Source organism: Vitis vinifera, chromosome 16 (genome assembly GCF_030704535.1).
Source record: "Vitis vinifera cultivar Pinot Noir 40024 chromosome 16, ASM3070453v1".
In the NCBI taxonomy this organism is placed as follows: Eukaryota; Viridiplantae; Streptophyta; class Magnoliopsida; order Vitales; family Vitaceae; genus Vitis; species Vitis vinifera.
The window spans coordinates 25,883,358-25,955,446 of NC_081820.1; the positions used below are offsets into that span (position 1 = coordinate 25,883,358).

General features: G+C 34.6%; 3 protein-coding genes across 4 annotated transcripts; 1 reads left to right on the top strand and 2 right to left on the bottom strand.

Moving 5' to 3' along the window:
- Window positions 1–17,527: 17,527 nt before the first annotated feature.
- On the bottom strand, window positions 17,528–21,299 carry LOC100854342 (rust resistance kinase Lr10-like). The gene is made up of 6 exons (XM_059743336.1): window positions 20,450–21,299; window positions 20,299–20,346; window positions 20,165–20,197; window positions 19,930–19,971; window positions 19,376–19,405; window positions 17,528–18,824 (listed from the first exon to the last, which is right to left on the bottom strand). Exons 1-6 carry the CDS (start codon window positions 21,171–21,173, stop codon window positions 17,701–17,703), a joined length of 2,001 nt encoding a protein of 666 aa, XP_059599319.1. The 5' UTR covers window positions 21,174–21,299; the 3' UTR covers window positions 17,528–17,700.
- A 20,568-nt stretch (window positions 21,300–41,867) lies between these two features.
- Window positions 41,868–44,373, bottom strand: LOC100253347 (rust resistance kinase Lr10). The gene is made up of 3 exons (XM_010647459.3): window positions 43,629–44,373; window positions 43,255–43,281; window positions 41,868–43,137 (listed from the first exon to the last, which is right to left on the bottom strand). Exons 1-3 carry the CDS (start codon window positions 44,290–44,292, stop codon window positions 42,026–42,028), a joined length of 1,803 nt encoding a protein of 600 aa, XP_010645761.1. The 5' UTR covers window positions 44,293–44,373; the 3' UTR covers window positions 41,868–42,025.
- Window positions 44,374–49,366: 4,993 nt separating this feature from the next.
- On the top strand, window positions 49,367–52,129 carry LOC100258478 (rust resistance kinase Lr10). 2 transcript variants are annotated; one of them, XM_059743337.1, is made up of 4 exons: window positions 49,367–50,147; window positions 50,423–50,467; window positions 50,577–50,606; window positions 50,860–52,129. In XM_059743337.1, exons 1-4 carry the CDS (start codon window positions 49,448–49,450, stop codon window positions 51,969–51,971), a joined length of 1,887 nt encoding a protein of 628 aa, XP_059599320.1. In that variant the 5' UTR covers window positions 49,367–49,447; the 3' UTR covers window positions 51,972–52,129. The 2 variants fall into 2 exon arrangements, with proteins under 2 accessions (XP_059599320.1, XP_010645763.1); XM_010647461.3 differs by having other exon boundaries at window positions 49,963–50,147; window positions 50,389–50,467.
- The last annotated feature ends 19,960 nt before the right edge of the window (window positions 52,130–72,089 follow it).

Consider the following 72,089-nt stretch of genomic DNA (forward strand, 5'->3'; position numbering starts at 1 on the left):
TCCAAGGCAGGGACAAATATTCATTTATTGCTAAGAAAATTCACATGGTAAGGCATCGTTTGAAATGTTGGACACATGTACCTACAAGAAAAGTGAGATATTGTGACATAGTTTTAAATGGGTCAACAAAATCCACAACGAAAACATATATATAGTATCATACTTGTATAAGCCGCAACAGATTAGAAATTCCCGCATCATTATGGCTGAGGGAGGAATGGATCGCTACTATAAAAGCTCATATAGCTGGGGAATGAATAGGTTGCTGCTATAAAAACTCTTATAGAAATATATGGCCTAATAGGCACAATCACATGGGCTTGTCCGCGACCATAGAGCCACTATATAAGCACTATCTCTCCTGCTCAGTTTAGATTGCTGGACCCACTAAGAGCCATGTCTTTTATCATTCACTCTTCTTAGCCACCATTGAGACCATTGAACTCTTCTTCCAAAGCCATAATACCCATTCTCATCACTGTATATTTCTCCAAGTAGATTCTTGTCATCACTGACATCCTCATCACTTAGGGGGCTTAGATCAATGACCAACTCGCTCAACGACCAATTTCTTTAGCCACTTCATCGCCCACATCTTCCAGGTATTCTTTCGATTCCTTCCACGGCTTCACACTCTGTTATTCCTTTCTTTCTTTCTTTGATTTCAAATTGGGTTTCTTTTCATCACTTCTATTTCCTCTCATCTCTCTTTTTCTAGTTAGGGTTAGGGTTAAGGTTTGTGTTTGGATTCCCTGGTATATATTTACTAATTATTATGAGTATCAATCCCTCACCATACTTTCACATACCCCATCTCTGCACTCTTATTCTTCTTTCCATTTTCATGTGCATCGAAGCTTAGCTTGGAAGCAATGATTGCTCGTGTCCCTTCTCTTTTGTGTTTTTTTGTCTTCCGTGCATAAGATGAAGTTGAAAATTTTAGTGACATGAAATTCAATGCAGTCTACTATTATTATAGTGCCTTGTCTGCACCTAATGAAATCAAAGGCTATGGAAGCTTCAGATAGAACAAAGTTCTTCCTAATTAAGATGCTACACTTTGACTCATCTTAATCTTGTTTCTTTTTTCTTTTCTTTTTTTCATTTTATTTATCTATTTATTTATTTTTTATTTTGAATCCATCAAAGTAGTAACCCCCTTGGACTAATTTTGTTCTTCATGTAAACACTAAGAAGAAGGGGAAAAATGAATATCAAGTTTATCGAAATTAATGGGTATGGACTAAAAGCATTTTGTCAAATATCTGAAAATTCAGATGTTGAAAATCATGTCATTTGATTATATTTATCTCATGTACAATTGCTATTCAGGAGAAACATTGGATAGGTTTTGGGGTTTATGCAATTTTGGAGGGAAAAGGCTTCCTAATTTACCTTCCTCAATTTTAATTTCTTAAAATTCAAGTGGTAATCTTAAATGGACTTCAACATCTGTTTTTCACCAACCATTCTTTTACTTCTATACATATCTTGTTATCTCATGTATGGGGCAAATGCAATTTTGTGATTTTCTAACTTCTTAAAAATCAGGAATTGACTTTTTAGGCTCATTTTTACATTTTTAATTCAGTTGATTGACATAAGCTTGATATTTGTTCTTTGAGTGGAAATTCTTATGCTTATAAGAGAGACACTTTACTAATTTTATCTACTAGGTTGAATGCATTTTCTTTTTCTTCCTGCCAATTTACTAATTATCAAATTCCTTTTCTTTCTGGTTGGTTTTTCCTTTCCTTTCTGTTGTCATTTGAGGCCATCATATCTCAGGCAATTCACATCCTAAGAGAGTTAGCTCCAACCAAATTGGCAAGAGAGTTAGCTACAGATCAAGATGTAATAGCCAAGATTGGCTTATAAATATTCGAGAATGAAAATCTTACCATTATTTCATTCTCTTTTATTGAGAACCCATTTTCCTTAATGTGGAATATTTGAAACTCAATGGTACAAAGAGATACAAAATTCAGAAGCAGTTTTATATTTCACATATGTCATAGAGTTCTAATTGAAAGACCAATTGAAAGAATCAAACTTTGGATCTTAGGTATTCAGTTATATGTTATAATAGGTCTGACTGGTCTAATCTGCCTAATTTGGCAAATCAGATGTTAGCAAGATGAGGGTTAGCTTAGGAGGTCCCACAGCACAAGGCAAGCCACTTGTGAGATTAAGCAGTCTGATTAGGAATACATTGTTTGGCTTCACAAGTCAATACAAGGCAAAATTAAAACATTAATAATTTGATTTTAACCAAAATTGATGTCTTAACCACCATGTTTCCTTTCTAATTAAGATGGTTCGATTTGAATGGAACCTAATTAATTGGGCGATTCAGATAAGGTCACCTGTTGTTAGAAATCGTTGCGAAGAGGAACTAACACAAACTTTTGATCAAACTTTGCCCTACATCATGTTTGCCCTCGAACCCATATTTCACCTAATTGATTTGGTGGAAGAGGCTTCAATGTATCCACACTAACTATTTGGGATTCATTTTTTTTTTTCTTTTGGTTGATCATTCTCTTTTTTGTTTTTTTTTCTTTGTTTCTTTTTGGTTTTCAAGTTACAGATCATTTAATCAAAGACACAATAACCAAAAAATTTTACTTTTACTTTAATATACCTTCATTTTTGGGTGCTAGGAGGTTTGTCGAGTGTTTTTTTTTTCTCCAGTTTTTCATGTTTTTTTGGTTTTCTCAAAATATAATGTAACTTCAAAGTTCCATCAGAGAAAAAGAAAAAAAAATGCAATCCCCATCAAAGAAACAAAGATTCATTTAATGATTTCATCTTACTAGTCCCTCTAGCCATATATCTGAAAGGGGTTTACTATTAAGCTTCTTGTTTAGCTATTTGCTAACATCAGCCATCCTCGTCATCCATTGACTACCCTATGTATCAATAATTTAAAAAACTCTCCTTTCAATGCTTCACTATGTTTCGCTAGCATAAAAACAAGTTTATAGCCTAACTCTCCACATGATACAATGAGCTATAATTCATTGAATTCTAGTCTCCAAACCTTTTACTATCTTTTATGTCATGTTCATTTGATTTTTCTTTTTCATTCTTTTACTGGGTGGGGGTAATAGGCATCTCTCTCACTTGGCCCCTTCATTTTGAAGATAAGACATTTCCTTTTTCTTTCTTTGTGTGGATGCACTTTCTATGGCTAGGTTTCTCTTAAGTTGAATAAAAATCTAGTCCCTAGTAGGGCCAATATCATCACTCCAATGGCATGTTTGCTTATTAGCAGGGTGGACAAAGTGAGACTTTGTCAAGACAACAGTAAAGAGAAAGCATAGAAAAGTTGAAACCTTTGGAGTAGCTCCATTGTTATCTTGAAAAAAAGAAGGAAACAACAAGATATTAATGAATTTTTTTTCCTATTTTTCTTAGAAAATGTGATAGAAGTTTGATAAAATTAATAATTAATAGTTTCTTATTTTCTTTTTGTAGAAAAGGTAACAACATAAAACTATTTCATAAGTTTTATCATTAAGTCTAGATTTATCATGTTGGGGATTAACCTTAAGCATGATAGATAACAAGTAAACCCTTGACCAAAACAATAGGATTGCAACTGGGGTTGCCATCTCTCTAACCTCATCATACAAAGTTGGACAATTTGATATCAGCTTATTGGTCTGGAAGAAACTTATTTATTTATTTATTTACTTTTTGTTCCTTTTTTTTTTCGTTTTTGATATTGAATATGCTAGAGCTAAATGTGATTGCTATGAAAGTGAATTACTTACAATAAGCATAAGAAAATTTTAAAAATGAATTTGTTTATTAACTTAATATATTCTATAGAGCAATTTTATCATGCAATGATTTTTCCTTTCTTTCTTTCTTTCTTTTGATCATTGTATGAATTATTACAATAATAATAGTAATAAATAACAAGTAATAGTTTTTATAATATAAAGTTTTATGTGAAAAGAAATGCTTAAGAAATTAAGTTTTTTTCTAAGAAACAAATGAAAAAAAGAGTGAAATAGAAAATACTTTTTTTTTCTTGTATTCACATAATTGAAGTATCCTAAAATGATAATTAAGCATATAAAGCATTTTCTTGAGTCAATTTTGGTCTTCAAATATTGAACTTGTGAATTTACTTGCGAGCTTTGTATTTAAACTGGCCTGAACTCAATGATTGGAATCTGAAATCCTGTGCAAATTTCCATGCAGGTATTAGTCTGATGCCATTCTCTGAGGTTATGATCTTTCCAAAATCCCCCATGGTTAGATCATAAGTAGAATGAAAATTTTAGAGTCCTAAGTATGGCCTTTCTAAGGTTCTCTTTTAAAATACAAGTTAATAGGTTCATTATGTTGCATCACTAGTTTGGTATCTCTTAAATTCTATTTGTTATTATGTCTACATTCCATATTTTGACAAATTGAAAAATACCAGTAGATGTTGCTTTATATTTTTATTATAAAGCAACCAAATATTTTATTATACTAAAAACAATCTTTATCTTTTGGTTTTTTAAATTAGGTTTTTATTACATGTTCCAGGCCTAAATTTTCAAATTATGAAAATTTTACATTTATCAAAAGAAATGAAAAAAACCAAGTTCTTATGTGGAATGTTTATTTTTATTGATCTTAAAGGCTAAGTTCTTGGCCTGATTGCTGAAGAAGTTGTTAGACAGGTCTAAGCAGGTGAAGTTTGAAGCATTTAAAATAAATTAGAAGACTTGCAGAATGATAATTATTTGCTAGTGATAATAGTTGTAGCCTCAACCTTCTTTTGTTTCTGATATTAAGACAATTAGTTTTTTTTGGAAATGGAGTTTCCAAAAAATGGAGTTGGCGCTTCGCGCAAGAAAATGGGACACTTTGGAAACAAGTGATAAGTAGGAAGTATGTGGTAGAAGAAGGGGGGTGGTATGGGGGTTTTGGAAGGAAATTAGGAAGGAATGGCCTTTAATGAGGGGCAATTTCGTTTTCTCCATTGGGGATGGAAGAAGAGTAAGATTTTGGGAAGATAGGTGGTGCGATGACGACACTTTAAGCCGTTCCTTCCCTTCGTTGTTTGAGCTGAACGCTTCTAAAGAGGAGTGGGTTGTTTCGGGGGAGGAGGGGGTTGGAATCCTCTCTTTTCTAGGCCGTTTAATGATTGAGAGATGGAGACGGTGGAGAGATGGATTTCAAAAAATAAAAAATGTGGAAGACTCTTGTCCTCCAAAGAGAGTAGGCTTTGATGTTAGGTAAGCAACTATAAGGGAGTTTATTAAACAACTAGCCTCGAACAAATAACCTTAGTCATTATGTCTTACTTTCTTGGAAGAAGCTTCAATACTATTAAGGTGGCTAGGAGGAGTTGAGAAAAAATGGAAAATTTTATGTGGACAAGTTTTCATCTTGGAAACTAGAGCTTTGCATCATGAAAAGAATAAAATGAAACATTAAGAAGTTTTCATAGACTTGTTCTCATGTGATTTGTTGCCTTGCTACTTGTGAAGATCTCACAACATTATTTTGCATCTTGCAAATTAGACCTAGGAAATTGCAAGGTTAGGTTCTCATAAGAAAATTTGAGGCATATTAGATAATATTTTAAAAAAATGATTTTTAAAAATAAGTTTTTGAGAACAATTCATAAAAACAATTTTATATCATTTTTAGGAATAAAATTCTATTTGAAATTCTAAAAAATGGTTTTCTTCATTAGTTCTTGGTGAATGTGATTTACCATGCAAAATGAAATAATACAAAAAAAAAAAAACACCAACCACTTTATTTTCATGATATTTTTATTCTAAAATTTGTTAGATATATTTTTTAGATTGGAAAATTATTTTTGTTTTAAAAATAAAAACTAATTTTAAAAATATTTGTAGACAAACCTTAAATGTTTTAGTTGAAAGTAAGTCTTTCCTTATCGGAAACCACTTAGATTAGTTCTTTGGGGGTTAGGGTTTGTTATTAAAAAGTTTCCATATCGATGGTGGATTTAATTACATTATTGAATCATGTAAACCCTATTGCTATGTGTCTATTTTCTTTTTTTTTTTTAAAATTAAAATTTTTAAATCATTCCCACAAGCAACATCATTTCAAGGAGTCTGAATTTTTATAATTGACTATTTCTTAGTAATGGTCGTGGACCATATAGTCCATTGTATGTATGTGACCGATTTCTCACTATGTTTCATTCTTTGTGTGGTCCATTATAAATAGGGTCTATTTTCAATTTGTGTGGTTCATACGACTATATAGTCATTATATGACTATTGTCTCACTATGATTCATTCATTGTGTGGTCCACTGTATATTGAGTCTATTTTCAATTCGTGTGGCCCATTGTATATAGGGTCCACTATAAATGGGGGTACTTGTTGAGTTCATTTTCTTGGCACTAAATGGAGATTTTCCATGCACTTGGAGGGACTTGATTCCTTTGCCTTTTGAAATATCCAATGAGTTGGATGAGATAAAGGGAAGAACCCATGAAACTCTCAATTATGAATTTGTATGAAAACATAGGAAATGAATTTCAGGAAGAGGATAAATTAATTGATTTTTTGGTTTTGTCTTGCTTGATTGACATTAAAGCCACCAAGCTAGTTCATAATATAACTAATTTTGATGAATTTCCAAACCTCCAAGCTAGTTTAACGGGTTCTATCTTATCTATACAACTTTTTCTATGGAATATTAGGTACCAATCAATTCTTTTAGCAACATGTTGTCATCTCCATGGAATATCTCAATCATTGTGTTATGAATCTTATCATATTTTTTGGATACTGATTATGACAATGAATGGCAATTGGCGTTCAGCCTCTCAAACCTGACTAGTTTAGCTCCTTTGTCCTTATGAGTCCAATCACGAAAGAAACTGATGCATGTATCATTTTTTAGGGAAGGGATTGCAACTTGGACTCATGAGAGATCATTTTTTGTTTGTAATTGTATATCTTTCTCTACATGCCTACCTTTAGAGTAATTTAGATCAAGTGACTTTAAATTGTTCTATTTTTGTGAGTTTCAATTAGCATTCTAGTTACCTTCATGGAATTTGCTTTTAATAGTGAAACCTAACTTGGTATCTCTTGCATTTTCCAATTTGGAAAAGGATGCCTTTAGTTAATTAATGTAAGCTTGTTCAAAATCTAATTTTAATTTTTATTAATTTCCACATAAATTGTATGATTAGTTTATTTTTTTATTTTTTTATTTATGAATTTTCTCTTAATAATAAAGAAATAATAAGCTCTTTAGAGCATCTCATTACTTAATAGGAAAATTAATGGCAAAAAAAGGAAAATTGATGTTGTAAGCCTGCATTTTTCGAATGGGATTTGTTTAATTTATCTTAAAACTAAATAAATTGTAATTTGACTTAAGTCTAAATAGAACTTAATTTTATTAAATATTTTATTATATTTTAAGATTTATGTTAAAAGATACGCATGACCTTAATTCAAAAGTGAGCCTCAAAAGTAGTCTATTGTACAAAAATCCCATTCATCATGAACCACTGATTACAACATTTGCTAACTACACGTTCATAAATAAAAATAGAAAAGAAAAATATTTTTTTAAGTCTAATTATGAAATGATTATGAAATTAATTTGTAAACAGGTGAATATTAGCCTAGCTTGTTCTTGGCAGGTGAAACATTAATGATTCTTGTACATAGGTTATTAGTTTTAAGATTTTGTTGAAACGATTTGCTTACATAGGGGGCGGCACCATGACCAAACAAAACGAAGGGAAGAAGGGAAAATTTTATGGAGAGAAAATCAATATAGAAAACCAACTGATCAAGAGGTTTGGGTTTAGATTTTGCTTTAACAATTGTCTTAACTTGTTAGAGGTTTCAATGAAGGATTATACACTCATCACATAATATAATTTCATCTAGATTGATTTGAAGTAGGATATAGGATAAACATAAAATCCTAACAAAATTTATTTTACCAAAAAATATGTTTAGTAATTTCAATCCTAGCCTTAATCAACTTGCACGACTTATTCTTTTTATGGAATAATAGGTTTCTAGGCAGATACTCCATGTTTTAATTGAATCATTACTTGTTCATGACTTCATAGAATAAGGCATTTGTTGGAATCTTGACACTAGTTTAATGCATTTGTCTTATGTATAGACTTTTTTTACTAGACTTTTTATTTATTTTTATTTTTTTTCTATTCATAGAATAACATGTATGAATGTGGCTTGTCTACTTTTAGTAGCATTTTTTTAAAATTAATTTATGAGAACGGTCTTAACATATTTCTTTATTATTTCTAGAAAAAAAAAGTATTTGTAAACTTAATTTAAAAACAATTTTCTTATTCTATGTTTCCTCAAAGTACCATACTTTTATGTACATTGCAATGTTTTGAGTTCAATCTTTATATATATGTCTCTCAAAGTGGTTTTGAGTTTAGCATAATGATCTTTTGAGTAATAATTGATGGAAGCATTGGACAAATTATCTTTTATTTTATTTTTAGTAATTCTACATCTTTATGATATATATATATATCCCATCTCAGAGTAATTATAATGATTTCCCTTCCTTGTGTGTTTTCTTTCTATATCTTGCATTTTCTAATCCAAGACCACACTTTTGTATGTTAACCCTTATCCAACTTACAAGGCTTTGGAAATACTCATGGGCGCCATATTTTTCAAAATAATTGATTCAAATTTTAGTTTTACAAGCAAATCATGACAACCTTCTTATTTTCTGTTTACTTTATCTAAAGGTGCATGCTATGCTCTTAAGGTCATATTAACTTTATTAATTCTTTTTATCATATCGGAATTTAACAATCTCATGAAAAAAATGGAATCTATATAAATTTTGGATAATAAATTTATATCTTATATTTAGATATATCTTTCAAAAACATTTCATATTAATCACTTTGAATAACCAAAATAAAAAAAAAATTTAAATGATAAAATTTTGGTTATATATATATATAAATATTATATTATATTATAATATATTATATTTCATTAATATTTTGTCCTATGACCTTAATTTATGTAATTTCATCATTTGCATGTGTTCAACATTCATAGAAAATGATAAATAACATTTAGTTTTTCTGACAATGATAGTGAGAACTAAGTAACTTTTAAGATTGAATTTTCCTGGCTACATGAAGAAGTTGCCTAGGCACCTTCGTAATCCAGATCAATTAATATCTTATTTGGGCAATCAAGCAAGACAAAACCAAAAAAATTATTTGTCACCTTGTTGAAATATACTACCCACTTTTCCATGAAAATCCATATTTGAAAAGTTTATTGATCCTTCCCTTAGTCATAATTCTCAATGCAAAGAAGTAAAAGTCTTCCGAGGCAAGAACAAATATCCATTTATTGCTAAGAAATTTCGTTGGTAGGCATTTTTTTGAAACTGAGACATGTATAATGGATCATATGGTTTATGACAATATAGTGGTCAATGTTAACAAAATTGATCTCGTTGGAATTGTTGAAGGAATATTATGCTATCCATTTATTGCTAAGAAAATTCATCCATAGGTCATTGTTTGAAATTGACACATGTATAATGGACCATATGATTTATGACAATGTAGTGGTCAATGTCAACAAAGCCAATCTTACTAGGATTATCGAAGGAATATGATGCTTGAAAGGGACCAACTAAAAAGTTTGATCCACATACAAGGGTTGTTGACGTAATAATGAGCATTCATAATCTTCAAAATAATTAATTTTTATTTTAGTCTTATTTGCAAATCATAATAACCTTTTTATTTTTTATTTTTTTGTTTATTTTACCTAAGATACATGCTATGCTCTTAAGATCATATCAACTTTATTTTATGTTTGGTTTTAAAATGGATAAGATAAATGATTATTCATTTTATTTATCATATCCCTTTATATGGGATTTAACAATCTCAGGAAAAACATGCAATATATATGGCTTTTAGATAATAAATTTATTTCTCATATTCATTGGATTTGTTAAATATTTATTTTGAAAAAATTTTCATTTTAATCACTTTGAACAAAATAATAATAATAATAATAATTTATTCCAAAAAGAAAAAAATAAAAGCATATTTATACGTACTATAATACAAATTAAAATTATATAAATGTATATATGAATTGCAAATTAATAGTTTATCCTAGTCTAAACCCTGAATTAAATATGACCTTAATTTATATAATTTCATCACTTTGCATGTGTTTAACATTCATGAGATGGTGATACATAATATTTCGCTACTTGATGCCTTTGCCTTTAGAAATATCCAATGAGCGGGAAGAGATAGAAGGAAGAAGCCATGAATTTCTCAATTATGGATTTCTATGAAAAGATAGAGGATGAATTTCAGGAAGATGATGAATTTCAAGTTGAAATGAATTTCATTAAAGCCACCAAATTGAAATGTCAAGCACTGTTACGGAAGTTTTTTAGTCTACTTATCCCTAGATTAAAAAATTAATTAATTAATTGATTTTGAATGCTAGTGGGGTTGAGACCTTCTTGAAGTAGCCAATGAAATTAGATCTTTACACCTAATTTGAAAGATGTAACTTGAAAGATAAAGTCACTCGCTTTGGAGGAAAAGTCATTGACTCTGCAAGAAAAGGCTAATAGGGAATGGAGCTCAATTTCTCTATAACGAATTAATTAATTATATATGTAATATCATATATATATATATATATATATATATAATATTATTTTCAAGAAAATATGAGATTTAAAGATGTGGATATATAGAAAATAATAATATTTTTATATTTATTAAAATATATTAAACTATACTAATATTTGATGTATTGAAGGAGTAAATAATAGAATAAAAAACATATCCTATCCTAATGTTTCAAAATTTTTAAATAATATATGAATTGCATCCAACATTATTATTAAACAAGATATAATCTCTCTTATGATTCAATATTATTTAGAGACTTCTCCATCATTTATTTGAAATTTGTTAAATATATCTCATCCTAATGTTTCACAGTTTTTTAAATAATATATGAATTGCATCCAAACATTTGTTTTTAAAAAAGATGTGATCTCTCTTACAATTCAACATTATTTAGAGACCTCTCCAATCTTTATTTTAAATTTGTTAGACAATCTCATCTTGATGTTTTACAATTCTTTAAATAATATATGAAATATTGCATTCTAACATTTATTATTAAAAAAAGATACAATCTCTCTTACCATTCAACATTATTTAGAGACCTCTCCCTTGCTTATTTTAAAATTGTTATTTTAGAGTTTATACTTATGAAATTATTACATGTTGTTAAATGATATATATTAAGTTTATATATGATATATAAAAACATTTTTATATATGTATTACAAAAAAGAATTTATGATCCATTAGATATGCATCCCATCTTTTTTATGTGGTTGTTAAATATCACGTGGAGGAGATACGGGGAAGAGGGTGAATGTGTTATCTCACTTTTTATCTTTATTCTATATTCTATCCACCAATTTAAACATTACTTAAAGGGCATAGTATGTATGGTTGAATAAAGTTAATAACAAGCCCTTTCAAGTAATATGATTGAAGGTTTAGCTCCTCCAAGATCAGTCTTGAACAATGGAAATGTGAGATAGAGATAAAGAAAGGCGTAAAACCAATCGAAAGTTAGAGAAAAAATTGTTTAGAAAATGTTATATCAATTTGTTCATAATGTTTGATTCTTCTATAGCATTGACTATCATAGTCAGTATTGAAGTATGATGGTGACTAGGTACATCAACTTGCCCACAATCTTTGATTTTCTATAGCATTGACTATCATAGTTAGTATTAAAGTATGAGGGTGACTAGGTACATCCACTTGCCCATTGTGTTTGATTTTTCTACAACATTGACTATCATAGTCAGTATTGAAGTATGAGAGTGACTAGGTACATCAACTTGCCTATATTGTTTGATTCTTCTATAACATTGACTATCATAGTCAGTATTGAAGTATAAGGGTGACTAGGTACATCAACGTGCCCATAGTGTTTGATTTTTCTATAGCATTGACTATCATAGTCAATATTGAAGTATGAGGGTGACTAGGTACATCAACTCGCCTACTATGTTTGATTTTTCTAAAACATTGACTATCATAGTTAGTATTGAAATACGAGGGTGATTAGGTACATGAACTAGGTACATTCATTTGCCCACAATATTTGATTCTTCTATAGCACTGATTATCACAATCAATATTGAAGTATGAGAGTGATTAGGTACATCAACTTGCCCATAATTTTTGAATTTTCTATAGCATTGACTATCATACTCAGTATTGAAGAAAAATGGTGACTAGGTACATATAGCACTAACCATCGTAGTTAGTATTGAAGTATGAGCGTGACTAGGTACATCAACTTGCCCACTATGTTTGATTTTTCTATAACATTGACTATCATAGTCAGTATTGACGTATGAGGGTGATTAGGTACATCAACTTGCCTATAGTGTTTGATTCTTTTATAGCATTGACTATCATAGTCAGTATTGAAATATGAGGGTAACTAAGTACATCAATTTGCCCACAGTGTTTGATTTTTCTATAGCATTGACTATCTTAATCAGTATTTAAGTATGGGGGTGATTGAGTACATCAACTTGCCCATAATGTTTGATTTTTCCATATAGAATGTTTTGTAGCTAGCCAAACATGGCGAGCTTTTAATTACAAGACATACCCACATGCTTGTGAAAGAAAGGAGGTCCTTGCAAGTTGTTATCCTATTTAATAGGTGAAGTATTAGAATTATTGAAAATAATTGTCTTAATTATGCGTCTATGTAACTTTTTATTATATTAAATACATGCTTTAGATATTGTTACTAAATATTGGATTAAAACATGAATTTCCTAAGTAATCAAAATGACTACTCTTGAACTTGAATTCCATTCTTTCTCATTTTAGCAAAATAAATAAATAAAATCCCTTTTATAGATGATAATTGCTGCAAATTGTTAAATTGTTGGAAGAGGCATATTATAGGGTTTTGCTTTGATATTTTGGTTCTACTAAATAGATTGAACCAATTTAGTAGGCTTTTACACTCTCCACATAAGTCAATTATATGTTATTTAATGGGGATTGAGGACGGAGATTTCACTTCAAGGCATGATGAAAGTCTTTTTTTTTTTCTTCAAACAACTGACACAACTAAAGTTGATCTCAAAAGCAAATCCATAAATGTATTAAGATCAAATCTGAAATTTCAAAAGGAGGGAAAAAAATAACAAAGAAAAAAAAAACTCATATTTGGTATAAGTATATAATATAATTGATTTTTATGAATTTATAAACCTCCAATCTAGTTTAATAGGTTATATCTTATCTATACACCTTTCTCCATGGAATATTAAGTACCAATCAATTCTATTGGCATCATGTTTCCATCTCTACTTCAAGTCATATTCATGCTTGGACATCTATGGATAGACATTATACCAATGCAAAGCAAATGGAGTAGCAAAATTTCTTAGCCATTGCATTACGAATCTTATCATCTTTTTTGGATTCTAGTTATGACAATGAATAGCATTTGACACTCAGCCTCTCAAACTTGACAAGTCCCTGTGGAACCAATGAGGAAAGAAATTGATTCATGCATCATTTTATTGTGGGGGACTACAACTTGGAACCATGAGAGATCATTTTTTGTTTGTAGTTGTATATCTTTCTCTATGCACTCACCTTCAAACTTTCAAATAATTCTCCTTTTGTGAGTTTAGATTGTTATTTTGCCTTTATGGAATTTGCTACTACATTTCTAGTGAAACCTAACTTGGTATCCCTTGCATTTTTCTAATTTGAAAAAAGTATGCCTTTATTGACTAATGTAAGGCTCTCCAAAATCTGATTTTGATTTTGTTTATTTCTTCATGAATCATATCATCAATTTTTCTTATGAATTTTCTCTTAAGAATAAGGAAATTAGTAACTCTCTAAAAGTACCTCATTTCTTAATAAGAAAATTAATGGTTAAAAAGGACATCAACTTGCCCACAGTGTTTGATTTTTCTATAGCATTGACTATCTTAGTCAGTATTGAAGTATGGGGGTGACTGGGTACATCAACTTGCCCATAATGTTTGATTTTTCCATATAGATAGCCAAGCATGGTGAGCTATTTAATTATATGACATACCCACATGCTTGTGTGAAAGAAATGAGGTCCTTGCAAGTTGTTATCCTATTTAATGGGTGAAGTATTAGAATTATTGAAAATAATGGTCTTAATTTTGCGTCTATCTAACTTTTTATTATATTAAATACATGTTTTAGACATTGTTACTAAATATTGGATTAAAACATGAATTTCCTAAGTAATTAAAATGACTACTCATTAACTTGAATTCCATTCTTTCTCATTTTAGCAAAATAAATAAATAAAATCCCTTTTATAGATGATAATTGCTGCAAATTATTAAATTGTTGGAAGAGGCATATTATAGGGTTTTGCTTTGATATTTTGGTGCTACTAAATAGATTGAACCAATTTAGTAGGCATTTACACTCTCCACATAAGTCAATTATATGTTATTTAATGGGGATTGAGGACAGAGATTTCACTTCAAGGCATGATGAAAGTTTTTTTTTTTCTTCAAAGAACTGACACAACTAAAGTTGATCTCAAAAGCAAATCCATAAATGTATTAAGATCAAATCTGAATTTCAAAAGGAGGGAAAAAAATAACAAAGAAAAAAAACTCATATTTGGTATAAGTATATAATATAATTGATTTTTATGAATTTATAAACCTCCAATCTAGTTTAATAGGTTATATCTTATCTATACACCTTTCTCCATGGAATATTATGTACCAATCAATTCTATTGGCATCATGTTTCCATCTCTACTTCAAGTCATATTTATGCTTGGACATCTATGGATAGACCTTATACCAATGCAAAGCAAGTGGAGTAGCAAAACTTCTTAGCCATTGCATTACGAATCTTATCATCTTTTTTGGATTCTAGTTATGACAATGAATAGCATTTGACACTCAGCCTCTCAAACTTGACAAGTCCCTGTGGGACCAATGAGGAAAGAAATTGATTCATGCATCATTTTATTGTGGGGGACTACAACTTGGAACCATGAGAGATCATTTTTTGTTTGTAGTTGTATATCTTTCTCTATGCACTCACCTTCAAACTTTCAAATAATTCTCCTTTTGTGAGTTTAGATTGTTATTTTGCCTTTATGGAATTTGCTACTACATTTCTAGTGAAACCTAACTTGGTATCCCCTGCATTTTTCTAATTTGAAAAAAGTATGCCTTTATTGACTAATGTAAGGCTCTCCAAAATCGGATTTTGATTTTGTTTATTTCTTCATGAATCATATCATCAATTTTTCTTATGAATTTTCTCTTAAGAATAAGGAAATTAGTAACTCTCTAAAAGTACCTCATTTCTTAATAAGAAAATTAATGGTAAAAAAGGACATCAACTTGCCCACAGTGTTTGATTTTTCTATAACATTGACTATCTTAGTCAGTATTGAAGTATGGGGGTGACTGGGTACATCAACTTGCCCATAATGTTTGATTTTTCCATATAGCTAGCCAAGCATGGTGAGTTATTTAATTATAAGACATACCCACATGTTTGTGTGAAAGAAATGAGGTCCTTGCAAGTTGTTATCCTATTTAATGGGTGAAGTATTAGAATTATTGAAAATAATGGTCTTAATTATGCGTCTATCTAACTTTTTATTATATTAAATACATGCTTTAGACACTGTTACTAAATATTGGATTAAAACATGAATTTCCTAAGTAATTCAAATGACTACTCATTAACTTGAATTCCATTCTTTCTCATTTTAGCAAAATAAATAAATAAAATCCCTTTTATAGATGATAATTGCTGCAAATTATTAAATTGTTGAAAGAGGCATATTATAGGGTTTTGCTTTGATATTTTGGTGCTACTAAATAGATTGAACCAATTTAGTAGGCTTTTACACTCTCCACATAAGACAATTATATGTTATTTAATGGGGATTGAGGATGGAAATTTCACTTCAAGGCATGATGAAAGTTTTTTTTTTCTTCAAAGAACTGACACAACTAAAGTTGATCTCAAATGCAAATCCATATATATGTGTGTGAATAGAAAATCACCAGTAATTGTTAGTTTTTCTTTTATGCGCCTGTAAGAGATAATAATAAACTTAGTAGCTGGTTATGCTTTTGAAATTAATAAATCATAATCTATCACGTTATGATGCCATACAGATTAATTTTAGGTGGTGTTCTTGGACTGAAGCCTATGACTTTGTGTTCATTCCCATGGTTCCCACAGGGCTTCTTTTTTTTTTTTTTGGGTCTTTGATGTTTCCATATCAAGATACGAATAGATAAAATGAAATTATGTCAAATTTTCCGTTTCCATATCAGGGTGCAAAGGAATATGGCATGGGCTAATATTGTGTAGCACGTACCTTTTTCTGGCTTCTTTATGCACTCAATTTCAGATTACATGCCATTACTCATCTTCAGCCTGCATTTCTCACCTTCTGCTTCACAACTTCCACACACAGGTTTTGACCAATTCATGGAAAATCTAGATTCCCCATATTCTATATTTAATGGGAGTGAAGCTTCGGAAATCTAGCAAGCAAAATATATTCATAAATAAATTAAAATAGACATTACTCATAGATACGTACTGGAATAAAATGTATGGTATTATCGACATAATTCATGTAGTATTATGGTCCTATCACATCTAGCACATTTCACATTTCTAAAGATAAAAGAAATAGTCCTTTAAATATAAGGACCAACTTACTTTTAGTGTCAAGAAAATTGACCCGATGGTTTTATTTGAAAAGTCATATTCAATAAATAAAGCATCAAAATTGACCACATGTACAATGGTCCACAGAAATTATTGAAAGGGTGTGAGTTGTAGGAGACCATTTTAAAATTTTGAATATTTATTTACTCTTACAATTTTATGCTCATAATGAATTATAGTAATAGACATATACCAAGGAAAGGTTTGAGCTCTCAAATTGTTCCTTCTTTGTTAATTCTTTCTCTATTAAAATGCAACTTTTGATTTGAGAGCCTGATTTAAAGTGTGAAGGGTAAGATCAAAGTCCTAATTAAATTTCAACAAGGAGTAGAAATCTATGAATGGAGAAATCAAAGTGTCCACTAATTTGAAGAACCATATATGGAATGGTGCAATCCAATGTCCAAGAATGTAATTGTAACCTTTAGAGGGCCCAAGGACACTTCTCTAACAAAAACTATATGGAATTACTTACAAAAGAAATGTTGTAATTGGCATTATTGTTCCTTGAAAGCCCAGATTACTACTAGCAACAAGTTATAACAAAATAACTTACTTGAACATCTACAACCCTAATAATTATTTTTGTAGAATACTTGAAAAAAAAAATAGAACTTCAAAGGAAATGGAGGATTTTCTTTGATAATTTTACGGGCAAGCAAGAACACTATTCAAACATCTAAAAATGATATTTTATTACTTGTACATAACCTTTCTTACAAGGAACCAAACTATTGTTTGAAGTAGAAACTTTATTTTATTACATACACTGATCTCATAGAAACCTTACACATAAGACACAATCACACATTATTATTGGATTACAAAATAAGCAACTAGATGGAGTAGGACTACCTTCCATTTAAGCTGATTGTACCCATGGAATTGGATGATGAAATTGGTACCTCTATCATGGATTGCTCATGATTCTCGATAGACCATAGAGTTGGCTTAGGAGGCATTTTCAATAGTTCAATCTCTCCTTCAAGCATCTCCAATGTTTTGCTCATTGAAGGACGATCCACAGGCTTCATTTGTACACACCATAGTGCAACTATCACCATTTTCCTTACATACTTTTTTTCATCCTCAGTGGCATCTCCCATTTCCATGTCCTCTCCTTGATCATATCTATCATAAATCCAAGATGGGAAATATATTTGACTTGAATGCTCTGCAAATGCATTCACATTCTTCCTTTTTCCCACCATTTCCAATAACAACATTCCAAAACTATAAACATCAGCCTTAAATGATACACCTCCAATGTTTTTGTAGAACAATTCAGGAGCAATGTAGCCCAAGGTTCCTCTAGCAGCAGTGACTGATACAATACTTTCATCTGTTGAGTATAATTTTGCAAGACCGAAATCTGAAACTTTTGGTGTGAAGTCTTCATCGAGAAGAATGTTGTGTGGCTTGATATCAAAATGAAGAATTTGCATATCACACCCTTGATGTAAGTATTCGATCCCACGTCCTACTCCAAGTGCAATCTTGTATAATCTTTCCCAACTCAAAGGAATGTTGTTTTCTTGATCAAGAAAAACAAACTTATCAAGAGATCCATTGGGCATGTAGTCATATATAAGGGCCCATTTTGATCTTTGTATGCAAAATCCAACAAGTCTCACCACATTAACATGATGAATTCTTCCAATTGTAGCAACTTCATTGATAAAATCTTGCCCATTAGCCTTTGACATAACCAACATTTTTACAGCTACAATGCGGCCACTTCGGAGTTTTCCTTTGTACACAGAGCCAAAACCTCCTTGACCCAATTTGTGCTTAAAATTATAAGTCATCTTCTTTATGTCTGAATATGTGTATTTGATTGGTCGAAGATTTTGGTAGTTATGTAGGAATTCTTCAATATCATCATCTAATGATAAGTGTCTCCGTCGAAACTTGTAAATTAAATAGGCAAAGAGGCACAAAATACCAATCACAGCTCGTCCGATGATGATCATGACTACATATAAATCACATGTTAAAGATATGAAAAACGTCAGAGGAAGATTTATAATCATCTAACCACATTCAATCATCAAATGCAACAAATAAAATTAGTTTTGAAAAGGTCATTTCACCTATATCTTAGGTTTTGGATTTCCACTCAAACATGGTCATGTGACTCTTTTTCTTTTGGGTGACAGCATGATATACATAAAGGATGGAATAATCAATTGAGAAAATTTGTTTTGTTGTACAAAATTAAGGAATGAAATTAGATGCCAAATTCCAACTCTATTCTTCAATTTCCTTGTACTCTAACAAATCTGGGAATAATTTGAAATCAAATACATCACAAATTTTTTTAAAAATAATAATAATTTTATTTGAAAGAAAATTTCTGAATTTCACAAATTGGAATTTCAATTTATGATTCATTTTGTACAACCAAATGCATTGCCAAACTTGATTGTCAGCTTTTATCTTGAATGAAAGGATTCCAAAAGTGCCAGGCAAAAAGAGGTATAAGACGTGTGCAATTATATACTTATTGAGATCTGGAAGCCTTACCCATGAGTTGAGATATCAAGACTGCCCCAACTGCAAATATGAGAGGAACAAAAATTATTAAGTTCAAGAAAAGAAAGATTCATACATATGATAGATTTAAAATGAGCAAGAAACAAATACAAGAGAAATATTATTACTGCTATTGGTTTTGATTAAAAATTAGGAAGAGATGGATAGGATAGAAGAGAAAGGATAATATTAATAATAATAATCATCATCATAGTTATTATTAGTTAAGTGGACGAAAAATCCAATCATTTATTATACTATTGATTAATTTAAATATATTTTCTTTATTCAGCTATGACCTCAGTCTCAAATGTCTTATAATATTTTTAAAATTTTTAGAAATTCATTATATGTATTTAAATTAAAAATAAAATTAATCACATACAACATATTGACTATTGTGGGATTGAATGTGTAATTTAGAATAACAGTTTTTTATTTTATTCATTTATAGTGAACTCCAAAAATAAATTATCATTTCATTTTATCATCAAATTAATAATTTTATTATTATTATTATTATAAAGAACTTCTCAAAGCCTTACCATATAAAGTTGTTACGCCTCCATATGAAAGATATCCGAAGTCTGCACGTTTAAATAAGTAAATATGGTCAATGGTAAAAGTAGATGAAGCTTTTGTATTTTGCTCCCAACTAGACAATGATATTAAGCAGCCCATAGGTACCATCTTGAAATTAGTGGAATGAAAAAAAACAAAAAAACAAAAAAAGAAATTCAGTATGTTTCTTCTACAACAAATGGAACTAATAAGCCTTACTTTCGATTAAGTAGTCCACACCTAATAGATATCCTGTTAACAGAAAAACAACATAAATTGAATTTAACATGAGAAAGATAATAGAAGTAAAAATGAACATGAAAGATAATAAAAGTAAACTCCCAAAGTCTCACTGATTATAATTAGCAGATTAGAAAAGAACGATTTCAGAGATTTCCAAACTGCAAGATCAAACCAATTAAGCAAATATTATTAGTTATAAGGGACTTATGCTTGCAAAGCAAAATAAATACATGAATGAATAAAAATAAACATTGCCCATACGTGAGCACTGTACGGTATGACTGCCATAATTCACATCGCATACTAGCCCTTTCACCTCGCATTTGCTTTTGCAGCGGAAGCTCAAGAATGAAAGTTCAAGCCCCAGAAGCAGCATTTCTTGCAAATCTGACATTGAAAGATTGCCGGGCTTCAAGAATTGAGTAATAATAGTCCTGCTGATGGTGCATGAATACTTAATATCTCCCACTTCCATGGACTCGCCTCCGACTAGTGCATAAACATATGCTTGTGAGGAAGATGAAGTCGCATTGCAAGGAGTGATAGGAATGTAGCTGCCGTCACTTACTGGCTGGTCGCAATTCATTAAAACTGCCGTACTGGTCATTCCCTTCCCCCCCAAATAATATGTACCGTAATAATAGAAGATTTCTCTTGTCAAGGAATTGAGAGGAGATGAGAGACAGCTGCCCTTTTCCACCCCAGGATCCACTACCCGAATGGTAGCGTGATCGTAATTGATATCAGCAACATAGTATTTCCAAAGGATGAGGTTGACCATAGTACGATTGTTTTCGCAGACTAATTCATAGTCAGGATCACCACACCCTGATGGATCACCTTTCAATCGGAAAGGGTAGCTGATGTTTTGAATATCCCCACAAGAAGAGGGCCGGCATGTCTGGTTTCCATTAGCAGCACAAATTGCAAGCAAGAAAGTGTGGAAGACTGCTAACGCCACAAGTTTAGCTTCTCTGAACATCATGACCTTTGGGAGGGATACGAAGCTGGAATTCTTTTGTTTTATGTTCAATTTAAGAGAGAGATATCAAATTATCCCCCCAACAGGGTTGCCGTCCCAATTTTCCTGCAACTTGAAAAGAGTGTGAAATGAGCCTTATTGACTGGTCTAGTCAACTACTTTGATTTTTCTATGTATGGATAAACTTCACATTGAAGAAGGGCATACCCACTCTTTGTTAATGATCAGGTTCAATCATTAGAGGCTTCTGAATTAGCATAATGAAAATGAAAATTAAGGATCATCATATTTGAAATGATAATATTTGAAATTAATATCTTTAGAAAAAAGGATCCTTATCAAATAATGGATTATGTACACCATCATGCTAAGTTACCATTTTTCCAATAATTTAAATTTCTATATGTTTTAGGCACATAGTTGGTTAAATAATGTTTTCCCTATAGAAATGACTTAGCATTTGATAATATCCTTAATTGCTAGAATAATCTTTATATAGTTTTTTATTATTTGTATTTTAAGTTTTATTTCTTCTAATCAAATGCCTACTTCAAATCAAATTTTTATTTTTTGAAAGACACAATAAATTAAAAAGGATGGTCCATTTAGATTGAAATTATAATAAATCAAGTATTATTAAATTTTAGAGTAGGTAACGTGAATGCTTATATGTTTTTATGTTGGTGTTGAACATCATGACATTTGAGAGAGAGATACTAAGCTGAAATTCTTTTGTTTTAAATTTGAATTTCTCTAACAAGCTAAACCAACTTGCAATCAAAGGTGATGGCTCGTTGGAGAACTTTGCATCGAATAAAATGGAGATCGATTTTGATGTGTTTACTCCTTGCATGAAACACTGGATTTGCTGCTAGCTAAGTAGCACTTTGGTTATGACACCATATCAATGGTGAAGATAGGGTAAGTATCCTAACAATAAAGGAGTTAGAGAGTCAGGTAAATGCTTGATCTTGAACTTTATCAATACAAATTACCAATGGACCATATGTACTAGACCATGAAAAATAATAGATTGTGGGAGAAATGAACCATATGATATGTGACCATGTAGTAATCATTGAGAAAGGAAAAAAACATGGACTTAATAGATTATGTAATAATAATAATAATAATAATAATAATAATAATAGACTCAAACTCTCTCAATATATGGTATTGTGGACCCCATATTTCGGCTCATGCATTTCCACTCGATGGCAAGCTCGATTTTTAATTTGAAAAAATGATTTATTTGTTAGAAAATGACTTAGAGTCGTCACTTATTTTTGTTTTATTGTTGAAGGGTAAATAAAATAAGAAAGAAAACTCTAAGTGTGACTCCTTATTTTGGAAAAAGTGGTATGTGAAAAATCAGATCGGGTTCAGAGGTCAGGTTACTTATTGGGAAGGTACGGTAAAGACCGTAGCACTCCTCTAAGTCCCTAAAGTCGGGTCTCTACTAATAAAATGCAGCAATCATGGCAATTGGTAAGGAAAACAATGGATACCCAGAACAAACATGCACATGTGAGAATCAAAACGCTCAATAAAGAATGGCTAGAGTGAGAGCGGGTGCGTACCTTGGCAACGAGTCACCATACGCTATCAAGAAATGAGGTTAGTGTACAATAAATGAACATAAAACATGACTCACATGCCACTAAACCATATACGAAATCATCAATGGCACACATAACACTTCACTCAACTTTATTTTTAGAGGAATCATCACCCATATTGGGCCCCCACCAAAGCCCATTTATTTTTGCATGAATTAATTCCAAAAATTCCATTATTCGGAATTATGAGATTAAATTCATGTTTATTTTAAAACATTTTTAAAAATCAAAGAAGATGTGAAAGTGGCTTGCCAGAAAGAAAATGACAGCCAAATTTGATTGAAAAGCGGGTTTTTGGAACCTAAGAAAAATGTCAAGGATGAAAAAAAAAATTGGAGATTTGAAATTAATTAAAACCAGAATTGAAGAATTTATTCACAAAATGGGGTTTAGGAAAATTATTTTCAAAATAAAAAATGATGAAATGAGAGATGGCACGTGGCATAAAGGTGGTCATGCTAAAGGTAGCCATGCAACTGGACACACAAATGCGTGGGCCCAGGGATGTCGCTGGAGTTGCTCTGTTGGCGCGCCATTCTTGGGCGATTGTGTCATAATACCAACCAGGGTATTGAGGATCAAAAATCATATGTTCTGGGTACTTGTCATTACCTTGTGCAACCTGATCTCGATTAGAAATGCTCTCTGTCAATCCACTCTCAGTTGCAGTTCCCACAACCTCATTTTCCTTCTGCTGACCCTGAGCTTGAATAGTAGGCTGAACAGATGAAGTATATGACTCCAGTGAGCACCATTCTTAGGCAACTGTGTCATAATACAAACCTGGGTATTGAGGATCAAAAAACCACATGTTCTGGGTACTTGTCATTCCCTTGTGAGAGATTGTTCCAATTAGAAACGTTCTCAGTGATCCCAATCTCAGTTACAGTTCCCAGAACAGACATAGAAGTTTGCTGTAAATAAGAGACCTCTGATTTCCCATCCAAAGCAGCACAATCACTAACTGAATTGGTCTCAGTGCCCTGTTGAACATTGGCTGTTACATCATAACCATCCACTTGATATCATTGTCCAGAACTCGAGTCATACCTCCACCCTGGATAGGTGTTTTCCTGATACTGACTATAATTCAGATCTCGCCCACCAGTGTTTTGTTCCATTATCCCTTCATGGGATTGACCATCTTGATATTGTACATAGTTAACCGAATTTTCAGCATTATAAGCTCTATGTCCTTCATGACCAGATGCAATCCTTGCTTCATTATTCAAATTCTCCCCGCTCCTTCTCTAACACCACTTCTCGTTCTGCAATATGACACCTTCATTCAGGTGCTTTCATGTCATTCAGTGATTTGGTGCCTGACTCAGTTTTGCAAGCAACCATTCCTCCAAAACCATAAATCTGTGGGTAATCCTCATGAAGAAAATGATTGCAACTAGCAACTCTGCTTGCAGCAGCATGGTTTGAAAGACCAGATTTCGTAAGTTTTCCAAAAGACAAAACCCATGCAGCATCATATCTCACACCGAGTAATGGCCATGATTATCTGGTTTAACTATCTGGAATACAAAAAGCATGCTAAGTGACATTTATCAAACAAAAGGTCCTTTCCGACCACCCAGCGTGTTGAGAAAAGTATCCAGGATGTCATGAAGCCTCTCAATTGCAAGCCAAACTTGCCAATATATTCGACCTTGGGCAACGGAAATTTTCAAATCCACGAAGCTTGCATTCAACCGTGTGGTAGTGTCGGAGAGAGAAGGGGGATTCAATTCAGCATTATTGGTATCTGGATACCCAGAAAACATCAGGACGGAGGCCTGCTTTCCTCATTATCTGCATGATTCTCTTCATCTGCTCTGCATTTCCTAGCATGTTATACAAATGGCCTTGGCTAGTGGGTGTTTAGGTATGTGGGAGATAAAACCAAGCGGGTTTTATGAAGGTTTGATGGAATGGTTTGGCTCAATGGGTAGTGAGAGGAGTGTCTCGGTGGGTATATATGAAAAATGTGTATGAATATGGATAGGAAGATGCGGGCATGAAACGGGTATGAGCGAGAATGGAAGAGAGTTCAAGTGGAGGAAGTGGTGAGGAAAAATGGTGTGGTGGTGGAGCGAGTGTGCATGAGGGGTGGAAAGATTGGTGGAATATATAGGTATGGAAGTGGGTGTATTCATGGATGGAAAGTGGAAAGGTGATGAGATGGGTGAGTATGAAGGTTAGAAAGGATGGGTATGGGCTGTTGACAAATGGGTGTGAAGGATGGTAAGAGAGAAGGGGGATTATTGATGATGGGTGGTATGGTGGAATGTGAGGTGATTAGTGGGGGCACGCCAATAATAGGGTGTGAAGAAAGAGGAACCGTTTGGAAGGATTTGAGATGATGGATATGTGGGATAGAGGAGTGAGGAAAGTGGTGAGCATGGACGGTGATGGGCAGTGGATTTGGGATGATGAGAATATCAAGGAAACTAATACTTTCAAACAAGTGCCAACTCAAGTCTAGTTGTCACCATGAACATTACCAGATTTTGTGTCTTCCTATCTTTGTAAATATTGCTTTTAATTGTGATTGTAAATTTACTTTTCCATTATATATTTTTGAATGCCTAAAATTAGGCCTCTCGGGTTGTATAAAGATATAGAACATGAATAGAAAAAAATACAGTGAATTCTCTTTTATGGTATCAGAGCAAAGCCAAACCTCTAACAAGTATCTTTCCTTTCTTGCTTCCTATGACATGGCTGCTATCTCTGCATCTACCATTGATTCACCTATTATCACCAGCAATTCTGCCACTACCATCAACGAAAAACTCACCCCCTCTACCTTCCCCTAGTGGAGGGCTCAATTTGAAGTCTTGCTCATTGGCTATGATATCATCGACTTTGTCACGGGTGTAAAAAAATGCCCTGCCATTGATGCAACAAATTCCGCTGCCTCCAAAGCCACGAACTCCCACTGGGTTCGCCAAGATAAACTTATCCTCCACGCCATCCTTGCTTCCACTTCCACCACTATTTCCCTTCTTCTTGCTGCCTACAAAACATCCCATGAGGCTTGGACAGCACTTAACCGTTTATACGCAAGAAAATCATGGATGCATGCGATGCAGCTCAAGGAAGATTTGAGCTTGAGCACTCGTGAAACTCGCACTGTCACTAATTTCCTTCACGGAATCAAAGTGATTGCCGATGAACTCGCAATCATTGATCATCCGGTTTCGAATGATGATTTAACCCTCTACATTCTCAATGGATTAGGTCCTAAATTTAGAGAAATTGCGGCACCCATTTGTGCTCGTGAGACCTCTTTGAAATTGAGGAAATTCATGATCTTCTTGTAGGTCATGAGAGTTACCTCCGACGGTTGGAAAATCAATCGGCAGCAACATTTGTTCCCACTGCTCATTACTCTCATCGGCAAGGAGGTGCTTCTGGACAACATAAACCGTGCCCTGAGTCTTCCTCCAACAAGACTCGCAACAACAATTGGCATCACAAAAATGGGCCCTCCAATTTGGGCCACAGGAAATTTAAACTGAAATGCCAATGGTGTGATCAAATGGGACATACGGCCAAAAATTGCCCAAAAATGTCTTCCGCTAACTTCACCGCAAATTGTGCAACATCCTCCCAAGGAAAAAATCACAAGGGGCTAGTTGACTTGGTGACATCTCACAATATGATAACCGACCTCTCTAATCTGTCAATTAATTCTGAATATGATGGTACTGATGAGGTGGTAATTGGTGATGGATCAGGTTTGCCTGTGTCTCATATTGGTTCATTATCTCTTGCATCGTCTAATCGTGTCTTTCATTTACATGATACCCTTTGTGTTCCCACAATTCAAAAAAATCTTATTTCTGTTCACCACTTTACCAAGCATAATAATGTTTACCTTGAATTTCATCCTACTTATTTTTTTATGAAGGATCGGATCACGAGAGCGATACTACTCAAAGGCGAATGTGAAGATGGAGTGTACCCATTTCCGGAGCATCTACCACCAAGCTCCAAAAATGTCGTTGCCTATGTTCATGAACGTACTACACCCGATGGATGGCACAAACGACTTGGTCATCCATCATCAAAATTGGTCAACCATTTAATTCATGTTTTTTCTTTACCCACCAATAAAAATGGTCATTTATCTCTTTGTACTTCATGTTCTCAAAATAAAGCTCATCGCCAAACTTTTAATACTCATGGTCTTACTAGCACTGCTCCCATGGAATTGATTTACACAGATGTTTGGGGTCCATCTCATGATATTGGTATTGATGGTTCAAAATATTATGTTATTTTTGTTTACCATTATACCAAGTACATTTGGCTCTATCCCATGACTCATAAATCAAATGTTCAAACAATTTTTCCGCAGTTTCGAAATCTTGAGGAAAATAAGTTTAACACAAAAATAAAAAGTCTCTACTCCAATAATGGTGGGGAATATATTGGCCTCAAATCCTATCTTTCAGTTCATGGGATTAGTCATTACACAACCGCTCCACACACTCCACAACAAAATGGTATGTCTGAAAAACGACATCGCCATCTAGTCGAGACTGGTCTCACCTTACTCCCGGATGCTCACATGCCTCTCTCATTTTGGCCATATGTGTTTCAAACTACTGCCTATCTTATAAATCGAATGCCCACCTCGACTTTGAACAATCAATCTCCGTTTGAAAATTTGTTCAAACAAGTGCCAAATTATCTCAAGCTCAAATAGTTTGGTTGCCTATGTTATCCATTAACTAGGCCTTATAATAAACACAAACTTGAGCCCAAGGCCCAACCATGCACATTCATGGGTTACAGCCTCTCCCAAAACTCATATCTATGTTTTGAGCCCACTACCCGAAAGCTTTTCACTTCTCGGCATGTCATATTTCAAGAAAGGACTTTCCCTTTTTCAAACCCTAAAAATCCCGGCTCTCCTTCATCTGCTGTCGAAGACCCATCTGTCACGATCTCGTTGCCCAACTCCTCTTGGTTCCACGTGGCACTACTGAATCTCCAGACGTGGGTATTGAAGTCTCGCCATTGCTTGAGAATGGGTTATCCCCTGCACCGACTCCTCTCCAAGTAGGTACTCTCTCTTCTTCTCCCTTGATTTCGAGTCCACTCCCTTCAGTAGAAGTGCATGACCCTGTTGTCTCTAATAATGAAGTGCGCACCCACTGAATGACTACCCGATCCATGAATGATATCTATAAGCCAAAAAAATTGTTTCTTGTCACTAAACACCCTCTTCCATCCTCTTTAGAACCCACTAGTGTTGCCGATGGCATGACACTATGTCTTCTGAATTGACTGCGTTAATGCGTCACAATACATGGCAACTCGTACCACTTCCGAATGATTGTAATATTGTTGGTTGTAAGTGGGTGTTTCAAATTAAGAGACATGCTGATGGATCTGTTGATCGGTTCAAGATCAGACTTGTGGCCAAAGGATTCAATCAGAGACTAGGACTGGATTACAAAGAAACATTCAATCCTATTGTCAAACTGGTCACAATACGCACTGTCTTAACTCTTGTTGTTATGCAAGGTTGGTCTCTAAGGCAATTAGACGTCAATAATGCCTTTCTTCATGGGCATCTCACAAAAAAAAGTGTATATGAAGCAACCACTTGGCTTCAGGAGTCCGAAAAAACCAGATCATGTTTGCTGCCTTACAAAGGCAATCTATGGACTAAAACAAGCACCCCGTGCTTGGTACTCTGCTCTCAAACGGACATCGTTAGAATTTGGTTTCATCAATGCTAAATCTGACTCTTCTCTATTTGTGTTTCATGATGGTTCCATACTTGCCTATTGCTTAGTTTATGTCAATGATTTTATTCTCACTGACAACAATTCAACTTTTGTTGCAAGTATTATTGATCAACTTGGACAAAAATTCTCCATCAAAGACTTGGGGTCCCTACATTTTTTCCTCGGTGTTGAGGTCATTCCTACCAAAGATGGCCTGTTTCTAACTCAGCATAAGTATATCCGAGATATCCTTGCCAAGACAAGTATGGATGGAGCTAAGGATGTCACAACTCCTCTCTCTACATCGGTTTCTCTACAATTGGCAGATGGTTCACCATCCGTTGATTCAACCGAATATCGTAGAGTGATTGGAGCACTGCAATACTTGTCCTTAACTCGACCTGATATAAGCTTTGCTGTCAACAAACTCTCACAGTTTATGCATTGCCCCACACAAACTCACTGGACCGCAACTAAAAGGCTACTGTGATACTTGAAGAACACCATTTTTCATGGCATTAATATCAGAAAAACCTCAAGCCCAACACTCACATGCTTCTCAAATGCTGATTGGGCTGACAACTTGGATGATAGAAAATCAACTTCAGCTTATGTCCTCTTCCTTGGTCACACACCCATTTCATGGAGCTCTAAAAAGCAATGTGCAATTGCACGATCATCAACTGAAGCTGAGTATAGGGCTTTAGCAACGGCTGCAGTAGAGTCCATGTGGCTACTATCTCTATTCCAAGAAATGAAGTTTACATTACCACAGCCACCTCTACTCTTGTGTGATAATTTGGGTGCAATCCAGTTGAGTTTCAATCCTGTCCAGCATTCAAGGATAAAGCATATCCAAATAGACATTCACTTTGTGAGAGATTTGGTTGAAAAAAAATTTCTTAATGTTTGGCATGTTCACACTGATGACCAGCTCGCTGATTTACTCACCAAGCCACTTTCCAGACAAAGGACAGACTATCTACAGGACAAGATCAGACTATCCAATGGTAGCCCGTTCTTGCGGGGGCGTATCAAGGAAACTGATAATTTCAAACAAGTGCCAACTCAAGTCTAGCTGTCACCATGAACATTACCAGATTTTGTGTCTTCCTATCTTTATAAATATTGCTTTTAATTGTGATTGTAAATTTACTTTTCCGTTGCATATTTTTGAATGCCTAAAATTAGGCCTCTCGGTTTGTATAAAGATATATAACATGAATAGAAAAAAATACAGTGAATTCTCTTTTAGAGAAAGACGGTAAGAGAAATAGGTTAATGGGTATAAAAAAATGATTATATGCATGGGGCATGAGGGGTGAATATGGAAATGAGTGTGAGAAGGTGGGCAGTGGGTATGATGGAATATGGGAGATGGAATAGATTCTCACAGCTACTACCAAGGACCTGATCACTTTTCTTCATGATTTTAGCAATTCTAACCTGTGCAAGGCTAATTGCAGCAGCCCGTACATCCTACAAATCAATATCGGCCTCAGTTTTGGTTCTTGAGAGAGTGGGAGGTAGAGATGGATTATTTTGCCTTGCTGAAAATGATGCAGAAGCCAATATCTGGCGAGAAATGAATGGCACAAACTATTTATCTTCCATAGCTTTGACTGAAATATCAAGCGAATTGTTTCGGTCAGCCAAATCCACCTCTTCAGCGCAAAGAGGATAGCACAAAGAAGGCAAGCTTAAATCTCTTCTTCCCTGTACATGCATTTGTCACCCCTGTTTAACTCCACGCCCAACACACTGCCCGTTTTAGATGATAAATTTCTTGCATGTAAGTTTCTCTGTGTTGATCGCGGGCCTTGAAGGCTGAAATTTCTTTGTTGGTGAGGCATAGTTGCATAAAAGCTCCAAAATCCGACATGTGGAAACCAGTCAGTAGGAGCAAGATTGACAGCTTCGGCACAATTTAAACCAAAATTGAAACAACCATGATGAGATCTAGGAAAGATGATGACTAAGTCTCTGGGTTCAGCATGGCCACAAGCTGAAAGAGCAGATCCGGTTAGGCATCAAATGGATCAGGAGGACAGTTCCATATAACCTTCAGAGAAAGCATGAAGTACTGCCCTGGCTTGAACGCGAACTCATTTTTAGACCTTGATGAATACTGTTTTCAAACAACTCTAATAAAATACCTTGATGAGGCTACTACATTTATCATAGTGTTTCTGGTGCACATAGTTCATCAAAACCCGATGAAGCTTTTGCCAAGTCTGAACACGTTTGCCAACAGAATCAAAGACAGTTTTACATTTCTCACCATATAGGACATCGAGAAGAGCATTCTTCCTATTTATTTTACATGAAGGTCCAGGCAAAGAGTCCGTCATTTACTGTACAGAGTCCTTCTGTTATGAGTCTATTTCATTCTCACCCATGCTTATCCCAATCCCAAGCAAGGACCTCTTGAATCCCAAAAGCTGTTGATGCCTCATACGGACGTTGTCAGATTCAGATTCTATAGTTGCCAATCTTCCTCTTCATATCACCATCATTCTCCGTCAATCAACCTCTCTAGATTCCCAGTCTTAAAGCCTGACGGTCTCTTTCAAGGGAAAACAGAGGAGCAAGGGAATAGAAAGGGGAACAGAGCATGGAACATTTAACAAATATGCTAAACCCATTTCACTATTTCATCCATGAATCTAACAATCAGTGGGCTAAGATAGGAAGCGTTTGCCAGAATAGAGCATAAGATGCAACAAACTCTTCAAATATTGAATCAAAAATCACCAAACCACAGCAACTCAACAAACAAGATTAAAATCACAGAGACTGAGCAGGAGAAATATGAAGGATGAGAATATATGGGAAAACCATAAATGGCCATACCTGAAAGTCTCTTTCTCGCTCTGGTAGCTACTAGGCTCCTTTCACAAAGAAAATCCAATTGATTTCCCACACTTCTCTTGCCCACAACCTCATCAAGCTTCACTCTCTGGCTCTTTTTCAAGCTAAGCTCTCAAAATCTCTCTGTAACTTACTGAAAAATATCCCTACTCCCTCACTCAAAACGTCTCCTATCATTCCTTCTGTTTTTTTCTCTCTAGCAGCTTGCTTCCCCCAAGAGAAAATCCTCTCTAACCCATATCTCTTGCCAGCTACCCCCCAAAAAACCCCCTTTCCCCATACAACAGCTTGCTGCCTATAACCGAAAACACGTTCCCTATCATTCTCCTTGACAGGTGTCACATTCTTATTGCATCCCAAAACCACTATTGTGATTCCCTGAAGACCAATCCCGGGGCAGCATGTGGCTCTCAAGGAGCCCTCCACCTAGCAAAACAAGCTGCATGAAAATGAGCCCCCCAAATGGGGGTCTACAGGTATATACTGTTTAACCTAAACAACAAAAAGCCCAGTGGCTGAGGACCTTGATGCAAACAAACTTGTCTTAGCCGAGAGGTCTGAGGGTTCCTCCATGTGTTTAAGATTAACTGCATTTAGGCCAGAACATCAAATCAATGGAACAATCTACTCTGTTTCACTAGGCCAAGCCCAACGGTAGGTCCATAGGCAGAGCTTGGATCATGTGCTAGTCAGGCTGGGTTGGGCCTGATACAGACCTAATTTGATCATGGCAGCCCAATAAGATAATTATTTTCCTTGTTTTGTGTTTTTCTAATTTTTTTTGTTTGTAGTAATTAATTATATTATAATCATAGCAATCATCATAACTATTTTTGTTATTAAATTTTTTTATTCCATTATTTCAGAATTTCTAATTTTATTTGATAAATTAATTCTTCTTTATCATCTATTAAATCTTTACTTAAACTTATTTTATCATAAGTTTATTTATCTATTTTTCTTCCATTTTGTTCTTACAACTTTCGTGTCCTTATTTATGTTTTCCATAAATATAACAATAATTTAAACAAAAAATAATAATTGCTTGGAGATATACCAAACAAAACGTACACTTCTTCAATGAAAAAAGTGACACAAAATTAAAATATAAATTCTAAAGAATTAAGACTAAATTAAAAAAATTTAGAATTGTAGGATTTAAAAAAAAAATATTTGATAAATTTTAGCTTTTTAAGCTATTAAAGTAAAATGAGGGTTTATCCCTTATTCTTTAATAATATATGAAAAATTATTTATATAATAATGAAAAAAACTTTGGAACATTTTCTTAGTTCTTTTAAAAATTTTCTAGTTGAAAATTATTAAGGTAGTAATGAAAACTATAAATTATCATTCTTTCTTCTTTTTCTTATTCTTTACCCTACTGCAAATTCTATCCAGTGAGTCAATTCTTTTGAAGGTTTTTCTTTGCATTTGAAGGACTTTAATTTTTTTACAATGAGCAATGTGGAATAGGCTAGATGAGGGAAGAGGTCATGACCTTCTCAACTTAGCTTCATCTTTATGGAAAAGTAGGTAGTGTATTTCTAGAAAGGGAGTAGGAATTTTTTTTTGCTTTTGTCTTGCTTAACTAACCATAAAGGCCACCAAATTGAAAAATGAAGCACTACGTTTGATGATGCATGTAATGCCGCTAGTTTGCAGGAAAAGGATAGTAGGGAATTAAGTTAAATTTATCAAAAATTATATTCAAAGGTTAAATCCCGAATATCATGTCTTTATCTTCGTGTAGGAAAGGAAAAATGTGTAAAATGAGTTTAAAATAACATATAAATATAATTTATTAATTTTAAATTTATTTTTTAATTTTTTTCTCTATTTTCTTTTCATTGTGTTCTCTCAAATTTTCTAAGAACTAAATATTGCTTTAGTTTTAGGAGTTTCTAACTTCAGTTTTTATCCAAAAACCTCAGAAGAAATTGAGTACATGAAATAATGTTTTTCTTAAAAATTCCTCATATATACTAATTGGTCATCATAGAAAATAAACTATGACTTGTAACTGAAGCATAAGCATTCCAACGGTAGAAATGAGCAAAAGAGGGGGACGGAAATTCCCAACCCCATCCTCCCCACAAAAAAAGAAACAATAACAATTGTCCAGTTGCTTCCTGCTTTCTTACTTTTAGGGTCTGCCTTTCCTGAAAGGGCTCCGCTTGCAGACCAGATTTTCAGTTTTTAAAGACAGGGTCTCTAGAATTAATATGCAGTATTTGGTCCTTAAAGGCCCAACAGACCCATGGGCTAGCTGGCAAGGCAGGGCTAGCTAGCTTGGATTTGGGCTAGCCCAACACGTTTGAGGCCTAGCATCATCAGAGCCCAATTTGGCCGAGGAGGCAACTTTATGGTCAACACAAACTATTTGGGCTGGAGCTTTTTGTTTATATGAATTGCTATTATTACTATGTCTATTTGTGCAATTAGAAATCTTGTGCATGAGATTGATGAAGACTTGACCATTGTTGATATTGGAATATTAATTGAATTTATAGATAAAATAGAAATTTAATGTTGGGGATAATCACGTAGACCACTTGTTCATTCTTCTCTAGGTAGTTCCATATATTAAGTAAGGATTAAAATATCTGAAATTAGATAAATATTGGTTGTTGAAATCAATGTACAAAAATAAAAATTATTTGTAGTAATTTTGTTTAAATTTTAGATAAATTTTGATAATTAATTTTTTTATATTTACAAATGATATTTATATTAACTCAAGAAAAAAGAACAAAATCCAATACCAATGGCTATGAATGTTAATTTCTTATTTTAAACTTAAAAATTATTAAAAAGACAACTTAACTCTACAACATTAAGTTATTGGAGAAATACTCAATTTTAAAAATAGCTTTTAAACAAGTCTTTCATTTTCTTGTTTTATAAAAAGCAAAATCAGGTAGTAGAGCATATGAATGGAACTTTGTCGGAAAAAGTTCTATGTATGTTGTCAAATGGTAAATTGAGCAAAAAAAAAAAAAAAAAAAACATTATAAATTCCCGCATCATTATGGCTGAGGGAGGAATGGATCGCTACTATAAAAGCTCATATAGTTGGAGAAGGAATGGGTTGCTGCTATAAAAGCTCTTATAGGAATATATGGCCCAATAGGCACAACCACATGGGCTGGGTTGCTGCTATAAAAGCTCTTATAGCAATATATGGCCCAATAGGCACAACCACATGGGCTTGTCTGCGACCATAGAGCCACGATATAAGCACTATCTCTCCTCCTCGGTTTAGACTGCTGGATCCACTGAGAGCCATGTCTTTTATCCTTCACTCTTCTTAGCCACCATTGAAGACCATTGAACTCTTCTCCCAAAGCCATTATACCCATCCTCATCACTGTATATTTCTCCAACTAGATTGTTGTCGTCACTGACATCCTCATCACTGAGGGGGCTTAGATCAATGACCAACTCGCTCAACGACCAATTTCTTTAGCCACTTCATCGCCCACATCTTCCAGATATTCTTTCGATTCCTTCCACGGCTTCACACTCTGTTATTCCTTTCTTTCTTTCTTTGATTTCAAATTGGGTTTCTTTTCATCACTTCTATTTCCTCCCATCTCTCTTTTTCTGGTTAGGGTTAGGGTTAGGGTTTGTGTTTGGATTCTCTGGTATATATTTACTAATTATTATGAGCATCAATCCCTCACCATACTTTCACATACCTCATCTCTGCACTCTTATTCTTCTTTCCATTTTCATGTGCATCGAAGCTTAGCTTGGAAGGAATGATTTCTCGTGTTCCTTCTCTTTTGTGTTTTTTCTGTCTTCCGTGAATAAGATGAAGTTGAAAATTTTAGTGATATGAAGAAATTCAATGCAGTCTGCTATTATTATAGTGCCTTGTCTGCACCTAATGAAATCAAAGGCTATGGAAGCTTCGGATAGAGCAAAGCTCTTCATTTTGCACCCTTATTAGGATACTACACTTTTGACTCATCTTAATCTTGTTTCCTTTTTTTTTTTTTTTTTCATTTTATTTATCTATTTATTTATTTTTTATTTTGAATCCATCAAAGTACTACTTGTGTTCTTCATGTAAACACTAAGAAGAAGGGGGCAAATGAATATTAAGTTTAACGAAATTAATGGGTATCGCCTAGAAGCATTTTGTCAAAAATCTGAAAATTCAGATGTTGAAATTCATGTCATTTAACTATATTTATCTCATGTATAATTGCTATTCAGGAGAAAAATTTGATAGGTTTTGGGGTTTATGCAATTTTGAAGGAGGGAAAAGGCTTCCTAATTTACCTCCCTCAGTTTTCATTTCTTACGATTCAAGTGGTAATCTTAAATGGACTTCAGCATTTGTTTTTCACCAACCATTCTTTTACTTCTATACAAATCCTGTTATCTCATGTATGGGGTAAATGCAATTTTGTGATTTTCTAACTTCTTAAAATTAGGAATTGATTTTTTAGGCTCATTTTTTCATTTTTAATTCAGCTGATTAACATAAGCTTGATATTTGTTCTTTGAGTGGAAATTTTGATGCTTACAGGAGAGACATTTTACTAATTTTATCTACTAGGTTGAAGACATTTGCTTTTTCTTCCTGACAATTTACTAATTATCAAATTCGTTTTCTTTCTGGTTGGTTTTTCCCTTTCCTTTCTGTTTTCATTTGAGGCCACCATATCTCAGGCAATTCACATCCTGAGAGAGTTAGCTACAAATCAAGGTATAATAGCCAAGATTGGCTTATAAATATCTGAGAATGATAATCTTACCATTCTTTCATTCTCTTTTATTGAGCACCTCTTTTCCTTAATGTAGAATATTTGAAACTCAATGGTACAAAGAGATACAAAATTCAAAAGCAGTTTTATATTTCACATATGTCATAGAGGTCTAATTGAAAGACCAATTGAAAGAATCAAACTTTGAATCTTAGGTGTTCAGTTATATGTTATAACATGTTTGACAGGTCTAATCCGCCTAATTTGGCAAATAAGATGTTAGCAAGATGAGGGTTAGCTTAGGAGGTCCCACAGCACAAGGCAAGTCACTTGTGAGATTAAGCAGTTTGATTTGGAATACATTGTTTGGCTTCACAAGTCAATACAAGGCAAAATTAAAACATTAATAATTTGATTTTAACCAAAATTGATGTCTTAACCACCATGTTTCCTTTCTAAATGAATTAAGATGGTTCAATTTGAATGGATCCTAATTAATTGGGAGATTCAAATAAGGTCACTTGTTGTTAGAAATCGTTGCAAAGAGGAACTAACACAAACTTTTGATCAAACTTTGCCCTGCATCATGTTTGGCCCTCGAACCCATATTTCACCTAATTGATTTGGTGGAAGAGGTTTCAATGTATCTATGCTAACTATTTGGGGTTCATCTTTTTTTCTTTTGGTAGATCATTCTCTTTTTTGCTTTTTTTTCTCTTTGTTCCTTTTTGGTTTTCAAGTTACAAATCATTTAATCAAAGAAATGATAACCAAAAATTTTTCCCACAAGTGTAAGATTGTGCGATTATTCTCACAAGCCAGTTCATACTTCCTGTCTCCACACCTGGGTCGGTAATCTTTCAGTCGGAAAGGGTAGCTTATATCCGGAATATTCCCACAAGAAGAGTGACAGAGATGATGATTCAGCTTGGCTTTGCAAGTTGTTGGGAGTAACAGAAGTAGAAAAATGTCTGCAAAACCGGCAAATAAGAGCCTCCTCAACATAGCTGGAGATGGTCTCTTTCCTCTCCGTCTCGCTCTTTTATTAGACTATAGATTAAGAACAATCAGTTCTGCTTTTCGTTATAAATGTTCGGTTTGGGTCCAAAAAATGGTTGAGGTAAAGTATCACCTCTTACCCACTGGGAGAAAGTGCTAAAAAACATTGACTGGACACATCAACCGCCCCACAATGTTGGCGTCTTTGCAGTCAACTAATAGAAAGGGATTTCTCCACTTACATTATCTAGTTCTTCCATACAGGATTTCTTCACTTCCTCAGATAATTTGCTTGCATCCTTTGCCTCTAAAGCACGTAGCTTTACCTTAAAGAAAGGCCCCATAAAAGTGGATAAAATTTCTAAATGATTATTTATAAAATTTTAATTTTCTATAATGCTGACTTTTCAACTTTGTGACCTTTATAGTCAGTCAGGCAAGATAGAACCAGAACAATTAAGTTGTGCTCTTCCAAAAATACGTACCTTGTCAACTTTTCTGCATAATTCATACTTGAGAAATTCATGGTGTCATGCTCTATCACATCCAACTACCTCATTGCATTTTTGTAATTGCAAAATAATCAATTGTTGTCAAGAAAATTAACTTAGTGGTTCCTTATTTTAAAAGTCACATCTAGTCATTAAAAATTAGGTAAAAAAGAGGTGAAATATAACTTAGGGAGTTTATTGATCCTACAAATTTTCAAAGAATGGTTGCAAGTGATTTTCAAAAAATCTATGCAAGTGAATAACTTAGATGATTTTATAGATCCTACAAATTTTCAAAGAATGGTTGGCAGTTTGCATTGTTTGACTAATATAAAACTAGATATTAAATATGGACTTGGGCTTATAAGTAGATCTAGGGATTCTCAATGTTAGTCACACTTACAGTTAGGAAAATAGATCTTATGATACATTAAAGGTTATGTATTTAATCTTAGTTTAGAAGTTTTCTCTTGATCATCAAGGAAACAATAGATGATTAATGTTTTGTCAACAGCAAAAACGAAATATATTGTAGCTACTAATGGTGCTAATTAAGTAGTATAGTTGCATTCAATGCTTTTTGATTTAAAGTATACTCAAGAAGTATCTATAAAGATTTCGTGGGATGATAAATCAACATTAATAACATTGACCAAAAAATCCAGTTTTTCATGAAAGAAGTAAACACATTGACATTACATCATGTACTATATTCATGAATTGATGAAAGACAAATTATGTTTGAGGTTTGTTCTTTTCAAAATTAAATTGCAGATGTCTTTACAAAATCAATCAAAGTGAAAACAACATAAGAGTCCTAATGAAATCAAGATTTATTTTATTAATATTTGAGTTGTTTTTGTTGTTTAGGATTTGTAATCCTAGTTCTATTAGAAGTTGAGTTTCTATTAGAATTAGATTTTTTATGATTGTTCATATATATATGTATGAAATTAAGTGGTATAAGGTAATATTTTCATATAATCATTTGTTTTCTTTTTATATTTTCTATCCCTTTTGTGTGTGATAAATCGTTCATGTGCTAGAAGCTTTTTTTTTGCTTATAATTTATAGTGACTTAATCAATATGAATTTTCAAGTAAGGATCCTCTGTGTCAATGTTAACATTAAATGGAGGTTTACCCTTGCATTTGGAGAACTTGATTCTTTTGTATTTAGAAATGTGCTATAAGCTAGATGTGAAAGAGGAATCAAGGTGTGAACTTAATGGTGGATTTTTGTGGAAAAGTTTTATATAAGAGGAAAGGAACAAACCAATTTCTTTTCTTTTTTATTTTCTTTTATGTTTTACTTGATTGACTATAAAGGTGGTCAATGTTGAAAAATGAAGCATTGTGGAGGAAAAATAGATCATGTATGAGAGGACGGACATGTCAAGTTTTTTTTTTTTTTTTTGTCTTGCTTGACTTACTACAAAGGTAACCAATTTTGAAAAATGAAGCATTGTGGGACAATACATATATCTAGACAGGTCATGCCATTATTAATGGACAGTTCAGGATGTTTGAAAGATCAATAAACATTGGAATCTACCAAGCAATGTAGAAAAAAAAATTGACTAGGCCTCTTCCTCTTGTACATAATACACTTTTCCACAAAAATCCACAGTTGAGAAGTCCACACCTTCCCTTTATCACATCAAGCTCATTGCACATTTCTAAGGAGAGAGGAATGAAGTCCTCCAAAGGCAAAGAAAATCTTCCATTTAGTGCTAAGGAAATTAACTCAATGGGTTCTTATTTTAAAATTCAGTCAACAGAAATTAACATTGGACTACATATGAATTATTGAAGGAGTATGATCCTTGCAGCATACCATTTGAAAATTCTGAATTTTTATGTACTTTTAAAAATTTTACACTAAGAATGAATTATTGAGAGATACTTGGGGGTGTATTATCCTAGGCTAAAAGAGCTCAATGATATATTTTGTAAATCTACTTACAGAGATTTAGAAGCCATACTAATGAGTTGTACCATGCATCTAGAATATCCCATCTGTCAATACAAGAGGAGCAAAATCTATTAAATTATCCAAAAGTCAAGGCAACATCTTCACATCTTCATAGTAATATGGTGTTGTTTATTATTTCTCTATTCCTTAGAAAAAATATTATGACATTTTTTTTATTATGTTTTCATTTACCAAAACTTCTTCATGTGGATAGATAAAGATCACAATAAATTTAAAATAAAATATATATAAATTATACTCTAGGAGACCAGAAGAGACTAGGGATATAGATTAAAAGCAAGATTAACATAGCTTCAATTGAAATTGGAAGCTTTATATTTTTACATATGAAAAATAAACTTTATATATTGATCTCAACTTGGTAATTTTTTCTTTATTTTTCAAGATAATTTATTTTTTTTTACAAGAAAATACCAATATGAGATATTTTGTGCAATATTTTTACCTAAACAAATAGAAATTAAATAAAATAAGAATCTTATTATTTTCAAGAATATAAACTATAGATTGAATATCTTAATTAAATGATACTTGTCAAGTTATCGAGAGTTCATAGAACAAATTAACTAGTTAAGGATTTCCAGTTGGTTTTATTAGATGTAATTGAATAAATGTAATGGTCAGACAAAAAAAAAAAAAAGGAATTTTGCTTTTGATAAAAGGTGTTATAGCAAATTCTAATTAACCGACAACAAATTTGTAGCATCATGAACCTTCAATAATTCCAATGACTTTTTGTTTACATGTGGTCCATTATATACATGTGAAGTCATTGTAATGTGTGGTCCATTGTCTTACATATGGCCCAATGTTAATTTATAGTGATGGAATCTATATATATGACTTTTCAAATGAAGACCCCCTAGTCAATCTTGGCATTGAATTGAGGTTTGTCCTTACATTTGGAGGATTTGATTCCTTTGCCTTTAGATTTGTGCAATGAGCTAGATGTGATAGATGGAAGGAGGTGAGAACTTCTTAATGGTGGATTTTTTTGTGGAAAAGTAGATAAATACATATAGGAGGAAAGGAGCAAGTCAGTTTTTGTTGTGTCTTGCTTCACTATTCAACATTGGCAACCCTTATAGTCTACCAAGTAGGTGGAATAAGAAATTAGCTTGACCCTAAAAATCCACGGATGAGAAATTCACACCTTCCTTCTATCACATTAAGCTCATTGCATATTTCTAAAGAGAAAGAAATGATGTCCTCCAAATGTAAGGACAAATTTCCATTTATTACCAAGACTCAATTGGGTTCTTACTTTCAAAGTCAATTTAATCAATATGGGTTCTTATTTTCAATATAGAAATTCTTGAAGGAGCATGATCCTTTGTTGAAGGCCATTTGAATATTTTGAAAATTTTTTACTCTAAAAATTTTACACTCAGAATGAATAATAATACGACTTTTGACTTGATAGCATGATTTATTCTTACATGGAGTGGAAAACTAATATTTGAGAAACAAAAGCATCCATTAATCTCAAGACCATGAAATGATGCAATCAAATTGTCCATGGATGTTATTGCAACCATTGAAGAAACTTAAGCTATACTAATATACTTCTCTAAAAAAAAGTATTTATATTTCTGTAGATTTTCTTTTGGGTTATTAGAAATACTAGAAAAGAAAGCAAATAAAGTAAAGACAAATCAAAATTTCCTTTACAAAGGAAATCATATATAATAATAGTGCTAATAATACAATTTATACAATTTTCAAAATTTTTAATCTTTATGTAAAAGAGAAAAGAAAAGAAAAGAAAAGAAAAGAAAAGAAATATATTTATATTATTTTTCACTTTTTTTTTCTTTCATCTTTTCACATTATTTTTTTGGTCACATTTTCTCTGAAACTTCTATAATATAAATAATTAAAAGCCTTAAGGCTTATATATCCTATTGTCAACAATTAAAAGCCTCAATTCTTAAGCAACACTGCTCATCTCCAGAGTTTTTCCACTGTTTCTCACCCACTTTACACACACTAGATTTGAAATTTTGAAATTTATCCAATAAATTATGACATGCTATTGAATCTATAACGGAAAATCTTGTTAAAAACAGAACAATTTTGTTTTTTCCCCAAAGATAGACTGCTAGACTTCTTGCTGAAATTTGGTAAAATAAGCTACCCTTTTGCTAGTCAAAGGTGATCCACAAAGCTTTGGGGAGCTGAACTGAACTAGGTTGAGACTAATCATATATTTTTGCTTATACTACAGAAAACATTATGAAGAAGATAAATCAATTATGTGAGAGAGAACTTTTGAAACATATTTTAAGTTGAGCCTCAAAATGAATATTGTAGTAAAATTGCTGGTACATGATAATAGTAAAATTATAAACCTACATTGATGAAGGATTACTACATCATATTTAAATTGCACACTTCTAAAAATTGAAAAAGACAGGATGACATCTTTCATTCAATTTCTGAGATGACTGTTAACTCTTGTTGAAGGTATCTTTTAGATGTGCTTGCATTTGTTTTTGTTGGAGTAGTGCAAGTGAAAGGATTGGGAGGCGTGGATAAATTATGTTCTCCTTCTAACATTTGAACCACAAGCTTCATAGAAGGACGATCCGTTGGGAACCATTGAATACACCAAAGTCCAATAATTGTCAATTTTTTTACTATTTGAGTATCTCCTTCTTCATCAATTCGAATTTGCAGCTCTTCACCTTGATCTAGATGATTATAAATCCATTCTGGGAAGTAAACTTGGCTAGTGTTATCCACAGTAACATCAATATTCTTCCTTCCTCCTACCATTTCAAGTAATAGCATTCCATAGCTAAAAACATCTGACTTGTAAGACACATTTCCTAAATTCCTGGATAACATCTCTGGAGCAATATAGCCCATGGTCCCCCTAGCTGTAGTCATAGAAACTGCACTTTGTTCCTTGGAACATAATTTGGCGAGGCCAAAATCAGCTATTTTTGGATTAAAATTGTGATCAAGTAAAATATTATGAGGTTTGATATCAAAATGGAGGATTCTTTGATCACAACCTTGGTGAAGATATTCAATTCCTTTGGCAATACCTAAAGCAATATCTTGAAGCTTTTTCCAACCAAGTGAATGGTTTTTAATTGTTCTTGAAAATATGAACTTCTCTAGCGACTCATTTGGCAAGAACTCATAAATAAGAGCTCGTCTAAATCCATCAGCACAGAAGCCAACTAAGCGAACAACATTCACATGGTGGATTCTACCCATGGTTCCCACTTCATTAAGAAACTCCTCCCCATTTCCATTGGTGTTGTTCAGGATCTTGACTGCAACATGAACTTCATCAGACAGCTTTCCCTTATACACTGTTCCATAACCTCCTTCACCCAATTTATCTTGGAAGTGGTTTGTGATCTTCTTAATATCAGCATAAGAGTATCTTGTAGGCTTGAGAGCTATGTAATCTTCCAAAAACTTTTCAATCTTTATTTGATTGTTTCTTTCTAATTTCTTCCAGCTATATACACGATGGAGTGCAACGGTTCCAATAATAAGAAGAATGGAACCAAGGGTTATACCTGCATAAAGAGAAAAATATCTTTTGCTAGTAAATGAAAGGGAAAAATATGCAAGTTGTGAAACCATCATCTCTCTATTTTCTCATGACAGATAAAGCATGAGCAAATAAAAATTACCTGTAACCATTGGTTTTTTTGATGCACCTGCAAAAGATGTAAAATTCTCAATTACTTGTGGCGATAATTTCTATCTTATTAAAAAAGGAAAGATATCTCATGGGTTTAATTTTCTCCATCTCCTAGATTTTAAGTCTTGTATGGTTCCTTTGTTGGGGTTTCTTTGAGATGTTTATCTTTTTCCAAAACATAAATGAGGAGTTTTAGATCGCACTCCATTTTTTTTTTCTTCATAACATCAAAATAAAAAACTGATATTCCTTGTATTATGCTAAACACTTCCATAGATTAAACTAGGGACCCAATCAGCTAACATGTACATATATACTTGCTTGAAAGATGAATAAAAGCTGGACATGGATGAAGGAGAGTACCTTTGACACATTGGGTTTCAGGTTCCTTGCTATTACTCTTCTTCCATCTGCACTTCCCACCTTCTGCTTCACAGCTTTTGCACATTGGTTTGTCCCAATTCAGAGGAAAAATATTGTCTTGCATAAGTATATGATCTGGAAGTGAAACATTGTGAATCTTGCGGCAAGAGGATAGTTCGAAGTCGATGGAATATGACGAATAAACAGCATAAACCTGGTAGGCAGGGGCACTGAGGCAAGGGACTGGGTAAAAGTAATCTGAATAAGCTGTTTTAGTTGAAGTACAATTGAGTAGGCTGAAGTGTCCTTGACTTTCTTCTTGCAATTGGAAAGGAGAGACGTGTAAACTGAGGTTTGAAAACTGTGTTAGACGGCAATCATCTGTGTCATGAACTTGAATTTCTTGAGATTTGTAATTTATTTTCTTCACCAATAGTTTCACTGAGTGTGAGAGATTTAGCATGGTCTGATGCTTCTCCGTGCACGATAGCTCAAACCCAGGGAATCCACAGTGGGCTGGCTGGTGGTCTCTAAGCCAGAACGGGAAACGGATGGCTGGACCATTGGGGCTGCACCTTGATACCTTGCACTCATCGACCTCTGCAAAGATTCCAACAAACAGGAAGCAAGAAAGAGAGAGGACCAGTTTCAAGGAAGTACACATCTTTAGAGTTTCGGATACTGCTCCTGAACCTCCTGTGCAGTTTAGAACTTAAGGCTTTCGTTGCTTGTGTTATCCTATTACTTCAAAATTCAATGTTCTTTCCTCTTGTACATTGCTATCATTGACTTCGACTTTTCAACAAGGAGGCCAAAAATTTCCATGTGGCACTAAGCTGAGGAAAAAACCCATGAATTTCCCAAGGATCCATCAGATTAAATGGGATCGTTTTCCACGGTATTTCATTCTTATTATTGTTGGATTGACTTGAGACTTTTCAACAAGGATTCATTAAGTTAAATTTCCATGGAACTAAGCTGAGGAAGGAAACCATGAATTTCCGCTCATTTTGATTTCATGAATCTCGTAGCATTTTATTATATTAAAGTATGAGCTCTGCCTCCCACAATCAGAAAATTTAGGCTGTCTTTAATCATCCTGGAAAATTTCTTCACTCTTTTAAGAAAACAATTCCACCGTTGGGAAGAGATCCTTCACGAACATCTTGGACGACCTATTAATTCGCGTTATATTCACTGCTTTTTTCAAGGAAGAACAGATACTTGTTTAATTGCGTGCTTTTACTGATTTCACTTTGGATTCTTGTGGAAGAACTAGATAATGTATACGAGGCAGTGAAGCGGCTGCATGTCTTCTCATCCTGTTGTACCTAATTAATATATTAATATTAACATATTATATTATATTAATATTTGATTTATTGAAGGAGTAAATATTAGTTTATTTTTCTATAGCATTGACTGTCATTGTCAATATGAAATATGAGGATGATTGGGTACACCAACTTGCCCACAGTGTTTGATTTTCTATGTATAATGTTTTGTAGTTAGTCAAGCATGGTGAGCTATTTAATTACAAACTGAGCCACTCCACTTTCACAAGACATGCATGGCCACATAGTTGTGAAAGCAAGAGGTCCTTGCAAGTTGCTACCCATTAAATAGGCTAAGTACAAGGGATTATTGACAATAATTTTTGGTAAAACAAATTATGTCATGAATCTGCCGGTATTCTCAGTGGAAGTCTTTTTCTTTGAAACCACCAGCAGGTGAAGACAGCGGGGTATTAAGAGTTAACTAATCATGTGGGTGATGAGATTTATTGAGGAATATAATTTTATCAAAATTTTCCACGGTATTTCATTCTTTGATTACATTATTGTTGGATTGACTTGAGACTTTTCAACAAGGAAAAATATTGTCTTGCATAAGTATATGATATGGAAGTGAAACATTGTGAATCTTGCGGCAAGAGGATAGTTCGAAGTCGATGGAATATGACGAATAAACAGCATAAACCTGGTAGGCAGGGGCACTGAGGCAAGGGACTGGGTAAAAGTAATCTGAATAAGCTGTTTTAGTTGAAGTACAATTGAGTAGGCTGAAGTGTCCTTGACTTTCTTCTTGCAATTGGAAAGGAGAGACGTGTAAACTGAGGTTTGAAATCTGTGTTAGACGGCAATCATCCGTGTCATGAACTTGAATTTCTTGAGATTTGTAATTTATTTTCTTCACCAATAGCTTCACTGAGTATGAGAGGTTTAGCATGGTCTGATGCTTCTCCGTGCACGATAGCTCAAACCCGGGGAATCCACAGTGGGCTGGCTGGTGGTCTGTTAGCCAGAACGGGAAACGGATGGCTGGACCACTGGGGCTGCACCTTGATACCTTGCACTCATCGACCTCTGCAAAGATTCCAACAAACAGGAAGCAAGAAAGAAAGAGGAACAGTCTCAAGGAACTACACATCTTTAGAGCTTGGGATACTGCTCCTGAACCTCTGGTGCAGTTCAGAACTTAATGCTTTGGTTGTTTGTCTTATCCTCTTAAGATATGTTAAAAAGCAAAAGAAAAAGAACATAAATTATCCCGTTACTTTAAAATTCAATGCTATTACATGATTCCCCATTACCATTCTGGACTTCCTTCACGGTTTCCTCTTGTACATTGCTATCATTGACTTTGACTTTTCAACAAGGAGGCCATAAATTTCCATGTGGCGCTAAGCTGAGGAAAGAACCCATGAATTTCCCGAAGATCCATCAGATTAAATGGGATCATTTTCCACGGTATTTCATTCTTTGATTACATTATTGTTGGATTGACTTGAGACTTTTCAACAAGGATTCATTAAGTTAAATTTCCATGGACCTAAGCTGAGGAAGGAAACCATGAATTTCCGTTCATTTTGATTTCATGAATCTCGTAGCATTTTATTAGATTTAAGTATCAGAAAAATTTAGGCTGTCTTTAATCATCCTGGAAAATTTCTTCACTCTTTTAAGAAAACAGTTCCACTGTTGGGAAGAGATCCTTCACGAACATCTTGACTGACCTATTAATTCGCGTTATATTCACTGCTTTTTTCAAGGAAGAACAGATACTTGTTTAATTGCGTGCTTTTACTGATTTCACTTTGGATTCTTGTGGAAGAACTAGATAATGTATACGAGGCAGTGAAGCGGCTGCATGTCTTCTCATCCTGTTGTACCTAATTAATATATTAATATTAACATATTATATTATATTAATATTTGATTTATTGAAGGAGTAAATATTAGTTTATTTTTCTATAGCATTGACCGTCATTGTCAATATGAAATATGAGGATGATTGGGTACACCAACTTGCCCACAGTGTTTGATTTTCTATGTATAATGTTTTGTAGTTAGTCAAGCATAGTGAGCTATTTAATTACAAATTGAGCCACTCCACTTTCACAAGACATGCATGGCCACATAGTTGTGAAAGCAAGAGGTCCTTGCAAGTTGCTACCCATTAAATAGGCTAAGTACAAGGGATTGTTGACAATAATTTTTGGTAAAACAAATTATGTCATGAATCTGCCGGTATTCTCAGTGGAAGTCTTTTTCTTTGAAACCACCAGCAGGTGAAGACAGCGGGGTATTAAGAGTTAACTAATCATGTGGGTGATGAGATTTATTGAGGAATATAATTTTATCAAAATTTTCCTTTGATTTAAGAGAGATTATTAAAATGTAAACCATATAAATAATGGGTATTTTTCTACCAATCATCTCCTACAAGTACCCTAAAGATCTTGAATGGGTATTTTTCTACACTGGTTTTTCCCTCCACAATCCTTTCTCACGTCTCTTTAGCCATGATGCCTTCATTCCTCCTTATAAATAATGGTTTCAATGAAAGCTTAAAGCTTATAGTTTGTCCAGAATAATTATTGTTTCACCTACATGTTGGACTATTATTCATGTTAATATTTGTTTTCTTTTTTTTTATGACAAAGATGGAGACGTATGAAGTATAATACCTTGTAATTTTTTTCTATTTGCATCCTAAAAAAAAATACAAATGAAATTTTTTTTTTTTTATATTTTTTTTTCAAAAAAGGCTTCAATCTGATGCCTTGTAATTTTTTTTATTTGCATCCTAATTAAAAAAAACAAATTAATTTTCTTTATTTTTTAATTATTTTATATGTTTTTTTTAAAAGGCTTCAATTGACAACTTTTGTTCAAATGCAAAAGTTGCCCTTTATTCGAAATTTCCTTAAACATTGCATTAAAACAGAAATTTTCTTACTAAAATGACTACTGAATTTCAGTTCCCTTCTTAACCAAGAAAAACAACTCCCTTTTACTGATGATAATTGCTGCAGATTGGTTATATTTTATTGTTACTAATTGATTGAACCAATAGGGATTGGGGTTTGAATTGCACTTCACGCCACTACATAAGTCTTTTTAAAGGAACCTCACACAACTAAATTTGATATCAAAAGTAAACCCAAAGATGAATTAAGATCAAGTTTGAAATTTTAAAAAGAATTAAAAAAATGACAAAGAAAAAAACAAAACTTATATTAGGTATAAGTATATATAACTGATTTTTATGAATTTTTGAACCTCCAAGCTAGTGTAACAGGATTTATCTTATCTATACAACTTTCTCCATGGAATATTAGGTATCAATCACTGAATTTATCAGCCATTGTGGTATAAATCTTATCATCTTTTTTAGATAGTGATTATGAAAATGAATGACTATTGCCGGTTAACCTTTCAAACTTGACTGGTTTAGCCTATTGATCCTTGTTGGCTTAATAAGGAAAGAAATTGATGCATGTATCATTTTTTAGATAAGGGACTGCAACTTAGAGCCATGAGAGATCATTCTTTTTTTTGGTTTGTGATTATATATCTTTCTCTACGTGCCTATCTTTAGAGAAATTAAAATAATTTAGATCAAGTGATTTTTAAACAATTTTTTTTTTCTTTTTTGAGTTTCAATTAGTTTTAATTTCTATCTTTGTGGAATTTGCTTCTACATTTTTGGTGTAATCTAACTCGGTATCTTTTACATTTTCCAATATGGAAAAGGATGTCTTTAATTAACTAATGTAGGGCCGTCCAAAATCTGATTTTGATTTAATGGACTTAAATTTCAACAAGGAAGCTGAGGAAATAACCCATGCATTTCCTAAGAATCCATCAAAATTAAATGGGATCATTTTCCATGGTATTTCATTCATTGATTACATTAGTGTTGGACTGACTTGAGACTTCTCAACAAGGATTCATTGAGTTAATTAATTTCCATGGAACAAAGCTGAGGAAGGAAAACATGAATTTCCATTCTCTGGCATTATAGCTTGATGTGTTCACTTTGATTTCATTAATCTCGTAGCATTTTATTAGATTAAAGTATGAGTTCTGCCTCCAACAATCAGAAAATTTAGGCTGTCTTTAATCATCCTGGAAAATTTCTTCACTCTTTTAAGAAAACAGTTCCACTGTTGACTGACCTATTAATACGTGTTATATTCATTGCTTTTTTCAAGGAAGAACAGATACTTGTTTAATTGTGTGCTTTGACTGATTCCACTTTGGATTCTCGTGGAAGAACCAGAGAATGTATATGAGGCAGTGAAGAGGCTGAGTGTCTTCTCATCCTGTTGTACTTAGCTGACTAAGAAGGCACCGGTCAATTCTCTTTGGCACCGTCTCCAAGTGGGCAAGAATTGATATGTCACCTAACCATTGAATGTTGGACCCAGACTGACCAATTATAAGGCGTTGCAGAACAGATTGTTTTTAATTTGAAGTCCAATAAAAGAGCAGAAAAGAGAGAAAAAGAAAAGAGAGAGACCATCTCCAGGTATGTTGAGAAGGATCTTCATCTTATATCCTGGTTTTGCAGCCCTTCTTCTACTTCTGTTAGTTCCTATAACATGTAAAGCCAAGCGCAATCATCGGGTCTGTACCTCTTCCTGCGGGAATATTCATAATATAAGCTACCCTTTCCGACTGAAAGATGATCCACGGAGCTGCGGAGAAAGCGAGTATGAGCTGGCTTGTGAGACTAACCGCACAATCTTATACTTGTATTCAGGAAAATACAAAGTAGAAGAAATCAATTATGAGATCTTCACCATAAGGATTGTTGACACTGGCCTACAAAAAGATGACTGCTCTTCTCTGCCTCTGCATTCTTTGACTTACAGAAACTTTACTAGTCAACGTCCAATTAGATATTGGCGGTCTTCTGAGAATTCGGCTCTAAATTTTATTGATTGTGAAGCTCCAATAAGTTCTTCTATCTACATGGATATGGCACCTTGCAGTAAAAACAGTTCTGCCCACTTTTCTTTATCTTCAATTCAAACATATTCATATGTTGTAGTTGGATACATGTCGTTGTCAGATTTACAGAACTCTTGCAGGATAGACTTGGAGGTCAGTGTCTCAACCCGTGGGCAGAAGATTGACAACAGTTCTTGTTCAGGCATCCATGATGGGATGCTATACGGGACTGACCTTCAATGGTGCAAGTGTCTCTCCTCCGTGTGCCCTCCTTGCGGTGAGATTTTACTATTTGTAAACTTTATACATATGAAACCAAAAACATTCTATTTAATTTTATTTAAATATTTCAAAGAATCACTTTCAAAAAAGTTGTAGCTGCTCCACCAGAAAATGGAAATGATGCCAAAACTGTCTTGTTAGATAAAGGCAGGGAGTGTCAATTGTACAAGATCATATAGAGTATAATACTGTCTTATTTCCTTTTAACTTTACCTACTCATAGCTACTGCCTCCAGCTTTATGATTCAACTCCTTACAATGGTGACGCAGATTTTATATTTTCATCAGAGTACCCCTGGTATTGGATTGTAGCAGGTGAGACCTCTCTCTCCATCCCTAGATGCTTCATTTTCATTTGCCTATTTATAAAACTGTTTCAAAAGAGCCTTTAATTATGTTTAATTTCTTTTGTTATTTTGTGCAGATATTCTGTCATATGGATTCGTTTTCATTGGTAAGACATTATATTTCCTCATTGAAGTTGTGCTAAACAAAAGGAAACAACTTAAAGATGGAAAATATGGGATATGATTAGAAAACTTGTCTTGAAATGTAAAAGACAAGCCTTTCACCAGCATCTTGTCAGTTAATAAATAAAGAGGAAAACAAATTAAAAATAAGAGAAAACTGTATAACTTAGCAAAATGGTACCACAGATTGAGCAATTGATGTTCTCCTGCTGATTTCTCTGTAATTTTTGTTTCCAGTTGCTATTGTTGCTGTGAGAACTTTGTTCGGGAGTCCATGTGTTGTGATATTTTTGATCTACAAATGGAGAAGGAGGAACTTATCCATGTACCATGCCATTGAGGAGTTCATTCAAGCTCAAAATAATCTAACACCGATAAGGTACTCTTACTCAAATATTAAGAAGATGACAAAAGGTTTCATGGAAAAACTGGGTGAAGGAGGCTATGGTTCGGTATACAAAGGAAAGCTTCGAAGTGGTCATTTCGTAGCTGTAAAAATGATGGCCAATTCCAAAGCCAATGGACAAGATTTCATTAATGAAGTTGCTACAATTGGAAGGATTCATCATGTCAATGTGGTGCAATTAATTGGATTTTGTGCCGAGGGATCGAAGCGTGCTCTTGTATATGACTTTATGCCTAATGGGTCTCTTGATAAGTACATATTTCCTGAAAAGGAAGGAAATATCTCCTTATTAAGCTTAGAGAAAATGTATGAAATTTCTCTAGGGGTGGCCTATGGGATTGAATACTTACATCGAGGTTGTGACACCCAAATCCTGCATTTTGATATCAAACCTCACAATATTCTTCTTGATAAGAATTTCACTCCGAAGGTTTCAGACTTTGGCCTCGCGAAATCATATCCAACAGATCATAGTATTGTGTCCCTAACTGCAGCAAGAGGGACAAGGGGATACATGGCTCCAGAGTTGTTCTACAAAAACATTGGAGGAGTCTCATACAAAGCTGATGTTTATAGTTTTGGGATGCTGTTGATGGAAATGGCAGGCAGAAGGAAGAATTTGAATGTTTTTGCGGAGCATTCAAGCCAAATTTACTTTCCTTCCTGGGTTTACGAGCAGTTCAATGAAGGAAAAGACATAGAAATGGAAGATGCAACAGAGGAAGGAAAGGAGCTTTCCAAAAAGCTGATTATAGTAGCCTTATGGTGCATACAATTGAAGCCCAGTGATCGTCCTTCAATGAACAAAGTTGTGGAGATGCTTGAAGGAAATGTGGAGCTCCTGCAGATGCCTCCAAAGCCTCTTCTAACTCCACAAGAGGTGCCAGCTGAGGATCATGTAAACAACAAAAAGCCGGCAGAAATGTCAATTAGTATCAGATAGTGTGTGCCATATACTAAAAAAACTCAAAAGTAGACCATCAATCTTATTGATCCCCACCTATCTATGATAGAAAGAAGGGCATATATCAATATCTATTCTGATATACCCATCAAGAGACTTCTAAGTTATTTTGCTATGATTATCATTTGTCTGCCTCATATTGTGCTTTCCAGTTCAAGTTGTTTGAGATTTCTCATTTTTCTATTTCAATAAATTGCTGTCAGTTCTGTTGCTGCAATTGCATGTGAAACGAAAGAAATCACAAGAGAGTGGTGAAACCAACTATAGCGAATGTTGATCAGTATGAAAATGGAGTAAATGCATGAAACATCATAAATTGAACGCTGAGTTCAATAACCTTGTTTTCACTCTGCATATATCCTTCACATCACTACATATCCAGGATAGGCTTTCTGAGCCCATCTGCAGCACATTATCATCCAGTGTAGATTTAGTAGAGGAAGCATTTTGATTTCATTTGATCTGGAGAGCTCAAATGAAATCATCCCAATTTTTTTTTACTACATAATATGGTGTAAATCCTAGTTTCCTTTTACTCAGAAAGCTCAAAGCAAGGAGGAATAAAGCGATGGTAAGACATAAGAAATGGGCACTCACCATGAATTTGTTTGTGTAGAAGAGTTTCAATGAAGAGAAGTGATGGCAGGTACCCCATTCATATTAAAAGAATACAAGAAGCTAATAAGTTGCTCCAATAGATAAGATGGTGCTTACAGGTGATTTCCTATTCACCTATATATATTCATCTTCTTTTCAACTATGAGGGTGACATCATGATGATTCTTAGTTAATTTGCTTCTTCTTTTTCATCTGCTTATCCAGAAGTAACCCTTTGCACATAATTTTGTACAAAAACTATATCATATTTCATTAATATTTTATTCTACTTTATACCATCCATTAACTACGACATTAATTTACATAATTTCATTACTTGCATGTGTTTAACATTCATGATACATAATATTTGGCTTTTTCTCGAGATGATAGTGCAAATTAAGAATCTTTAAAGATTGAATTTTCCTGGCCACTTGAAGAAGCTGCCAAGGCACCTTCACAAACAAGATCAAATGATATCTTATTTGGTCAAAAAAAGTTATTTATTGTCTTCTTGAAATATAGAACACACTTTTTCAGAGAAATCTATAATTGAAAAGTTCATAACTTCTTCCCTTCATCATATATCCTTGTTTATGTGCTTGAATATGCAATCTGCCAAGATAAAAAATATCGTTGTTTAAGAATTATCTCTCCTATTGATAAAAAACAACATAAATTGAATTTAATATGACAAATAATAAATTAAAATTAAAATATTTGGCAATTATAGCCTAACAAACTAAACTATCTTGGGGTCTCCAATTTTCTTGCAACTTGAAAATAGTGTGAAATAAGCTTTATTTATTGTCATAATCAACTACTTGATTTTTTTGTACATGAATAATTCACATTCAAGTAAAGCATACTCGTCTTTTGTTCATGATCAGATTCATTGTAATCCTTTGCAAGTCACATTTGGCGACTCAAGTCATTAGAAACTTTGGACTAAGAATAAGACAAGATTTACTAAATATGTGCACATAAAGAAAATTAAGTAACACTATATCCAAAATTTATTAGAAGTGATTATATATATATATAACCACTTCTAGTAAATTTGAAATGCTACTTTCTATATAATTAAAATATTATTTTTTTATAATTTTTTTAGAAATAGACGGCATGGTGTCGCATAATTCCAATTATTGATTCTCTTATTAATTGATTTTAAATTTTTATATGAATTGATATTATTACTATGTCTATTTGTGTAATTAGAAATCTTGTGTGTGAGATTGACGGAGACTTGATCATTATTGATATTGGAATATTAATTGAATCTATAGATAAAATAGAAATTTAATTTTGGGGATAATCACTTAGAGCACCTGTTCATTCTTCTCTAGGTAGTTCCATATATTGAGTAAGAATTAAAATATCTGAAATTAGATAAATATTGGTTGTTGAAATCTATGCACAAAAAAAAAAATAGTAATTTTGTTTAATTTTAGATAAATTTTGATAATTAATGTTTTTATATTTACAAATGATATTTATATTAACTCAAGAAAAAAAGAACAAAATACAATACCAATGGCTATGAGTGTTAATTTCTTATTTTAAACTTAAAAAAAATTAAAAAGACAACTTAACTCTACAACATTAAGTTATTGGAGAAATACTCAATTTAAAAAAATAGCTTTCAAACAAGTCTTTCATTTTCTTGTTTTATAAAAAGCAAAATAGGGTAGTTGAGCATATGAATGGAACTTTGTTAGAAAAAGTTCCATGTATGTTGTCTAATGGTAAATTGAGCAAAAAAAAAAAAAAATCATTATAAATTCCAGCATCATTATGGCTGAGGGAGGAATGGATCGCTACTATAAAAGCTCATATAGCTGGGGAAGGAATGGGTTGCTGCTATAAAAGCTCTTATAGGAATATATGGCCCAATAGGCACAACCACATGGGCTGGGTTGCTGCTATAAAAGCTCTAATAGCAATATATGGCCCAATAGGCAGAATCACATGGGCTTGTCCGCGACCATAGAGCCACTATATAAGCAATATATAAGCACTATATCTCCTGCTCGGTTTAGACTACTGGATCCACTGAGAGCGATGTCTTTTATCCATGGAAGAAAATATCGGTAATCACGGATATATCGGTACTTCGATTTTACGGATATATCGGATATATCGGAGATATATCGGCGGATATTCTGGAAAAAAATATCGGTAGACTTAAAATTGTTAAAAACTCATGAAAATGCAAGAAAAACCTCATAATAATATAATTAGAAGTATAATTGACATTTTAAAGTTGTTTTATTAAAAAATTTGATATATATATGATATAATTTGCGATATTAGATGTAATTACATCATGTCGATCTATAAGAAATGTTAATTTTGTAATTGTTCTCATTATAAAGTCACATAAAATATTTCATTTTATTAAATATCAATAATTTGTACACATTAAATTCATTAAATAAACATATTTCATATTCAAAATATACTATTTCATGTTAATTAAATTAATTAAATAATTTAGCTAAGTTAACTAGTTTAATTTAATTCTAAATGTGAAAATAAATCACAAATAATCATCTAAAATAAACATATCAATTTATAATTAAATAATCAAATTAACCTAAGTTAATTCAATAAAAATATAAAAATTAATTACAATTGAATGTAAAAATAGCATTAAATCATCCATATTGCAAACATACTAATTAATTGAAAATACATGAATTAATTACAATTGCAAACAAAATTAATTATAATTTAAAACAAATATGCCTTAAAATAATTAAATAATTGAGCAACCTTAATAAAAATTGGAGTAATGAGAGAACAAATGAAGAATGAAAGCAAAAATGGATGAAATAGATGAAATTTGGGTTATTTATAGAAGAAATTTGAGCCAAAATAGTCGTTGGAACATTAATTTACTATTGAAAATCAATTTTAGCCGTTGGATAAAAAACTGGGAGCAATCTGGCCGTTGGATCGCCATATTACCATTGGAATCACATCTAGGCCGTCGGATCAACACGGGCGTGATCTGGGCTGTCAAATTACGTTACATGAAGGAGGGGAAATATCACCAAAAAATCAGCGATATATCTCCGATATATCACCGATATATCTCCAATATATCACCGATTTTTTGCCACCAGAGGCGATTTTTTGAAAAAATCTCCGATATATCTCCCTGAACCGATATATCGCCGATATTTTGGCGAAATTTACGGAAATATCTCCTCTCCGATTTTTCTCCATGAAATATCGTGTCGACCCCTCCCGATACACGATATATCGGCGATATATCGCCGATATATCCCGATATTTTCCTCCATGCTTTTATCCTTCACTCTTCTTAGCCACCATTGAAGACCATTGAGCTCTTCTCCCAAAGCCATAATACCCATCCTCATCACTGTATGTTTCTCCGACTAGATTGTTGTCGTCACTGACATCCTCATCACTGAGGGGGCTTAGATCAATGACCAACTCGCTCAACGACCAATTTCTTTAGCCACTTCATCGCCCACATCTTCCAGGTATTCTTTCGATTCCTTCCACAGCTTTACACTGTTATTCCTTTCTTTCTTTCTTTGATTTCAAATTAGGTTTCTTTTCATCACTTCTATTTCCTCCAATCTCTCTTTTTCTGGTTAGGGTTAGGGTTTGGGTTTGTGTTTGGATTCCTTGGTATATATTTACTAATTATTATGGCATCAATCCCTCACCATACTTTCACATACCTCATCTCTGCACTCTTCTTCTTCTTTCCATTTTCATGTGCATTGAAGCTCAACTTGGAAGCAATGATTGCTCGTGTCCCTTCTCTTTTGTGTTTTTTTGTCTTCCGTGCATAAGATGAAGTTGAAAATTTTAGTGATATGAAATTCAATGCAGTCTGCTATTATTATAGTGCCTTGTATGCACCTAATGAAATCAAAGGCTATGGAAGCTTTGGATAGAGCAAAGCTCTTCATTTTGCACCCTAATTAGGATTCTACACTTTGACTCATCTTAATCTTGTTTCCTTTTTTTTTTTTTCATTTTATTTGGCTATTTATTTATTTTTTATTTTGAATCCATCAAAGTAGTAACCCCCTTGGACTACTTTTGTTCCTCATGTAAACACTAAGAAGAAGGGGAAAAATGAATATTAAGTTTATCGAAATTAATGGGTATTGACTAGAAGCATTTTGTCAAAAATCTGAAAATTCTGATGTTGAAAATCATGTCATTTTATCACATTTATCTCATGTACAATTGCTATTCAGGAGAAACATTTGATAGGTTTTGGGGTTTATGCAATTTTGGAGGGAAAAGGCTTCCTAATTTACCTTCCTCAATTTTCATTTCTTAGGATTCAAGTGGTAATCTTAAATGGACTTCAACAGTTGTTTTTCACCAATCATTCTTTTACTTCTATACAAATCCTGTTATCTCATGTATGGGGCAAATGCAATTTTGTGATTTTCTAACTTCTTAAAAATCAGGAATTGATTTTTTAGGCTCATTTTTTCATTTTTAATTCAGCTGATTGACATAAGCTTCATATTTGTTCTTTGAGTGGAAATTTTGATGCTTACAGGAGAGACACTTCACTAATTTTATCTACTAGGTTGAAGGCATTTGCTTTTTCTTCCTGCCAATTTACTAATTATCAAATTCCTTTTCTTTCTGGTTGGTTTTTCCCTTTCCTATTTGTTTTCATTTGAGGCCACCATATCTCAGGCAATTCATATCCTGAGAGAGTTAGCTACAAATCAAGGTATAATAGCCAAGATTGGCTTATAAATATCTGAGAATGATAATCTTACCATTCTTTCATTCTCTTTTGTTGAACACCCCTTTTCCTTAATGTAGAATATTTGAAACTCAATGGTACAAAGAGATACAAAACTCAGAAGCAGTTTTATATTTCACATATGTCATAGAGGTTTAATTGAAAGACCAATTGAAAGAATCAAACTTTGAATCTTAGGTGTTCAGTTATATGTTATAACATGTCTGACAGGTCTAATCCGCCTAATTTGGCAAATCAGATGTTAGCAAGATGAGGGTTAGCTTAGGAGGTCCCACAGTACAAGGCAAGCCACTTGTGAGATTAAGCAGTCTGATTTGGAATACATTGTTTGGCTTCACAAGTCAATACAAGGCAAAATTAAAACATTAATAATTTGATTTTAACCAAAATTGATGTCTTAACCACCATGTTTCTTTTCTAAATGAGTTAATGATTACTACTCAAAAAGTGCTATTTGATAGCCTATAATCAATCCTTTTAACCACTTTTGAGTAGTAGTTTAGGCCTTTTAACTCAATTGGCATGTTAAGGGTCCTTGAAAGCAATTTTACTCATTTTGTGCAAGTTTTGGTGTTTTTGTTAGTATTTTGATCACCAAAGCAAGTCAATATTGAGGAGAGCTATGAGGAATCTTGGGCAAAGCTTAGAAGTTATTTGCCAAAAGTAAATCCGGATTGCAAGGAGAAAAAGTAAAGAGGATCAGCTATGGAGCATATTCTTGATGACAGTTGTAGCAGCCACTTTTGGGGCACTTCCTGAAGTCCAAATGATTCATGCTATATACCGTTTCAAAGCTTAGGAAGTCAACAATCCAATGCTTCAAACGGTGTGTAATTTGGAGTTGAAATGAGGAAGTTGCAGCTGTTACAAGCAGATCACTCCAAAGTGCTGCGAAATCACCCTTTTGTTGCGAAGTGATTTCGCAACACTTTTGTACAGTAGAATGTTTCTTCTTCTGACGATGCCTGATTTATGCCGCGAGAGGGAAGCTTGGAACATCAAGATGGAAGCCAACTTCGCAAGCCTTCAGTGATGGCTTGGTGTTGCGAAAATATTTCGCAGCCCTCATGGGTGTCTGCGAAATTTCGCAGACACCATTTTCCTCCTGCGAAATGCTTCCTGAAGCCTTCCGACATTTGCTACCGACATTGGAAGATATTTTCCATTAGATTTTTTGTTGTCTAAATCCCAAAATACTCCTTGTAACCCTCCAATTACAAGATTCCTTAGCTTTTAAGTTAGTAAAAAGACTAAATATCTTTGTAACAATTAGTTTTATATTATGTTCATATATATACCTCTCGGGAGCCTGTTCCAGGGGAGGAGTTCCTTCTGTAAAAGTTTGGGAAGCAAGTAAAGTTTATTTCCTTCTACTGCCTTACCTTCTCACTTTGTATTTTTTACTTAATACTAAGTTATGAACTCTCTGAGGAGTTTTCCCCAGAGAATGAGTAACTAAACCTCTAATTCCTTGGAGCTAAGGTAGCCGGGGGAGGTTCCAAGTGCAAGAATGCAAAGCTTTGTGGTTTTAGCTAGTAATGAAGAGGAAGTGAAATCCTTTAGTGATTTCAATGTTTTTAGTTAACTTAAAACACCTTGGAGTCACCTGGGCCAACACTTGGTAAGGCAAGTGATTTCCCACCATGGAAATGCACTAGTTTACCCCTTGCGAGCCTCTGGTAGGTGACTTCAGGGTAGGATTTTCTAGAATAGCCAACACTTGATAAGCTTTTGGACTCCTAGGAGACATCCATTAGCTATCCCTTGCGAGCTTTTGACGGGTAATCCAAGGTTAAGGATCACCTTGAATGGTTAAGGCTTAGTGAGAGGTTTGAACCATTGCAAGTTGCACCAGTGAGAGAATTAAAGTGAAATCCAATTGAAGGATGAATCTGTACCACACCAGCTAGAGAATTAACTATATGTTGAATCTCTAACGCGACCAAAAGAACCATCTGACCGGAGCTTTGTCCTTTGCATGAGGAACCACCCCAGTGTACCTAATTCTTCAAGGAATGTTTTTCTTCCTAAGTTATTCCAAACTTCTGTTAAGTTAATTAGTTTAAGTCTAAACCATCACCAACCAAAGTTTGTGTTTTACTTCTTAAGCTAACCTTGAAATGAAACAAGACCAATTCTCTTGGAATTGGTATCATTGATTGCTTGCTAATCATTCCCAGTGAACGATCCTAGAGCCACTATACTATAGTAGCTTTTTATTTGCTACCCTAGTGTATGGTGTTATAGGTATAAATTTTGTTGATCACTCCCTCATCCAAGGAGCACCAGCTGGACACGAATCAGCTGAGACACCAATTGGGCATGAATCAAATGGCGCCATTGCCGGGGACTGAGTGTCAAGTTTGTAGTGATACCATTTGTTGAGCACTTGTGATTTTCATCACAAGTTGGTAAAGTTTCTTTCATTTTACTAATTTTCATTCTTTCTTTATAATTTAAGTTATCTTTTTAAATTAAGCTTAGTTTAATTTTATTGTAGTAGCCCTGTTTCTTGTGTTGTCTTGTGTTTTCATTTTTAGTTGCAGCTGAATACTAGTTGTGTATGCCAAAGTGGATACGAGACAGTGGAGGAAGACTTGTTAAGTGTGATACACCTCAGAGGGGAGAATTTGAAGTAATCTTGAATATCATGGAAGCTATACCTAAAGATCAGCATAGTCACCAAGGTCGTCAAGATAATCCCAACGAATTCAGATCAATGAGGGATCGTATGCATCCACCTCGTATGAGTGCACCATCATGTATAGTGCCCCCTACAGAGCAGCTAGTGATCAGACCGTATCTTGTTCCACTTCTACCAACTTTCCATGGGATGGAGAGTGAGAATCCGTATGCACACATCAAGGAATTTGAGGATGTTTGTAATACATTCCAAGAGGGAGGTGATTTGATGAGGCTTAAGTTATTTCCTTTTACTTTAAAGGATAAAGCCAAAATTTGGCTTAATTCTTTAAGGCCAAGGAGTATCCGCTCTTGGACTGACTTACAAGCTGAATTCCTTAAGAAATTTTTTCCTACTCATAGAACAAATGGCTTGAAAAGGCAAATTTCAAACTTCTCAGCTAAAGAGAATGAGAAATTCTATGAGTGTTGGGAAAGATACATGGAAGCTATAAATGCTTGCCCTCACCATGGCTTTGATACTTGGCTACTGGTGAGTTACTTCTATGATGGTATGTCCTCCTCAATGAAGCAACTCCTCGAGACAATGTGTGGAGGAGATTTCATGAGCAAAAATCCAGAGGAAGCTATGGATTTTTTGAGCTATGTGGCTGATGTTTCAAGGGGATGGGATGAACCAACTAAAGGAGAAGTGAGGAAGATGAAGTCTCAGTTGAATGCTTATAATGCAAAGGCTGGGATGTATGCCTTGAAAGAAGATGATGACATGAAAGCAAAGATAGCAGCTATGACAAGAAGATTGGAAGAGCTGGAGCTGAAAAAAATTCATGAAGTGCAAGCTGTTGTTGAAGCACCAGTGCAACTTAAGCTATGTCCCAATTGTCAGTCATATGAACATTTGGTGGAGGAATGCCCTGCAATTTCATCTGAAAAGGAAATGTATAGAGATCAAGCTAATGTTGTTGGACAATTCAGGCCCAATAACAATGTGCCTTATGGAAATACTTACAATTCTAGTTGGAGGAATCATCCTAATTTCTCATGGAAGGCCAGAGCAACTCAATACCAACAGCCGGATCCACCATCTCAGCAATCTTCAAGTATAGAACAAATAGTAGCCAATCTCAGTAAGGTAGTGGGAGATTTTGTTGAAAAGCAAGAAGCCATCAATGTTCGAGTTGATCAAAGAATGGATAGAATGGAGAATGTGTTGAATAAAAGGATGGATGGGATGCAAAATGATATGAATCAAAAATTTGATAACATCCAGTATTCAATCTCCAGGCTTACAAATTTGAATACACTGCAAGAAAAGGGAAGATTTCCTTCTCAACCTCACCAAAATCCCAAAGGTGTCCATGAAGTGGAAAACCAAGAGGGAGAATCATCACAGGTGAAAGATGTCAAAGCCTTGATCACTCTAAGGAGTGGTAAGAAAATTGAGAAGCCAATACCTGAGCCACATGCTGAGAAAGAAGAAGAGGTAAAAAAAGGGGAAGGAAATGGAAGATAAAGAGAGTGAGATCAGTGAAGAAAAGAAGGACTCTGATTCAGCAATGAAAGCAATTCCAGAGAAAGAGCTGCTGAAGGAAGAAGTGCTGAAGAAATCAACATCTCCACATTTTCCTCAAGCATTACAGGGGAAAAAGGGGATCAGAAATGCAGCTGAAATCCTTGAAGTCTTGAGGCAAGTGAAAGTTAATATTCCACTGCTGGATATGATTAAACAAGTTCCAACGTATGCAAAATTCCTAAAGGATTTATGCACTATCAAAAGAGGGTTGACTGTAAACAAGAAAGCCTTCTTGACTGAGCAAGTAAGTGCAATCTTACAGTGTAAGTCTCCTTTGAAGTATAAAGACCCTGGAAGCCCTACCATTTCAGTCATGATTGGAGGAAAGGTAGTGGAGAAAGCCTTGCTAGATTTGGGAGCAAGTGTGAATTTGCTTCCATATACTGTCTACAAGCAATTGGGACTTAGAGAGTTGAAGCCAACAGCAATCACTTTATCTCTGGCAGATAGATCAGTGAAAATTCCAAGAGGGGTAATTGAGGATGTATTGGTTCAAGTGGATAATTTCTACTATCCAGTAGATTTTATTGTTCTTGATACAGATCCTACTGTAAAGGAAGCTAATTTAGTTCCTATCATCCTTGGAAGGCCATTTCTTGCAACTTCAAATGCAATCATCAATTGCAGGAATGGGCTTATGCAACTTACTTTTGGTAACATGACACTAGATCTCAATATTTTCTACATGTCTAAAAAGCAAATCACTCCGGAAGAAGAAGAAGGTCCAGAAGAGATATGTATTATTGATACTTTGGTGGAGGAGCACTGTAATCAGCATATGCAAGACAAGTTGAATGAAAGTCTTGTGGATATTGAGGAAGGTTTTTCTGAATCCCCTATGGGGCTTGCTACTCTACAAAGTTGGAGAAAGATAGAAGAAATTCTACCTTTGTTCAATAAAGAAGAGGAGACAGCTGTTGAAAAAGAGATTCCAAAACTCAATCTGAAGCTCTTACCTGTGGAGCTGAAATATACATATCTGGAGGAGAATAATCAATGTCCTGTTGTGATATCTTCATCTCTGACTAGTCATCAAGAGAATTGTTTAATGGAAGTTCTCAAGAGGTGTAAGAAGGCAATAGGATGGCAAATATCTGACTTGAAAGGCATTAGTCCTTTAGTTTGTACTCATCACATATATATGGAGGAGGAAGCAAAGCCAATTCGTCAATTTCAAATAAGGTTGAATCCTCATCTACAAGAGGTGGTGCGAGCTGAGGTGCTGAAGCTACTTCAAGCAGGAATCATTTACCCTATATCTGATAGCCCTTGGGTGAGTCCTACTCAAGTGGTACCAAAGAAGTCAGGAATCACAGTGGTTCAGAATGAAAAAGGGGAAGAAATTACTACACGCCTCACTTCAGGTTGGAGGGTGTGTATTGATTATAGAAAGCTGAATGCTGTAACCAGGAAAGACCATTTTCCATTGCCATTTATTGATCAAGTGCTGGAGAGAGTCTCTGGACATCCATTCTATTGTTTCTTGGATGGATATTCAGGGTATTTTCAGATTGAAATTGATTTGGCAGATCAGGAAAAGACCACTTTTACATGTCCATTTGGAACATTTGCTTACAGGAGAATGCCTTTTGGTTTATGCAATGCACCTGCTACATTCCAAAGATGTATGTTGAGTATCTTCAGTGATATGGTGGAAAGAATTATGGAGGTTTTCATGGATGACATCACCATATATGGAGGTACATTTGAGGAATGCTTGGTTAATTTGGAATCAGTTCTTCATAGATGCATTGAAAATGACCTGGTGCTCAACTAGGAGAAATGCCATTTTATGGTACGTCAAGGAATTGTCCTTGGCCATATCATCTCTGAAAAAGGCATTGAAGTTGATAAAGCAAAGGTGGAGCTCATTGTCAAATTACCATCTCCAACAACTGTAAAAGGAGTAAGGCAGTTCCTTGGCCATGCAGGTTTCTATAGGAGGTTTATAAAAGGTTTTTCAAGTCTTTCAAAACCTCTTTGTGAGCTGTTAGCTAAGGATGCTAAGTTTATATGGAATGAAAGGTGTCAGCATAGCTTTGATCAACTGAAGAAATTCTTAACAACAACTCCAATAGTTAGAGCCCCTAATTGGCAATTACCTTTTGAACTGATGTGTGATGCCAGTGACTTTGCTATAGGAGCTGTGCTTGGCCAAAGAGAAGATGGGAAGCCCTATGTGATTTACTATGCAAGTAAAACACTAAATGAAACTCAAAGGAACTACACAACTACAGAGAAAGAATTGCTAGCTGTGGTGTTCGCTTTGGATAAATTTCGAGCTTATTTAGTGGGGTCTTTCATCATTGTGTTTACTGACCATTCAGCCTTGAAGTATTTATTGACAAAGCAAGATGCAAAAGCAAGGTTGATTAGATGGATTCTTTTGTTACAAGAATTCGATCTCCAAATCAAAGATAAGAAAGGAGTGGAGAATGTGGTGGCTGACCATTTGTCAAGGTTAGTTATAGCACATAATTCTCATCCCTTGCCTATCAATGATGATTTTCCTGAAGAATCACTCATGTTCCTAGTGAAAACTCCTTGGTATGCTCATATTGCTAATTATTTAGTAACTGGTGAAATTCCAAGTGAGTGGAATGCACAGGATAGGAAGCACTTCTTTGCCAAAATTCATGCTTATTATTGGGAAGAGCCCTTTCTCTTTAAGTATTGTGCAGATCAGATCATTAGGAAATGTGTTCCTGAAGATGAGCAGCAAGGGATTTTATCTCATTGTCATGAGAATGCATGTGGAGGCCACTTTGCCTCTCAGAAAACAGCTATGAAGGTATTGCAATCAGGGTTTACCTGGCCATCTCTTTTCAAAGATGCCCACATCATGAGTAGGAGTTGTGATAGATGCCAAAGGCTTGGAAAGCTAACAAAAAGAAATCAAATGCCTATGAACCCCATTCTGATAGTTGAGTTATTTGATGTATGGGGCATCGACTTCATGGGACCTTTCCCAATGTCTTTTGGTAATTCTTACATTTTGGTGGGGGTAGATTATGTTTCTAAGTGGGTTGAGACAATCCCCTGTAAACAAAATGATCACAGGGTGGTTCTCAAGTTCCTTAAAGAGAACATTTTCTCAAGATTTGGGGTGCCCAAAGCCATAATCAGTGATGGAGGTGCTCATTTTTGCAACAAACCTTTTGAAGCTCTGTTATCCAAGTATGGAGTGAAGCATAAGGTGGCTACACCTTAACATCCTCAGACTTCCAGGCAAGTTGAGCTAGCTAACAGGGAAATAAAGAACATCTTGATGAAAGTGGTGAATTCCAACAGAAAAGATTGGTCTATTAGGCTTCATGATTCATTGTGGGCATATAGAACAGCTTATAAGACTATTCTTGGGATGTCTCCCTATCGTCTTGTCTATGGTAAAGCATGTCATCTCCCTGTGGAAGTTGAATATAAAGCTTGGTGGGCAATAAAGAAGCTGAACATGGATTTGATCAAGGCAGGAGAAAAGAGATTTCTAGACCTTAATGAGATGGAGGAATTGAGAAATAATGCTTATATCAATTCCAAAGTTGCAAAACAGAGGATGAAGAAGTGGCATGACCAACTCATCTCCAACAAGGAATTCCAAGAAGGGCAAAAAGTTCTGATGTATGACACAAGACTCCATATCTTTCCTGGGAAGCTCAAGTCAAGGTGGATTGGTCCATTTGTTATTCACCGAGTATATTCCAATGGAGTGGTGGACTTATTGAATTCCAATGGCAAGGATAGCTTTCGAGTCAATGGATATCGTCTCAAGCCATTCATGGAGCCATTCAAACCAGAAAAGGAGGCAATCAACCTCCTTGAACCTCAAAAAGCCTAAGTGAAAAAGGGTTTGCTGGACGTGGTTTTACCACAGTTCAGTTTGTAAATTTTGTAAATTTTCAAGTTTTTTTCATACATTTGATCTTAGTTTTTGATCTTAAATCATGTTTTTAGGTGTGTTTTAATCGTTTTGAATGATCCCAGGTGGAAGAAATTTCAAGGGAATTGAAAGAAAAAAAATCGGGTCGATTTTGGAGCGAAAACAGAGCAAAAACAGGGAAAAAACAGAGCTCTGCGAAATTTCGCAGCATGAAGGAAACCTCTGCGAAATGGGCATTTTGTTGCCAAACCATTCCGCAACACTGTAGAAGCCTCTGCGAAAGTATTTCGCAGCTGCGAAAGTGGGGTTTGGCACACGAGTGCCACTCCGTAGTACAGTAGCATCGATTTGGCAGTTGCGAAGTGCGTTGCGAAATGGAAGAGCATGATTTCGCAGCAAAAGTCCCATTCCGCAGGGAATTTCGCAATTGCGAAAGTGGGGTTTGGCACACGAGTGCCACTCCGCAGCACAGTGACATCAATTTCGCAGCTGCGAAACACACTGCGAAGTTGCTGCGAAAATGGCAAGTTGCTGCGAAATTGGCGTTTTGTTGCGAAACTTAAACTGACCCTTGGGCTTCCGTTTTTCCTATTTATACCGGTCATTTGAGCTGCGAAAAGGGTTTCAAAAATCAGAGCACCATTTTCGCAGCCGCTTCGTCTTCTTCAGTGAGCCTCGCCGTCCAGCCTCCGGTCATCCTCTCAGATCAGCAACGTCGGCCAAAGTTTGGTAACCTGAAATAGCGCGAACACGAGGAGATAAGTCGTCATCTCCTTCGAACCGCAAAAAGGGGTTGCGAAAGGAGCCACTTCCAGATTCTGCTCCAGAGTCTTCGCAGTCGAGACCAAATCCACCTCCGGTGAAGCCCGCGCCACCAAAGCCGCCGGCAAGACGATATTTGACCAGATCAGGAGGTTGGCCATTGCAGAAGAAGCCGAGGGTTGAGAGCTCAGAACCCATTGATTTGACTGAGCAATCCCCTGAGCACTCCCCTGAGAAATCCCCAGAGCAGTCGCCGGTTCAATCTCCGATGTCCTCACCAATTCCTTCTCCAGTTGCAACTCCAGTCCCCTCACCAATTCAGTCACCGGTACCATCTCCGGCACCAAAAGAAAAATCGAAGAAGCGAAAGGCACCACTTCCAGAGCCTCAAATTCAAGCCGAAGTAGCTCCAGCAGAAGTGATCAGAAGGCCAATGCTAGCCCAGCCCCCAATAGAGGTGAATTTGGATTGTCAATCTCGGGCATTCCATTCAGAGTTGTGCTTCGATTTAGCAGCATTCAGAGTGAGGCCAGAGCTAGCCCAATCCTTTCAGCTGCTGAGGAGGTACCATATGGAGCATCTGCTAGCTCCAAGAGATTTTTTCTACCCCCGGATAGTCACGGATTTCTACCAATCCATGACAAGCAAAGAGGTCAGAAATCCAACTTTGATTCATTTTACTATTGATGGTAGACATGGCATCCTGGGAGCACGCCAGATTGCTGAAGCCCTGCAAATTCCTTTTGAGCCAACCCAATTTGATAATTTTAGAGCTTGGGCAAATCCTACTGAGCTAGAGATGGTGAGTGCCCTTTCCAGAGGAGCTGTAAATCGATCACACTTGCTGAGGGGGGAGTTGCCTCCAGTTATGTTTTTGATTGATGCCTTTTTGAGGCATAATATATATCCATTGCAGCATTGGACCCAAAGAAGGGGAGTCCTCCTGGAAGCTCTTTACAAGATGTCAGAAGGATTTTTCTTTGGGCCTCACCATTTGATCTTGGCAGCCCTTCTCTACTTCGAAGAGAAGGTTCATAGAAAGAAGTTGCAAAGGACTGATTGCATTCCCCTCCTATTTCCAAGGCTGCTATGCCAAATTCTAGAGCACATGGGATACCCTGCTGAGCCTCAGCTGGAGAGGAAGCGAATGTGTCGTGAGCCTTTCACTCTTGATGAATGGAATAACATGACGGCCTACAAAGTTGATCAGCCTGGGCAGCCTCAGCCAGCTGCAAGGAGAGCTTCCCCAAGGCATAGGCCTGAGAATATAACACTTGCCATTCCTGCCATCCCTAGAGATCCACCACCTGCCCCAGCTGCATCTCAGCCATCCACATCAGCAGAGCCGAGGATGGCCATTCCTATATCAGAATATCGAGAGTTGTGCCGTGCACTGGAGACTCTTACAGCTTCTCAGAGCAATCTTGCTCAGGAGATGGCATCCATCAGAGCCTGCCAAGAGCAGATGTTGGCCACACAGGCTCAACAAGCTGCCATCTTGAGGCAGCTCCAAGTCCATTTCGATTTGCCACAAGCTGTAGAGCCCTCCGCATCTACTCCACCAGAGCCACAATCTCAGCCTGCAGAGTCTCATCCTCCAGAAGCCCCAGCTGATGCACCTACAGAAGAGGCAGCAGATCCATCTGCCTAGTTCTAGCCCCAGCACCACTCATCAGACTATTATTATCTACTATTTCTATGTATTTTGTTTTTTTTTTTTTAGTTGAAAAGAAATCTCAGTATTTTGGTACTATACTTGAGATTCCTTGTGTTTTTTGTTTTTTGCATTGTACTTGAATGAACAGAAAGTAATACAAAGTGAATATTTCTTGTTCAAAGTTAGCATTAAATTTTCCTTATTTCCTTTTCTCACATATTCTATTCTTTTTGAAACATGTGGTTTTCCCCAATCAATATTCGAATTTGATTTCAGCAAGGAGGTACCACTTCCTCCCTTTAATTACAGTCACTCAAATCACATTGAGGACAATGCTCAGTTCGGTTGGGGGGTATGAGGAAGGAAGTATGCTAAATCTTTTTGGTATTGCAATTATATTTGCTAAATCTTTTTGGTATTGCAATTATATTGGTTAGTTAGTTGTAGTTTTACTTTTTACTTTTGTTATTCTATTCTCCATGAATTTTGAGGAAAAATTTTCAAATTAAACAAAGAGAAATTGAACTGTTGTTTTTCACTTGACTTAGAGTATGGATTATGCTTACTAAAGTGGTTTAATTGTTGAAACTTCTATTGAAATTGAATTTAGTTCTTCCACTTTAAGCTATTCACACACTATGCACATTAGATTCCGATTATAAGATGAAAAGCTATTTCCCTCTTGACTTAGGATAGTTTTGGAGCTTAGTATATTTGACCTCATTTGATAAAAATTGAAACACCCTGCAAAAGGCCAATGAGCCTTTGAAATAATGAAAGTTGTTTGCTTGCCTTGAAACCCGAGCAAGGTCTGAGGGGTATATGGTGAAAATCTTTAAAGCCTGGTGCCCTAAGCCTTAATTGGTTGGGAGTCACCGACCTTAATGCTCGTTATAAGGGTGAATAGGTAGAGTTAGCATATGGTAGATGCTTGGGTATTAGAAATTCATTCTTAAAAGTCCGGGGAAAAATTCGAGGAGTTAGTGGTTGAAAGATCCTTAAAGCTTGGTGCCCTAAACCTTAATTGGTTGGGAGTCATCGATGGACCCCCATTACATGGACAATTCAGAAAGAGTACCCCATTAAGCTGCTTACTAAAAAAAAAAAAAAAAAAAAAAAAAGGTGTGTTCTTTTCTTATGGATTTTGGTCAGATTGCTAAAGTATTGAAAAGAGATAGGTTGGGGGGTGAGATTAGTAGCATATTATTCTCGGAACCTAAGGAACCAATACACATAGATTTTTGTGGAAGATTAAAGTTTTGATTCTTAGAAAGTGGAAGTGATTTTAAAACTTCAGTTTGCATAATGCACTCCCTTGATTGACAGTGTTTAGCATAGGTGTTATGACTCTTGTTGAGCTTTGGGTTTGTATTTCTTTAATGATTCATGTGAGAATTAGATCATCATGCCACTTGAGAATTATTTCCTTTTAGCATGATGTTGTAAATTTTAGATTAGTTTGCTATTTTATTTTCATTTTTCTCTCCTACATTGCTAAGGGACTAGCAATATGTCGGTTGGGGGGAGTGATTACTACTCAAAAAGTGCTATTTGATAGCCTATAATCAATCCTTTTAACCACTTTTGAGTAGTAGTTTAGGCCTTTTAACTCAATTGGCATGTTAAGGGTCCTTGAAAGCAATTTTACTCATTTTGTGCAAGTTTTGGTGTTTTTGTTAGTATTTTGATCACCAAAGCAAGTCAATATTGAGGAGAGCTATGAGGAATCTTGGGCAAAGCTTAGAAGTTATTTGCCAAAAGTAAATCCGGATTGCAAGGAGAAAAAGCAAAGAGGATCAGCTATGGAGCATATTCTTGATGATAGTCGTAGCAGCCACTTTTGGGGCACTTCCTGAAGTCCAAATGATGCATGCTATATACCGTTTCAAAGCTCAGGAAGTCAAAAATCCAATGCTTCAAACGGTGTGCAATTTGGAGTTGAAATGAGGAAGTTGCATCTATTACAAGCAGATCACTCCAAAGTGCTGCGAAATCACCCTTTTGTTGCGAAGTGATTTCGCAACACTTTTGTACAGTAGAATGTTTCTTCTTCTGACGATGCCTGATTTATGCCGCAAGAGGGAAGCTTGGAACATCAAGATGGAAGCCAACTTCGCAAGCCTTCAGTGATGGCTTGGTGTTGCGAAAATATTTCGCAGCCCTCATGGGTGTCTGCGAAATTTCGCAGACACCATTTTCCTCCTGCGAAATGCTTCCTGAAGCCTTCCGACATTTGCTACCGACATTGGAAGATATTTTCCATTAGATTTTTTGTTGTCTAAATCCCAAAATACTCCTTGTAACCCTCCAATTACAAGATTCCTTAGCTTTTAAGTTAGTAAAAAGACTAAATATCTTTGTAACAATTAGTTTTATATTATGTTCATATATATACCTCTCGGGAGCCTGTTCCAGGGGAGGAGTTCCTTCTGTAAAAGTTTGGGAAGCAAGTAAAGTTTATTTCCTTCTACTGCCTTACCTTCTCACTTTGTATTTTTTACTTAATACTAAGTTATGAACTCTCTGAGGAGTTTTCCCCAGAGAATGAGTAACTAAACCTCTAATTCCTTGGAGCTAAGGTAGCCGGGGGAGGTTCCAAGTGCAAGAATGCAAAGCTTTGTGGTTTTAGCTAGTAATGAAGAGGAAGTGAAATCCTTTAGTGATTTCAATGTTTTTAGTTAACTTAAAACACCTTGGAGTCACCTGGGCCAACACTTGGTAAGGCAAGTGATTTCCCACCATGGAAATGCACTAGTTTACCCCTTGCGAGCCTCTGGTAGGTGACTTCAGGGTAGGATTTTCTAGAATAGCCAACACTTGATAAGCTTTTGGACTCCTAGGAGACATCCATTAGTTATCCCTTGCGAGCTTTTGACGGGTAATCCAAGGTTAAGGATCACCTTGAATGGTTAAGGCTTAGTGAGAGGTTTGAACCATTGCAAGTTGCACCAGTGAGAGAATTAAAGTGAAATCCAATTGAAGGATGAATCTGTACCACACCAGCTAGAGAATTAACTATATGTTGAATCTCTAACGCGACCAAAAGAACCATCTGACCGGAGCTTTGTCCTTTGCATGAGGAACCACCCCAGTGTACCTAATTCTTCAAGGAATGTTTTTCTTCCTAAGTTATTCCAAACTTCTGTTAAGTTAATTAGTTTAAGTCTAAACCATCACCAACCAAAGTTTGTGTTTTACTTCTTAAGCTAACCTTGAAATGAAACAAGACCAATTCTCTTGGAATTGGTATCATTGATTGCTTGCTAATCATTCCCAGTGAACGATCCTAGAGCCACTATACTATAGTAGCTTTTTATTTGCTACCCTAGTGTATGGTGTTATAGGTATAAATTTTGTTGATCACTCCCTCATCCAAGGAGCACCAGCTGGACACGAATCAGCTGAGACACCAATTGGGCATGAATCAGTTAAGATGGTTCAATTTGAATGGATCCTAATTAATTGGGAGATTCAAATAAGGTCACTTGCTGTTAGAAATCATTGCGAAGAGGAACTAACACAAACTTTTGATCAAACTTTGCCCTACATCATGTTTGGCCCTCGAACCCATATTTCACCTAATTGATTTGGTGGAAGAGGCTTCAATGTATCTATGCTAACTATTTGGGGTTCATTTTTTTTTTCTTTTGGTAGATCATTTTCTTTTTTGCTTTTTTTTCTTTGTTCCTTTTTGGTTTTCAAGTTACAAATCATTTAATCAAAGAAATGATAACCAATTTTTTTTTTTACTTTTATTTTAATGTACCTTCATTTTTGGGTGCTAGGAATCTTGTCTAGTGTTTTTTTTTTTTCCAGTTTTTCATGTTTTTGGGTTTTCTAAAAATATAATGTAACTTCAAAGTTCCATCAGAGAAAAAGATTTCTAAAAAAATAATGTAACTTCAAAGTTACATCAGAGAAAAAGAAAAAAAAAAATGCAATCCCCATCAAAGAGACAGAGATTCATTTAATGATTTCATCTTACTAGTCCCTCTAGCCATATATCTGAAAGGGGTTTACTATTAAGCTTCTTGTTTAGCTATTTGCTAACATCAGCCAATTGCCAATTGTTTAGCAATTGGGGCTGCCATTTCTCCAACCTCATCATACAAAGGTGGACAATTTGATATTGGCTTACTGGTCTAGAAGAAACTTAATTTTTTTCCCCCTTTTGTTCCTTTTTTTTCGTTTTTGATATTGAATATGCTAAA

Excerpts from the sequence above, each read along its gene's own strand:
- LOC100854342 (XM_059743336.1), bottom strand. The coding sequence starts at position 21,173 with ATGATGTTCAGAGAAGCTAAACTTGTGGCGTTAGCAGTCTTCCACACT. Across the intron at positions 20,347-20,449 it reads TCATACCGTACAGTGCTCAC|TTTGGAAATCTCTGAAATCG; the intron begins GTATGGGCAATG and ends TTGATCTTGCAG. Across the intron at positions 19,972-20,164 it reads TGTGGACTACTTAATCGAAA|ACTTCGGATATCTTTCATAT; the intron begins GTAAGGCTTATT and ends TTAAACGTGCAG.
- LOC100253347 (XM_010647459.3), bottom strand. The coding sequence starts at position 44,292 with ATGTGTACTTCCTTGAAACTGGTCCTCTCTCTTTCTTGCTTCCTGTTT. Across the intron at positions 43,282-43,628 it reads TGAAACCCAATGTGTCAAAG|GTGCATCAAAAAAACCAATG; the intron begins GTACTCTCCTTC and ends CATCTTTTGCAG. Across the intron at positions 43,138-43,254 it reads AAAAAAACCAATGGTTACAG|GTATAACCCTTGGTTCCATT; the intron begins GTAATTTTTATT and ends CTCTTTATGCAG.
- LOC100258478 (XM_059743337.1), top strand. The coding sequence starts at position 49,448 with ATGTTGAGAAGGATCTTCATCTTATATCCTGGTTTTGCAGCCCTTCTT. Across the intron at positions 50,148-50,422 it reads CTCCGTGTGCCCTCCTTGCG|ATTTTATATTTTCATCAGAG; the intron begins GTGAGATTTTAC and ends ATGGTGACGCAG. Across the intron at positions 50,468-50,576 it reads CTGGTATTGGATTGTAGCAG|ATATTCTGTCATATGGATTC; the intron begins GTGAGACCTCTC and ends TATTTTGTGCAG.